Here is a 72,089-nt window from a genome sequence, read left to right on the forward strand (position 1 = left end):
CCGCTGCTAATACACGCGGATAGCCACCTCTCAGCATGTCACTCCGGCTTCTCGTCCTCTGGGAAAGCAACTGTCTGGTCTCTTTAGATAAAGATCACCAGAAATTAATGTAATTTGATCCTCGCCTCTGTTGTCATTTTTTTTCTTGATTTTCAATTTGATTTTCACGTGGAACATGATGTACTTGAGAATTAATGACAGCACCTTCTCCGGCTTTAGTCACCGCTCTCCTTTTCCATTTTCAGAAATGAATCATTTAGGCCTCTGAGTTCCTGAGGAGCAGACACAGCTCGGTGGGTGAACACGACAGAATGCAAAATTAAAGCGTTAGAATTTCTCCCTCTTCACACAAAATGGGAAATGGATTCCTTTCCAGTCTTTGACATGTGAAGAGAATGCATGCCTGCTGACTTGGTTGGCGTGTCACACTGTCCCGTGGCTGTCGGAATCTCCTGCCTCTTACAGCCTGTGGGACCTGTGTATGGAAGTCTGTCCACTATGTCTCCACTTGAAGGTTCACTCCTCATTAAAGGAGTCCAATGGTTTGAAGAGATTCTGGCAGAAAAAAAATGCACAGATGAAAGGTTCTAGTCCTAACACAAGCACAAACAATGTGTTAGCAATTATTAGAATTGTCACAGCCTGGTGTAGGAGGTTCTTCTGTTTGTGTGTTGCTTTCATTGGTTAATGAATAAAAATACTGCTTTGGGCCTGATAGGACAGAACTTAGGTAGGCAGAGAAGACAGAACTGAATTCTGGGAGGAAGAAAACAGAGTCAGGGGAGAAGCCATGGATCCCCCGCCTGCCATGGATGGTTAGAATCTCGCTGGTACGTCACAGCTACATGGCAATACACAGATTAATGGAGATGGGTTAAACTAATATGTAAGAATTAGCCAATAAGAAGCTAGAGCTAATAGCCAGGCAGTATTTTAATTAATATAGTTTCTGCATGGTTATTTCAGGTGTAAACTAGCCGGGCAGCTGGGACAAATAAGCAGCCCTCTCCTTATAACAACAGCCACTTTTCACATGAGTTCAACATCAACCAAAACACATGCACACGTGCCTGCGCACATACACGCACTCACATACACACAGCCCACATTCACAACACACACACACACAATTTTAAAACTGGCAAGCAATGAGCCTGTAAAATTGCTATCAGTAAACTGCTATTTCAAATACAGATGTTCATATATTATCATTAGAGGAAGTCATGACCCTAGAGACTCAGCCTTTTAAATGCTAATAAATGTTAAGTTACAAGCAGATAAATCAATCAATAAATTTTCCTGCGAGTCTTATCTAAATGTGTAGAACAATAGCTTGGATACTTTTTACCTAGTAAATTTTCTTTGAATAATTTTTCATAAAGTAAGGAAACATCAAGACTCCCCTATCTTATAGTTTTGAGAGTAAGGACAGGTTGGCATGGCTTTGGAAAAACATACATATTTCTCTAAAGGCATATGCCCCATACTGTAGTACACTTCCATGTACCCAGGGACTTATTACCAGGCTGGCATACTTTTTATTATCTGTGTATCAGAGAGCTCAAGCAGCCAGCATCATTTCAGGAAATTTTATCTCCCTTCTAATACAGTTTCAAATGGTCCACCTATAACACCTATAAAGTAATTTGTCTAGATGCCTCAAATACCGGATTTGGATTTTGACTTAGAACGTGATTTTTCTATCCAGAATACTCACTGGAAAGGGCTGTTCTTTTTGTTTGCTTGTTTGTTTGTTTTCGATGGGAACAGTGAACTTTATTTATGGTATTCAAGAGAGAAGGGCTCCCTAAGCCCCTCCTGTTATTCTGGGGGTCTGGGATGGAAACTGTGAGGGAGATGCTCAGTGTCAAGGGTTGAGTTAAAACAATGACTGCTCAGCAGCCAAGGGCCTCTCTCTTTCTGTGTCCTTGCTGGGATGGGTGGTCCAGGGTGGGCTTTTTACTCCTTGGAGGCCATGTAGGCCATGAGGTCCACCACTGTGTTGCTGTAGCCAAATTCATTGTCATGCCAGGAAATGAGCTTTACAAAGTTGTTATTGAGAGCAATGCCAGCCCCAGCATCGAAGGTGGAAGAGTGGGAGTCACTGTTAAAGTCACAGGAGACAACCTGGTCCTCAGTGTAGCCCAGGATGCCCTTTAGTGGGACCTCGGATGCTTGCTTCACCACCTTCTTGATGTCTTCATACTTTGCAGCTTTCTACAGGCGGCATGTCAGATCCATGGACACATTGGAGGTAGGAACACAGAAGGCCATGCCTGTGAGCTTCCCGTTCAGCTCTGGGATGACTTTGCCCGCAGCCTTGGCAGCGTCAGTGGATGCAGGGATGATGTTCTGGGCAGCGCCACGGCCATCTTGCTACAGCTTCCCAGAGGGGCCATCACAGTCTGGGTGGCCGTGATGGCATGGACTGTGGTCATGAGTCCTTCCACGATGCCAAAGTTGTCATGGATGACATTGGTCAAGGGGGCTAAGCAATTGGTGGTGCAGGAAGCATTGCTGACAATCTTGAGGGAATTGTCATACTTGTTATGATTTACACCTATCACAAACATGGGGGCATCTGCAGAAAATGCAGAAATGATGGCCCTTTTGGCCCCACCCTTCAAGTGGGCCCCAACCTTCTCCATGGTGTGAAGACATCAGTGGACTCTACAACATACTCAGCACCGGCATCACCCCATTTGATGTTAGAAGAATCTCACTCCTGGAAGACGGTGATAGTCTTCCTATTGATGACAAACTTCCTATTCTCAGCCTTAACTGTGCCTTTGAACTTGCCATGGGTGGAGTCGTACTGGAACATGTAGACCATGTAGTTGAGGTCGATGAAGGGGTCATTGATGGCAACAATCTCCACTTTGCCAGAAGTGAAGGCAGTCCTGGTGTTCAATGTGGTCAAATCAGTTCACTCCGACCTTCACCATCGTGTCTCTGGGACAAGGCTGGCATTGCACAAAAAGAAGCAACTGTCTCTAGAACAGGGAGGAGCAGAGAGCCAGGGATGTTCTTAATGGTCCTGCTGTGCCAGGAAGCACGCCCTCTTAATTTAGCCTTCAGAAAGAATACATCCTGCCTTGTGCCTTTTGACCAACAGCCACCTCACGTCTGGTCATACTATAAGAAACGTCCTCTTTAAAGATCACTCGTGTGGGGATGTGATTGCAGATACAAATCTAAGGGCTGGTTTTGATTTAAGAGGAGGGAGTGTGAATTCCACAGAATGTGTTTTCCTTCTCGCATATTAACAGATGTGTGCCAGTTCTTCTGTGTATAGATCGCAGCACTGTAGGACTACAGTGCAGCTGGTGTGCCTTTTATTAGTGTTTTGTTTGGAACCCAGAAGGCTAGCTCTTCACGTCATTAACTGGTCCTTACCTGCATGGTGATGGACGTTATAAAACTGGAAACTCTGAGATGTTACATTGAATTACAAGAATAATATTTAAATGGAAACTGTGTATGGAAATGACTGCTTAGATTTACATAGTACCTGCCTAAAAGTTTCCAAGTACTTTAGAGACTTATTAATTCTATCATTTTCCCTAGAGTAGATAACGAGCTGCCAGAGAAAACCGAAGTAATGGAGTCACATGATAGTCCCAGGCTCCATTAGTAAGCAATGAAGAAGCAAAGATAGGATCAAGAATCACCTTGCAACAAAGTTCCACTAGGCCAAGAAGCTATCTAGCAATAACCTTAGAGTGTTTAGCAATGATATTTTAATCCTGGTCCACCGAATAAAACTACGTCATAGAAGCGATATTCAGTCAAACTGCCAATTGCATAATTTTCAAAAAAATATATGAAGTCCTTATGTGATATTGTCTCTACAAAGAGGTTCTAAGACCATCTTCTTCAGATAACCCTGAGTTAAGTCGCTGAGACAAGTCCCTTCAGGCAAGCTTGATTTTTAAATTCCAAAGGTTTAGGAGAGGCAGAAAGCTCACAGAAATCTCTGCCTGCCCTGTAGCTTCAGGCTTTTTCTGTCTGAGCCTGAAAATGGACAGGAGACAAAGAGAACCATTTTCAAGCATTAAACTCTTTCGTGAATATATATGCCTGTCAGCTTTCTAAGGAATGGAGAAGAGACATGGAAAGTTGCTGCAGATCTCCTTAGGTACAGAAAGTAATTAATTAGGCTGAGAGAAGAGAGAGACCAAGAAGAAAGGAAAATCTTTTAACTGGGTGGTAAATCATGGTGATGCCACTCAACGTTCTGAAGTTAGTGGTTTGGCTGGGAAGCACCAACCGACTCTTGAAAACTGTCCGTGCTCAGCCTACAGCACTGGCTGATGGGAAATTAGCTCTCTCTACAAATGTTCTGAAGCAGTGGACAACGGAGTAAAATCAAAGCCACAGCCAAGGGCTGGGGTGTGGCTCCATGGCAGAGTGTTGTTCAGCATGTTTGAGGTCCTAAGTTTTATCCTCAGTGGCATACACACACACAAACAGCAAATAAATAAATAATTTAATGAAATAAAAACTGTAGTAAGCTTCAGACCCAGCTAACCCATAGAGCAGATCGACCATCCCACCTCTAGTACACGGATAGAAAGAGACATGCATCTGAGGATAAATATAATTACTTTAGATTATATTTTCTTTCAGATCAGGAGTACATTTATAGAGTATAAAGCATACAGCAAGGCCAGCAAGTGCTATCCATGGTCAAGAGATGAAACCATCGTATTGAAGCAGATACGCAGGTGGATCAATCATTGGAGTTGTTGTCTGCCTAACAGTACAAGAAAACAGTAACACGTATAGTTGAAACAGTGTACAACATCTTGAAGAAATTGGACTCCTCCAAAACCAAACTAAAGGGAAACATGAAAGATGAAGCAATTACATCAGATCTCAAGAGCTCATTGGTTAGAGTTAAGATCATATTGGCCGCAGCAGAGAAAGTTATTCAGAACATGAAATATTCAATAGAAAATACTGGATTAAAAAAATAATCATTTTTGGAGACAACAAAATTATATAAGAGCTGTGAAATAGTTCCAAATAGTCCCAAAAGGAGAATGTAAAGAAGGCAAGAGGAGTCATATTTAACAAGAGAGTGCCTACAGAGTTTTCAAAACTGTTGAAAATATAAAACCACTCAGCAAGTCTAATCAGGATAAGCACAAAGGAAAACCAGTTATTTCCAGAGGCTGCAAACCCAATACAAAAGTAGTGCTAGCCAAGGAAAATGACATATGCAAACAAGGGACCAACAGAAGTAAGTTCTCACCAAATAGTGCAAGCCGGAAGATAAAGGAAGACGCACTAAAAGTACCAGGAAAACCAAAATAAGCGTGTCAAACTTGAGTTCCGTATACTATAAAAATCCTGTAAGAGGGAATGCAAAATAGTAATTACAGGTAACAAAATGTCAAAATAAATTCTCGCCAGAAGACTTCATAGAGAGAAGGTCAAGAAGGAGATACTCACGCTGCAGAGATTGATGCTGACTAGAATCCAAGAGCTGTTCTTCTGCTCCTTTTGTGTTTGGGTTACAGGCTTTTATTATTGTAAAATTCTCTCTCTCTCTCTCTCTCATTTTGTTTTTTATTTTTTTGAGATAGGATTTCTCTGTGTAACAGACCTAACTATACTATCTCTTGTAGACCAGGCTGGCCTCGAACTCACAGAGATCCACCTGCCTCTGCTTCCTGAGTGTTGGCATTAAAGGCATGTGTCACTACTGCTTGGCTTAAAATACAATTTCTTAAATAAAAAAAGCAATAACAATATTTTATGATGTTTATAACACACATAACAGCACAAAGTCCCAAAGTGCACAAATTACATTTAGAATTTTTATACTGTTTATTATTAAATATCTATTATTCAAAAATAAAATAATTTCAAGTTGTATACTAAGAGTTACATTATTACTTTATTACTCTTAGTAAAACCACAAGTTAAAATTAGAAAATGAAATAAATTAAATTCTCAAAAATATTTAATCTCATCTTTAGAAAAAGGCAGAGATGCAGAGAATTTGAATAAACAAAACAAATACTAGCCAGGTGGTGGTGGCACACACCTTAGTCCCAGCACTCAGGAGGCAGAGGCGGGCAGATCTTTGTCAGTTTGAGGCCAGCCTGTTCTACAAGAGAGTTCCAGGGCAGCCAGGGCTGTTATACAGAGAAACACTGTCTTAAACAAACAAACAAAAAAACACTTGGCAAGTTTTAATAAAACAAGATTAATTATTATATTAATTATAAAATAATAGTATTCATTTATAAGACAGAGATTTCTAGATTAAATTTAAACACAAAACCAACTATTATATATTTATAGGAGGCACAAATAACTTGAAGGAAAAAAAGAGGTGTAAAAATACACACTGTGGGCAGGGCAGTGGTTGCACATGCCTTTAATCCCAGTACTAGGGTGGCAGAGTCAGATGAATCTCTGTGAGTTCGAGGTCATCCTGGTCTGCAAGAGCTAGTCCCAGGACAGGCTCCAAAGCTACACAGATACACAGAGAAATTCTGTCTCGAAAAATCAAAAAAAAAAAAAACAATCAATCAATCAATCAATTCTGTGTTACTGTCCAATCACTGTAAGTGATATTTGAGATAAATTAACTTCAGAACAGGAAATTTTTCTTTTGTCCGATGTTTTTGTCCTAGTTAGGGTTACTATATGATGATGAAACACCATGACCAAAGCAAGCTGGAGTGTAAAGGGTTTGTTTGGTGTGTATATCACAGTACATTGAAGGGTGCTGCTTACTGGCTTGCTCCCGAGGGCTTTCTCAGTCTGCTTTCTTATAGTCTCTAGGACCACTAGCTCTAGACAGGCAGAGACAGGTGAATCCTAAAGTCTTGCTGGCTAGACAGTCTAGGTGAAAAAAAAAAAACAGGTTAAGTGAAAGTTGACTGACTCCTCCAAACATATGATGCAGGGGCTGGAGAGAGGGTTCAGTGGCTAAGGCCACTTGTGTTTCAAGGATGAGTACCCAAGTTCAAATCCCTAGCACTCACAGTAAAAGCTGGGTGGATTCATGGGTGGGTGGTAGGGACAGAATGATGACAGGGGTTTGTTGGCTAAGCATTATTGAAAAAGAGCAAGTTCCAAATTTAGTACAAGACTGTGTATCAAGGTAATAAGACAGAGAGGGATTCAACAGGACATTCAATGTTCTCTACTGGCCTCCACATACATGTACACGGGTATGCACAAGTACACATGTGTCTTACAACACATATCACATACACATATAAAATTAAAACACAATAAAATGTGTGATAGTGATAACACCAACCATCAACTTCTTGTTTCCACATGTGTACACACACACACACACACACACACACACAGAGGCATACACCACACACACATACTAAAAAAAAAACAAAACAAAATTTAAAATGAAATGAAAAGGATGTATAATATGCCAAACAAAATCTAAAAGGTTTACCTGACATTGAGAGTTCACGAAGGCCAGTTGGACTGGGATTGAACGAGCATGTGATCCAACCAGATTTTCTGAATGTGGCCGGATCTCTGAGTGTGGCTGGTCCGGAGCCTTTCTGAAAAGTCACTGACAATGACACTGGGACTTGTTTCCTCTGCGTGTGCTGGATTTTTGGGATCCAGTCTGTTCAGATGCTCACCTTCAGGGACCTGGAAGGAGTGGGGAGGAACTTGAACTTCCCACAGGGCTGGAAGCCCTGATTGCTCTTAGGGATGAAGAGGGAGGAGGAGGGGGAGGGGGAGGGGGAGGGTTTTGGGAGGAGGGGCGGAAATGAAAACTTTCATAATTTAATAAACTTTAAAAAAAATACAAAAAAATAAAAAAAAATAAAAAATAAAAATGAAAAACAAAATAAATAAATAAAAACAAAAAATCTGAAAAAAAAGAACTCTTACAAAGCTATGACAATTCAGAAAGTGTGCTTTCACACTACATTAGATCAAGGAAAAGGACATAAAATTCTGAAAATATACCTCTACATGTATGTATTCACCCCAAACTGAGTTTTGATTAAGGTACAGGAAAATCCGTGATGGACAGTAATGACCTTTTCATGGGTGTTCCTGGCACATGGAGAGATGAATGACCATCTACTCTGTCCATTCACAGACGTTAATTTTGAGGTTGCCAGAGCTGCAAATGTGGAACTCAAAATTATGAAGTTCTTTGAAGGAAACTTTAGGAGACTATTCAGATGTCTTGTCCATTTGTGACAGCAAAATATCACAAAGTAGGTCATCCAGTGCTGTAGGACAATGGTCTTTTTTCCTGTCACTTGTATTATTATTAATAAAATGCTGTTTGACCAGTAGCCAGGCAGGAAGTAGAGGTGCGGCAACAAGAATTATGAGAAGAGGAAAGTTTCAGTCTTCTGTCGTCACCCAGACACAAAGGAAGCCAGACACAGAGCAAGGAAGATGTGACTGCATCAACAAAAAAGGTACCAAGCCACATGACTAACACAGACAAGAATTATGGGCTGATATAAGTTATAAGAATTAATTAATAAAAAGCCTGAGCTATTGGGCCAATCAGCTTGTAATTAATGTAGACCTCTGTGTGTTTATTTGGGACTAAATGGCTATGGAACCTGATGGGACAGAAACCTCTGTCAACAATTCAGAAAAAACAGAATCTTTTTGTCACAGGTCTAGGGGCTGGAAAGTCCAAAACCCAGCTGTTAGTGTTAGATCTCTGGTGAAGGACAGATAATCACTTCCGAGATGGTACCTCATGGCTGAATTCCACCAAGAGGAGGATGCTGTGTCCTGGCACAGCTGAGACTGAAACAACAGACTGGTTGACTGTTGACAGAGCTTTTTGTTTCTGTTTTTTGGGGCGTTTTTTGTTTGGTTGGTTGGTTGGTTTGAGTTGGGTTTTATGTTGGTGGTGGTATTTTTTAACAACCTTCTATTTGAGAGGGAAGAGTCCTTATGGCCAACTCACCTTCTAAAGGTCTTATCTTTTCATTTGTTATTAAATTTCAACACTTAAGTTTGTAGGGGGCACACTAAAATCATGACATCATAGAATAGATAAAGTTCTCTTAGAATACCCATAATATTCATGATAGTGATAAATTAATGAATTGCATACCACCCAAATTAAGAATTTCAACTCAAAAATTCCTTTTAAAGGGAATGCGTAAATCATAGACTAGGCAAAAAATAGCGCAATTATACACATATGAAAAGTATATGATATCTAACAAGCTTATATAAATCAATTAGAAACATTTCAACAGAAAGGAATACAAGAATGGCCAGAAAAATCAAGACAAATGATTCAGCATCCTTAGTAATTGAGGAAATGTATGTTTAAGACCCAGAAAGATCACTCACTGCCAAGGCAACAGTCAAAATGAAAACCAAAGATTGCTATCTCTAAACATTGGTCATTGTAGGAATCTCAATTTTTGCCCTGAATTTTGTGGTGGTTAGTTTTGGTCAATTTGACTTGAGTCATTTGGGAAGAAGAAACCTCAGTTGAAGAATTACTTCTACCAGATTAGACTGTGAGCTTGTATGTCTGTGGAGCATGCTTAATTGTTAATTAAGCAAAGAGGGCTCAGTCCACTGTAGATGGTGTCATACCTGGGCAGGTGAGCCTGGATTGCAGAAGGAAAGTAGCTGAGAAAGCAAGGGGTGAAGAGGGCAAGACAGTGGGCAGCATTACTCTATGGTCTCTGCTTAAGTTCCTGTCTCCAGATTCCTGCCTTGAGCTCCTGCATTGCTGTCCTTCAATAAGGGACAATGACTTGCTATATAGACTAAATCCTTTTCCCCAAAGTTTCTTTTGGCCATGCTGTTTGTCGTACTAACAGAAAGCAAACTAGGACAACATTCATTAAAAAATAAATTGGATGTAGAATTTTGACCTTTACTGTTTTCTACCAACCTTAATTATTTGTCACTAGACAACACACTAAAGTTGATAGAAAATACTAAGTTCACCATGAGTTTGAAATTGTTGACAACTTGCACACATGAAAGAAAATATCTTCATATTAAAGTCGTTATTTTCCTGAAATTCATATGCACACACACACGTGTGTGTGTGTGTGTGTGTGTGTGTGTGTATGTGTGTGTGTGTGTTAGATAAAGATTTAACTTTTAAAAGTCACAAACTAAGAAACTAAGGGATCTTTAGGTAGGTTTATCTTCACTATATGACTTGTTTACAGAAAAATGTCTATGAAATTTAACTGAAAGATCTACCTATGACAGATAAAGAAATGAGCAGAATAAACCAAGAAAGGACAGACAACAACATGCAAGCAAGAAAAACATAAAAATTATTAAGAACAATGTCCTTATGAAATTAGGTAAACAAAAAATGATAGAAGATAAGGAAGGTGTAGAATTTGATTTTCATTTATTCAAAATAATTTAATTTGCCTTTGTGAGTCACCTTCTTAGCCTCTGGGGAAGATTCCATAGTCTCTATCCACTGAGTCTTTTAGTGAATAAAATCAGGGGGCTGGGACTCTCCTCCCCTTCTGACAGGCTGTGATGAGAAATATGAGGCATTTATTAACACAGATGTATTCAGAGTTATTGATGAAAAGGAAAACACTATCATGTAATTCCCATGGAGCTAAAGGAGACTCTACTTTATTGATTCAACGGTTAATAGAATCAGTCATTTTTATGGCCTGTTCAAAATGGCTTGGATCTGAATGATAAGTTTTATTTGGTCACTTTAAGCTTTCTGGAACAGAGGAGGAAAACATTCTACTACCATAAATATTTCATACATTATTTTGAAAAACCTTGGAGAACAATTGACTTGGCATGGATGTGTGAGTAGAAATTAAAACCTAGTCACAGAAAAGAAAAAGGAAGGATTTCCCAAGCAATCCTCTCTCTTCCAAAGACAAGTGGGAAACCAACCATGGTGCTTTTGCTTGGTTACTCCTTTCACACAGTCAACACGAAATCTCAAGGGAGTCTCCAGTCTCTTGAGTCACAATGCTGCCTTACACAAGCGTTCTTCTTTAGTAGGTCTCATGTGCTTGAAAAACAAGTGTTAAGATAAATCCCTTACAATTGTCATATCTGTGAGAATCTAAATTTGAATATGGGCGATTTGGAATAAAAAGTGCTTGATAAATAGTTCACCTGAACTAGTTTCTGCCACTGAATGTAGAAGGGATGTGAAAATTTCCCTAATGTTATTTCATAGTTCATTTCCAAACATCTGAGCTCTTCAGTCTAACCAGTTGTTTGAAAATGTCAAGCTGTATTGTGACAGCTTAACCACTACTTTTCTAAACATCATTTAGGAAAAATATACCGCATGGTTTAGAAAGCATAATACATAACAAGTAATTAGGCAATAGCTATAATCTTGGCAGCAAAGTATGAGAGAAAATGAAAACTTAGTCATATCAGGAGATCTATAATAATTGAAATGCATGTGATTTTGTGGAATGAGTTCACAAAATAAATGTGGTTTCTGACCAAGAGCTTTATACTCTCACTTTCTATTCTTACTAAAATGTAGGTGGTTTTGGTAGTTGGTGTGCGTGTATGTGTGTGTGTTCATGCCCGTGTGTATGTGTGTGTGTTCCTCTGCTGTGTGTCAGTCCTGCAAATATTGTATGCCAACAGTAATCAGAGAATGCTATGATGACATTTGGATTCCAAAATGGTAAATGCTATGAGATTTTTGTGGTCAAGTTGATAAAATGAGAAATGCTTGACATAGTATTACATTCTTTTCCCTTAAAATCATATTTCAGGAAAGCCCTTGGCTGGCTACTGGAAATAGTTACAGTTACACCCCCCCCACACACACACTCACAGAGGACTGTGGATCACCACTAAATTCTGCCCAAGCCAGCAACCTCAGCAGGAGGAGGCCCAAGCAAGCAAACTCTGATCGCCGTGGGAGCAAGCCGGAGCCAGCAACCTCTGCCAGAGCAGGCCAGAGCAAGTGACCTCTGCATGAGCAGGTACCAGGGAGCAACTGCCAAGGGAGCAGGCCCAAGCCAGGGACCACTGCAAGACCCAGCCCAAGTTAAAGACCTCCTCAGGACATCTGCAGGACCAGGTCCAAACAAGACTCCTCTGCAGGACCAGGCCAGAGCAAGCCACCTCTATGGGAGCAGACCCAAACAATCTCTGGGATTTCAGAGCGACACCCAGGAGCTCTAAGCCACCTCTGAAAATGCCATGTGACCTCCAGGGTGACTGGAAAGGTGACCCTGACTACACCACAAGGAACAACCATCTGAGCCTTAGAGCCATTGGCACCTGGAAGATTGATCATCGGAGACACAGTCCCAACTACACCAATCAGAGGAAAAGATGGGTAGATAAGGTAAGAACATATTCAACACCACAAAGATCAACACAACTGATGGGGAACCTCAGCCAATCACATTCTGCTTAAGGTGTGTCCCCCTGGGGCCACACAAAACAAATAAAAGATTGAAGTGCCTTGCCACTTCCTCTCTTTGGTTCCCTACTCACCTTGTGTTCCTGGGATCTCTGGTCGTGTAACTTTTCCCCTTTTTCCCAATTATTAAAAGCTAAATCTTTTTTGTATTGAGTTGGCCTGGTTAATTATCGATTGACCACGCCCCTTCACACAACACCAAAAAAAATCTAATGACTCTACAACAATAAGTCATGAACACCCCACAATAGAAGAAGCAGAAGAAAATGACCTAAAAAGTAACTTCAGGGGAATGTTTGAGGCCCTTAAAGAGAAAATGAAAAATTCCCTCAAATTAATGGAAGAAAAGACAAACAAAATATTGGAAGAAATCAACAAATCCCTTAATGAAAACCAAGAAAAAGCAATAAAACAGATGAAAGAAATTGTTCAAAACTTTAAAACCGAAATAGAGATAATAAAGAAAGTGCAAACCAAGGGAATTCTTAAAGCAGAAAATACAAGAAAATGTTCAGGAACCACAAATGCAAGCATAAACAGCAGAATACAAGAGATGGAAGAGAGAATATTAAGTGCTGAAGATACAATAGAGGAAATAGACTCATCGGTCTAAGAAAACATTGAATCTAACAAAAGTTTAACAAAAAATATCCAGAAAATATGGGACAGCATAAAAAGACCAAACCTAAGAACAATAGGTATAGAAGAGGGAGAAGAAGTTTAACTCAAGAGCACAGAAAATATATTCAACAAAATCATAGACGAAAGCTTTCCCGATGTAAGGAAAGATATGCCTATGAAGGTACAAGATGCTTACAGAATACTAAATAGACTGGATCAAAAGTAAAAAAGTCTCCTTGCCACATAACAATCAAAACACTAAACATACAGAATAAAGAGAGACTATTAAGAGCTGCAAAGGGAAAAGGCCAAGTAACATATAAAGGCAGACCTATCAGAATTATATCTGACTTTTCAATGGAAACAACAAAAGCCAGAAGGTCCTGGTCAAGCATTATGCAGACATTAAGACACCACAGATGTCAGCCCAGAGTACTATACAGAGCAAAACTTTCAATCACCATAGGCGGACAAAACAAGATATTCCATGACAGAACCAGATTTAACCAATACCTAGCCCCACAAACAGCCCTACACAAAGTACTAGAAGAAAAATTCCAATCGAAGGAAGTTAGCTACATCCACAAAAACACAAACAATAGATTATCTCACAACAGCAGACCCTAAATAAGGGTAAAGCATATACAATAACATTACCAACAATGAAAACAAAAATAACAAGAACTAGTAATCACTGGTCATTAATATTCCTTAATATAAATGGACTGAACTTACCTATAGAAAGACACAGGCAAGCAGGTTGGTACAAAAAAAGAATCCATCCTTCTGCTGCATACAAGAAACACACCTCAATCTCAAAAACAGACCTCACCTCAGAGTAAAGAGTAGGGAAAAGATTTTCCAATCAAATGGTCCTAAGAAACAAGATATCCAAATACCTAACAAAATAGATTTAAAACTAAAATCAATCAAAAGAGACAAAGAAGGACATTTCATATTAGTTACAGGAAAAATTCATCAAGAGGAAATTTCAATACTGAATGTCTATGCCCCAAATACCAGGGTACCCTCATATGTAAAAGAAACACTACTGAAACTCAAATTATAATATTAATTCCCATACACTCTTAGTGGGAGAATTCAACACCCCACTCTCACCATTGCACAGGTCTGCCAGACAGAAACTTAACAGAAAAATAAGGGAACTAACAGATGTTATAACTCAAATGGACTTAACAGACATCTACAGAACATTCCATCCAAACATAAAAGAATATACCTTCTTCTCAGCACCTCATGGAACCTTCTTAAAGACTGATCACATACTAGGCAACAAAGCAAACCTCAACAGATACCAAAAAATTAGAATAACCCCATGTATCTTATTGGATCATCATGACATAAATTAGAATCCAACAGCAACACTAATTTCAGAAAATCCCACAAACACATGGAAATTAAACAATGCTCACCTGTATCACCAATGAAGAAATTAAAAACTTCCTAAAATTCAATTGACCACACAACATACTCAAACCTATGGGACACAATGAAAGCAGTGTTAAGAGGAAAGTTCATAGCACTAAATGCCTACATATAGATGCTGGAAAAAATCCCACACTAGTGAGTTAACAGAACACCTGAAAATTTTAGAACAAAAGGAAGCAAACTCACCCAGGAGGACTAGATTACAGGAAATAATCAAATTGAGAGCTGAAATCAACAAAATAGAAACAAAGAAATCAATAAAAATGATCAATGAGACAAAGAGTTGTCTATTTTGTTGGTATTTTGAGAAAAATCAACAAAATAGACAAAACTTTATCCAAACTTACCACAAGGCAGAGAGAGAATATCCAAATTAACAAAATCAAAAATGAAAAGAGGGACATAACAGACAAGAAAGAAATTCAGAGAATCATCAGGTCATACTTCAAAAACCTATACTCCACAAAATTAGAAAACTTATAAGAAATGGACAATTTTCTGGATAAATATCACTCACCAAAATTTAATAAAGATCAGATAAGCAGATTAAAAACTTATAACTGCTAAAGAAATAGAAACAGTTATCAAAAGTCTCCCCCCAACACCAAAAAAAAGCCCAGGACAAGACAGTTTCAGTGCAGAATTCTCCAAAATTTTCAAAGAAGAACTAATACCAACACTACTCAAATTGTTTCACACAATAGAAACAGAAGGAATATTGCTAAACTCTTTTTATGAAGCAACAATTACCCTGATACCCAAGCCACACAAAGACATTACTAAGAAAGAAAATTACAGACCAATCTCACTCATGAACATTGGTACAAAATTACTTAATAAAATACTGGCAAACAGAATCCAAGAACACATCAGAAAAATCATCCAACATGACCAAGTAGGCTTCATTCCAGAAAAGCAGGGATGGTTCAACATAAGGATATCTGTCAATGTTTTCCATAATACAAAGAAACTGGAAAAAAACCACATGATCATCTCATTAGGTGATGAAAACGACTTCGACAAAATAAAACATCTCTTCATGATAAAGGTTTTGGCGAGAGCAGGGATCCAAGAAACATATCTAAACATAATAAAGGCAGTATACAGCAAGCCAATAGCCACATCAAACTAAATGGAGAGAAACTCAAAGCTATCCCACTGAAATCAGGAACAAGACAAGGTTGTCCACTCTCTCCATATCTATTCAATATAGTACTTGGTGTTCTAGCTAGAGCAATAAGACACCAAAAGGAGATCAAGAGGATGCAAAAGGGAAAAAAAGTCAAGCTCTCATTATTTGCTAATGATATGATGATTTACATAAGTGACTCCAAAAATTCTATCAAGGGACTTCTACAACTCATAAACACCTTCAGTAATGTAGCAGGATACAAGATTAACTGAAAAAAAAACTCAATAGCTCTCCTTTACACAGATGATAAATGAGCTGAGAAAGAAATCAGAGAAACATCACCCTTCACAATAGGCACAAATAACAGAAAATATCTTGGAGTAACTCTAGCCAGACAAGTGGAAGACCTGTATGACAAAAACTTTAAATCTTTGAAGAAAGAAATTGAAGAAGACACCAGAAAATGGAAAGATCTCCCACGCTTGGGTAGGCAGAATTAACATAGTAAAAGTGGCAATCTTACCAAAAACAATCTACAGATTCAGTGCAAATTCCATCAAAATCCCATCAAAATTCTTCACAGACCTCGAAAGAACAATACTCAACTTCATATGTAAAAGCAAACAACAAAACAAAACAAAACAAAAGACAGTGTAGCGAAAACAATCCTTTACAATAAAGGAACTTTTGGAGGCATCACAATCCCTGATTTCAAACTCTACTACAGAACTACAGCACTGAAAACAACCTGGTATTGGCATAAAAAGAGACAGGGGGACCAATGGAACCAAATCAAGACTCAGATACTAATCCACACACCTATGAATACCTGATGTTTGACAAAGAAGCAAAAAATATAAAATGGGAAAAAGAAAGCATATTTAACAAATGGTGCTGGCATAACTGGATGTCAACATGTAGAAGAATGAAAATACATCCATATCTATCGCCATGCACAAAACTCAAGTCCAAATGAATCAAAGACCTCAGCATAAAGCCAACCATACTGAATCTCATAGAAGAGAAAGTTGGAAGTACACTTGAATGCATTGGCACAGGAGATCACTTCTTAAATATAACCCCAGTAGCACAGACACTGAGAGAAACAATTAATAAATAAGATTGCCTAAAACTGAGAAGCTTCTGTAAAGCAAAGGACACAGTCAACAAGACAAAACGACAGCCTACAGAATGGGAAAAGATCTTCACCAACCCCACATCCAAAATATACATAGAAGTCAAAAAATTGGTCATCAAAAGAACAAATAATCCAACAAAAAAAAATGGGGTATAGACTTAAACAGAGAACTCTCAACAGAGGAATCTAAAATGGATGAAAGACACTTAAGGAAATGTTCTACATCCTTAGTCATCAGAGAAAAGCAAATCAAAACAACTCTGAGAGTCCATCTTACACCTGTGAAAATGACCAAGCTCAAAAGCACTGATGACAACTTATGCTGGAGAGGCTGTGGGGTAAAGGAAACACTTCTGCATTGCTAGTGGGAGTTCAATCTGGTAGAGTCACTTTGAGTATCAGTATGATGATTTCTCATAATATTAGTAAACAACCTACATCAAGACCCAGAAATAGCACTTTTGGGTATATACCCAAAGGATATTCAATCATACCACAAGAACATGTGCTCAACTATATTCATAGCCAGAACCTGGAAACAACTCAAATGCTCCTTGCCTGAAGAGTGGATAAAGGAGATGTGGTACATTTACACAATGGAGTACTACACAGTGGAAAAACAGTGACAGCTTGAAATTTGCAGGCAAATTGACAAATCTAGAAAACATCATATTGAGTGAGGTATCTCAGACCCAGAAATACATATATAATATGTACTCACTCATAAGTGGCTTTTAGACATAAAGCAAAACAAACAAACAAAAATCCAGCCTACAATTCACAATCCCAGAGAATCGATACAACAAAGATGACTTTACAGAGACATAGATGGATCTAATCTACATGGGAAGTAGAAAAAGAGAAAATCTCCTGTAAAAATTAGGGGCATGGGGATCATGGAAGAGGGCAGAAGCGGGGAGGGAGGAAGGGGCGTGGAAAAATATATAGTTCAATAAAAACAAAAAAATTAAAGAATCCTATTTCAGGAGAAAATAATATATTTAATATTTTGTGGAAAATCCTCAGAGAATTTGGTTCATTAACCAGCAGCTCAATGTCCTTCAATATACAAAAGACCACTGTGGGACCCTATGGAGGTGACTGCCTTGTGTCATCAGCTTAAAATGTTGACCTAGATGGTCCAGCAAAGGGTAGCAGCCTAGATTTCCAGTACCAGGCAGAATTTCCCTCCTGTTGAATGGGCCTTAAGTCTACTTAGACAGCTGTTGGTTATCGCCAGATGGAGGGGCTTCTATTGCTTCTGTATGGCTGCATTGCCTTGCTGATGAGGGTGGCTTATAGCCATCACAGCCAGGAAGTGCTATTGATTGCTGTCATCCTTTAGAATCTTCTACAGACAGCACTTTCTGGTAAGATGAAAGGTAGCTCTCAGGGAGGAGGTTTTTGATCCAGTTCAAATTCTTCAAGTCCTGTCACCAAAGGGCATGGTGATTCCAGCAATAAGGACCTACCTTCCACTTCTAGAGTCAACCAAGGACAACAGCAAATAACACTGCCCCAGGACTCTCCTTGATTCCCCTGACTCATAACTCAAAAGAAGTTTTTATTCAGGATACTGGAATTTTTGTTAGATAGTCTGTGGTTCTTATGGAATGCATTAAGTGCCACAACTTTGCTTTAGTGTGTATTATACACAATTTTAAGCAAATATGAAATAATATGACTACCTACAACTATTTCCGACAACCTTCCAGCACTAAAGAAGAACCAGAACCCTCCACTCTATGCGCAATTATTTACTTTTATTTATTTTTGACTTCTGTGACGGTTTGAATGAGAAATGACCACCATGGGTGCTTGCATTTGAACATTTGGTCTTCATTTGGTTGCTTTGTTTGAAAGAGGTTGCAGAACGTTTAGTGAATACTGTATTGTCACTTGGTTAGTGCCTATAAAAAAGAGTCCATTTCTGTTTTAATTTCTTCCATTACTCATTGGTTATTTAAGAAAACGTGATTTCTATGAATTTCTATGCTTTCTATTCTCCATATTGTTTACTCTGTTGTGTTCCATGAAAATACATAATGCAATTTCAGCTCTTTAAAATGTTTTGAGATTTGGTATGTAGCCTAACATCTTCTCTGTCCTAGGCAATGTTCCATGGGTGTTGAGAAGAAAGCTGTTGCTGGATGAAATGGTTTGCAAATGTCTGTTAATCTAGTTTCTCTATGGTATAGCTTAACACAGATGTTTCTTTTTGAAATCTGTCTCAAAGGTCAGCTCATAGAAGAAAGTAGATGCTGAGGTATCTCGATTACCGTATGAAGAGTCATTTCTCTCTTTACATGTAATAAAATTTGTTTTTTGTATTTGAATGGTACCATGTTGGGTATAAATGCTTATCATTTTCCTATCTTCTTAATAGCTGATTCTTTCATGAACATATAATGGCCTCATCTCTTTCTACTTCCTCTTATTTAAAGTCTTTACTCTTCGTGGTGGTTTGAAAGAAAAATGGCCCCCAAAGGGAATGACACTCTAAGGAGGTGTGGCCTTGGTGGAGGTTTGTCACTGTGGAGGTGGGCTTTGAGGGCTCATATATGCCAAGCTACACTCAGTATGTCAGACCACTTCCTGTTGCCTCCAAGTCTGTATATAGGACATTTGGCTGCTTTTTAGCACCGTGTCTGTCTGCATGTCATCATGTTGCTCCATGATGATAATGAACTAAACTTCTGAAAAAGTAAATAATCCCAAATAAATTTTTTCCTTTCTAAGAGTTTCTGCGGTCATGGTGTCTCTCCACAGCAAGAGAAACCCTAAGACAGTCTTCATTGTTTTAGGTTTCTATTTGCAAAATAGTATTCTTCATTTCTTCTCTTTTTCAGTAGTTTCTTTCAGGCAGTAAAGAGTTGAGTCTTATTCTTTTATCCACTCAACTGGTTAATTAATTTGGTCCAATGACATGCAAAGTTATTATTCATAAGAACAAACTTCCTTCTTGCATTTTGTTAATTCAGTTTTACTTGATTTGTATGTTTTGGTTTTTTGCTTTTTTATTATGTATTTTTGTGGCTGTTGTTTTCTCTTGTGCTGAGGCTTAATTCTCTTCATTTTGTTTTTATATATCTGTTCTTCAAGCAAATTTTACATATTCCTATGACTTTAAGATGGTCTTTGTCATTCGTTCTTTTAAATTGTAGGACATCCGTAAGTTTCCTTACAGGACTTGACTGGTGGTGCTCAATTCCCTTCCTTTCTGCTTATCAGGGAAAAAAATTTTCCTTCCACTTTCAATGAAAAGTTCACTGACGATAGTATTATCAGTCAGCAATATCTTACTTTCAGCACTGAATGGGTTTTTTTTTTCATTTTGCCTTTAAGGTTTCTGCTTAGAAATTCTTTCCTAACGTGAGTTGCTACCCTTCTCTTGGTACTTTTAGGATTCTCTTTTTGTCTAACTTAATATGCCTTGGTCAAAGTCTGGTTTTGTTGGATTTAGTTAGGTTCCCTTGAACTTCTTGAAACGAGATGCCCACACATTCTTGAAGATTTAGTAAGTTTTATTACTTTATGAAATTAATTTGCAGGGTCTTTCCTCCTTTATTACACAGTAAAAAGTACTGTAATTTTAATATTGGTAACCAGACTTTGTCCTTAATTCTCATGGACTTTCTTCACCTAACAGTGTATTGTGGTTTCCTGAGTTCCAAGAACTGGATAACGTCCAAAGTCAGTTATTTCTTCAGAGCAGAGGAATCACTTTCAGATCAGTAAGAACCTTAGGCTGGATTTTAGACCCCAGCACACAATGGATGTATCCTGCAGAGTTCAGAACACTGTTCTGCTGCTGTGATGGGGCTTGTTGGGGGTTTTTGTTGTTGTTGTTGTTAGTTAGTTAGCCCATAACTGAGAGACCTGCATTGAAGATGTCAATTAAGTTTTCTTTATCCTTCATGTAGTATACTGTTTCCAGCACTTCTTGTCCTCCTTCTAGAGTTCTCTCTCTCTCTCTCTCTCTCTCTCTCTCTCTCTCTCTCTCTCTCTCTTTCCCCTCTCTTGCTCTCCCTTCCTTTCCTTTCCTTCTCTCCCTCCCTCCTTCCTTTCTTTCTTCTTTTGTTCTTTCCTCCCCTTCCTTCCTTCTTTCTTTGGTTTTTCTATCTTCAAAACATATTACTTCCTTTGCATCCTTGACTAGTTCTGCAGCCATCCCCCACACAGGACCTGCCTCCAGCCATCTGGGCACCCACCTCACAATTTCACTTCTGATTAACTTCCTTACACGGATATTATACTGTGCAGAAGAAGGAAAAATCTTGGCAAATGCATACATTTTTGCCTTGTGTTGACAAATTGCCTACTTTTGGTGACGTTCTTTGAAGCCGGAAAGTTTTGTCAGCCCAATAACTATCAAAAAGAATCAAGAAAGTCTTTAAAGGCATGGTGTTCTCTCTTGTTACAGTAAAGCTTTCCTGCCACAAATGTCTGTGCCTCACACATGACTGGCCTTTCCTTTCATGTTGCCATTTGTTGATGCTGCATCTAATGAAACCTTCTGGGCCTTTACTTTACTGAATGCCGGTGACAAAATTGATTGCTCTTAAAGGAGCCTCTAACATATTCTTCAGGAGAGGACAGACTAGTACATGAATCACAGACAGCCTAGGCCCTTGGGAAGAACATGTAACTAAGACATTTTCTTTGATTTATTCTTGACACTCATGAAACATCACATAGGGAGTCTGGAAAACTATTACTAGGAAGTCTCTGAAGTGATGAAAACAATCAACCCTTTTTGGTTTCTGTGTTCAATTTTCTCCTTCAGAATCCATATTTAAATATGTGAACACTATTTCTTTAAGAACGAAATTTTCCTTAGTTATTTAATATGCTGACCAGATGTATGACACTGGTACACTGTAGCCAATCCCTGATCAATACATAAAGGAACATCATGATATTAAAGAGAGTTTACCACAAGTTAAATGCTAAAACATGATTTCTAACAAAACAAACAAACAGACAGGCAGGCTATTTTTTAAGACTGTTGATTAATATTTTTAGATTGTGCTATCTTTAGTTTGGGAACAAATGATTAATTTTCATTTACCAAAGTTGCTGTTGTACTTTCTCAACAAGATGTTTTAATTTTCACATTGACAACCAATCAAAAAGAATCTATTACAAATAATCAAAGCACATACTTCATAGGCCAGTTTCCTAAAATGACAAGTAGGACAGCTTTGTGAGGAAGAAAGTTGATGTGTGCTTTAATCTCCATTTCTTGACGCTCAGCACACCATGCTACCTTAGCTGAAATGCATTTTGTCCTCCAAGTTTTTCCTAAGAGTTTTCTCTTTAAATACTTCAGACCAGGGAGTGGGCTCTGGGAAACGGAGAGGCTACCAATGGTGTGGTGGCTGCTTTACCAGATAACACACTTACAACTGACTGGTTTTCTAATGTCTGACCGTAAACTTAGGTCATAAAGTGAAAGACAAATGAAAATGAATAATGAAGAAAACTCAAGATTTCCCCACTGATAATTTTGGTATTCAAGGTTAGCCACTATAGGAAAGGTTACAGAGCATAAGGAAAACCAAGACATCAATGATATGTATTCTGAGTTGCCTAGGTATAAGTGTTGCCTACTAGACACCAGAGAACAAATCAGAAGATGGTTTTAGATGCTCAAACAAAGAATCTCCTAAAAATGAGAAATTTTCTTTTTAAGGTGTATGACATTTAAGGTGTATGACAGATAAGATGTTTCCATGTTTATAACACAAGTCATATGACAAGTCATATTAGAAAGCTGTACTTTCTAAGGTAAAACAAAGGGTTGGTGTTTATGGTTCCTCTGGCCTAGAACTTCAGGGCTTGTGTAAGTCAGATGGCGGAGAAATCCATTAGGGAAGCTCTCACTGACTGCTGCTAAGTTGGCCATTGTCTAAGTTGAAGTGATTTTCAGAAAGGCAATTAAGTGATTGCACAGCTGACATACTTAATTTTCACAAGACTGTCAAAAACAGCTTGTTCATTTAATAGTGCCAACAAAACTGGAAATTCACCTGCAGAATAATTAAATTTGATCCATAGCTCTTTGTTCATAACGGTCAGTTAAAAGTGAATCAAAGACCTCAGTTTAAAGCCTAGGTGTTGAGACTGCTGAAGGAAAACCCTCTAGGACACACAACTTTCGGAAGAGCATCCTCCTAGTGCAAGAAACAGCCCTAGAAATTGAAAAGTGGCATTTCAAGGAATCAAAAATTCCAAAAAGAAATAAAAACCTCTCAACAGAGTGAAAAAATGGGGGGGAAAAATCTTTGTACCTCAGACAAAGAGATACTATCTAGAAGGTACAAAACACTGTGGGGGTTAAACAGTAAACAACCCCCACTACCATCAGTGAATGTTCCAATGAGCTAAATGGAAAACTCTCAAAGAAAGACATGCAAATGGCTTGTGAATATTTAGAAAAGAGCTCAACATCTTTATTCATTAGGAAAATGAAATAAGCTTCTTTAAAATTCTAGGTTGGTACAGACAGAATGAATATCATCCAGAAAACAAATGATAACAAATGTTGGCAGTCTGTCAATCAATAAATCAATCAATAAATTGATCTATCTATCGATCTATTGATCTATCTATCTATCTATCTTATCTATCTGCCTGCTTGTCTTCTATCTACGTACACACAAACACACACACATACACAAACGACTTTGTGTTCTACCACCAAGATATGTGCACATTCAAGTTTATTTCTACTCTATTCATGACAGCAAGAAAGTAGAATCAGCCTCAATGTCCATCAACATATGAATAGATAATAAAAACATATTACAATCACACGGTGAAATTTCATTGTGGCAAAGAAAAATGAAATTCTGAAAGCTGCAAAAGAATGGATATAACTGGGAAATGTTGTATTACGAGCTAAGCAAATACTACAGGCTGTATCTCAAGCACATCCTACTTTCTAAATTTTATATATGTGCATTCACCAGGAGTGAGTACGGGCAAAGGCCAGGACGCTGAAAGTGGCCCATGAAAGAGGGGAAGACAAGGGTTTGAGAGGGTTTTATAGACTACACGTGACTTGAAAGGTAGAAATGAGAAAGAACAGACAAGTGGTCAGGAAGTGCAGAGAAATGGGGAGAGGAGGCAGGGGCTGGGAAAGAACAAAATGAAGTATGTGTGCAAGTGCCAAAAGAAAACCTGTCACGCTGTATGATGATTAGAAGTAAGACGCACACAAACGGACGCAATTGTCAAATTAGCTGAGAAACGCTTGCAACTGTGTTCAATCCCATAGAAATCCATGTTTGATAAAAGACGCAAATAGAGATTTAAAATCTTAGTACAGCGAAAAATGCACTGGAAGGGATTCACAACTGATTAGACACTGTAGAAGACAAGAATTTAAAATCAAATAATAAGTATTCGAAATAAACAGAGGTGAAAAAAAGCGAAAGACTAGAGAGAAATAAACACAGCCTCGGGATACATCACACAATAGCAATATGATGCTGTGTGTGTAAATATAGTCTTGGGAAGGGCGATGTGAAAATATTAAAATGTGTAATTATCTGAATCTGCAAACTACAAACTCCCAGATCTGAGAGATCAATTAGTACTGAGAAATATGAAGTCTAAAGAAAACCCCACGAAGACACATGAACATCTAATTGCTTAAAAATCAAGCCAGCCCTGGAAACCCACTGAGTAGCCAGAGACAAAGAGCGACAAAGAAATACAGCAAGACTGAGGGGCAGATCTCTTCTCTGTAACTATACAAGTTGGAAGAAAGTGGGGCACCACTTTCAGCATTGATGAGGAGAAAAAAAAAAAGACCAAATTTACCCTATCACTTTACACAATTAAAACAAAGCAAAATCAATGTGAAGAACAATATCTTACACAATCAGACAAAGGTAACACTGGACAGAGGAATACAGGTAAACCTGAACTGTGGTTCGGCTGGGGCTAGAAGGAATTTTCTAGATAGGGACTGTGGAGATAGCAGTGTCCATATTCTCAGGAGGATTCTAGCATCACACAAAGAGATAGGCTGTGCAACCATAACAATAAGAAACATCTCCATCCAGAGAAGGAAGTAATCTACATGATACGGCAACAGCGCTTGAGATACTTGGGTCTCGTCATGAGAATGAATGACAGCAGATACCTGCAGATAACACCGCTTGGAGAAGTGCGCGGGATAAAGTAAAGAGGAAGGCCTGACAGACGCTGGATACAAAGGAAGACTGCGGAACCTTGGTATGACAGTAACCCAAGCATCTAGGACTGCTCAGGAGAGGAACAACTAGAGAACTGCTATAAACAGCCTGTCCATGCATGCTCAAGCATTGCCGGGGCATAAAGAATGAATGAGTGAATGAATGAATGAATGAATGAATGAATGAGATAGTAGTGGGGAACATGCTTACTGTGTGAGCTGGAGGCCCTGAGTTCAAATCTTCATAATTCACATAAAGCCAGACCCAATAGGACACGCCTGAGACTCCAGTCCCAAATTAAAAGGAAAGCGGGAACAAGAGAATCCCCAAAAGTTCACAGGCCTGCCCCCCAATATAGGCAGTGGTGAATAAGAGATCCAGCCTGAAGCAAAGTGGGTGAAGACCTAAGGTTGGACTCTACCCACGTGTGTGCCATGGCATATGCTTGCTGCGCCTGTGTGTGCACATGTGCATGCACAGGCACACGCGCGCGCGCGATGACAGTAGCCAACTCTATTTTAACACTCTTCTGGGTCGTCTCACCGAAGCACAGCAGTTTATTGAGTGCGACTCTTTGATTTGAAGCCCAAGGCATTCTCCCTATTATTTCCCTGTAACAAAAAGGGCATCAAAGTTTCCCTGATCTTCAATACTCTTTCTGTTTAACATTTTCTTGACCTTGTTGGTACTTTTCTTGCCGCTCTGATGTCTGAACACTTTCCTTACTGTTCGGTGTCTAACTAATCTTTGCTTCCTGGCTGTAGCGAGGTGACTATCTGTTTGCCAGGGTGTTACAGTGTTCTGGCCAAAGACTTGGCTTTTATCATGCCTGACCATTAGATGCCTGAGACAGTTGTCTTTTGTTTGTTTGTTTGTTTTAGTTCTTACTTTCCCATGCATCCTTTGAATCTCATTTCGTTGGTAAACTGGTTTTAATTTATTGCCTAGGGCAGGAAGCTTCTGAAAGTGAAAGTGGATGGCTGGGTGAATCATTACTTTCAGATGGCAGGTGAATGGTTAGATTTCCAAGTGTGTGTGTGGGGAGGGACTAGAGGAGCTTTCTGATTAAGTCAAAGTTCTCATGTCTTAATATGTTTAGATAGTTAATTTTGAAAATATTTCTATTCCCGAATATAAAATATAATTTCAGATCTGGTTAACATTTCCTGCACATTTATAGAAAGTGTTGTATCATCTGGAGCACCAACATTTGTCCACACCCACACCGTTTTCACTGCTTACAAGCCAGTCAAGATTTTCTCTTTCTCACATTTTATGTTTAATGATAAGGAAAGCCACAGTCAATAATAAGATATTGACAAAAAAAAATTAAGCTCCGGGAATCATAGTAATAAGATGATAACATTTACTCTATTAGCAGATACATCCAAGAAATGCTATTGTATCAACCCACGTGTTTTCTGTCAGAAATACAAGAAAAGGTAACAATAATTCAATCTAAGAGTCCTTTTAATCACTTGGTCCTGGGACAGAATAATTTCACATGTACTCACAAACACACACGCGTGCACGCACACACACACGCACACACACACACACAAGTCTAAGATCTGTTGAGAGACTCAAGATATTTTAGAGGATTGAGGAGAAGCAACTATTATTTTTGGAACAGCTTTCTCCTCTACAAGGGTGATGCAAAAATAAATGATCTCAAAATTGTCTTCTAGGCTTAATTTTTTTCCAAATTGGTACTGTATATATTAGCATATAAAAACATACAATTATGATCAAGTATTATTTTATATTCTGTATTTCTGTAGATCAGAAATTGGTGGTTTGTTTCTATTTCCTGCCCCAGAAATGTACAGCAAATCCAATGTCAGCATGTAAATAAGGCTAGCGATTAGAGCTGTAATTATTTATCTTTTCTCCATTAAAACCTCAGTCTTCTCTTTTAGTCATTGGTGCAGAATTGATGTGGAAGAAGCTCCGCTGTTGATAGCTTGGATGGAACAGACACCACAGGCGAACGGTGTGCGCATGCGCAGCTGACTTGCCTCCCGCAAGCCCTGAGGATCTCTTTCCAGGAGGAGTTTCATTTTCTTGGCTTATTCAGGAGTCGGTCTCAGCTTATACGGATTCCTTGCTAAGGTGGAGCCATATCCCTGGGGGTTTAGTTTGTACAAGTTACTGTATTTCTGGCTTTGCTCTTCGCTGCCAACCGGGTTGCCGGGACAGTCTCTAAGGACTTTGGAGCCCTGAACGGATTTGATAAGGGTTTCTTCTTAAACTCAGACGTTAACACACAAATCAGAGGGCTTTGGTTCGGCGATGAATGTGTGGTTGGTACTTTACAGGAAGGATATTGTGCATATAAGCCATGAAAATGGCTGCAGGGCCAGAAGTCTACAGTCACATGGAAATCAACGCAGACTGCATAATGGCCGCTAGTATTTTCTAAGTCTCAATTACACAGATCCTTCGCCTGAAGTCAACCTTAGAATGACAACCTCTCATGATAACCCAGTCATGGACCAGTGATCCAACCCCAAGGAGACAATCATGTATTAAAAGAAAAGAAAAAAAAAATCTCCATCCCTACAACTATACGGTCTCTCATATCAGGAAGAAAAAATGTCAAGGTCGTCTCAGGAAATGTGTAACTCAAACTTCCTTTCATTTGGAAGTGAGAGTGTTCAGAAACCTGACTCGTAGTCTCAAAGAGTGGTTCTCAACCTTCTGAACACTGTGACCCTTTGATAAAGTTCCTCATGCTGTGGTGACCTACGGCCATAAAATTTTATTGCAACTTCATAACTTTAATTTTCTACCGTAATGAGTCATAATGTAAATAATATGTGACCTCCCTCCCCAGGGGTCAAGACCTACAGAGTGAGAACCACTGCTCTGAAAGAACAAAACTCAGATATGTCCAGCCTCTTTACTAGCCTGATAACCTCGTTTGAGATTAAAGTTTTAAAATGGAATCTTTCTTGCCTAGTAATTACTTTCTAAGCTGCTGTATCCTCTGTCTTGACCTGAACCCCCAGCAATTCTATTCCACGATTAATAGGAAATACAACAAAAATGCAACTAAAGTCATCAGCACTCTCTATGTGCGCTAGTTAGGCATGTACCATTGGCGATTTCATCCTTGGGATAAACATGGAAAACATTTTGTTTGCAGGGTGTTGGGCCTAGGAAAGGTCCTACATTAGTGAGGTGCAAACGCTTGCCGCTTGCCGCTGTGGGTGAGGAATGGGGACCTTGGCAAAGCATCCCAGGGCCAGGTGATTCGCCAGGTGATTCCCTGGTGAGTTAGGATGTCCTTTGCACCTTACTCTTTTTTTTTTAATTTTTTATTTTTAATTTTTTTAAGATTTATTTATTTATTATGTATGCAGTGTTCTTTCTGCATGTGTGTCTACAGACCAGAAGAGGGCACCAGATCTCATTACAGATGGTTGCGAGCCACCGTGTGGTTGCTGGGAATTGAACTCAGGACCTCTGGAAGAACAGTCAGTGCTCTTAACCTCTGAGCCATCTCTCCAGCCCTGCACCTTACTCTTGCATTCCGACACCCTTCCTACCACATTACCTTTCTCTGCATTAGCTAACTTCCTTGTTTCTACATCTGTACAGCTCACTCTGGAGGTGGGGATGGGGAGCAAGGTCCAGAAAAGAACGAGATAAACCATGGGGAAATACAGAAGTGGTTTATGTTTGGACATTAAATCTCAGTGCAATATGGTTTCTAACGCCGGCTTCCCTTGATGGAGAATTTACGGGACTTCTACTAGAGCAGCCCATTGAACTCACTTCTGCCTTTCCGACTTCTTTTAGTGTTCCAGAAACTGCTGCCAGCTTTAGCCGCCGACCCTGGCGCTCTCATCCTTGCATCACCAGTAGCCAGGTTTGCTTTTCTCTGGAAACCCCCTGGTGTCATAAAACAACCGGCAAAATATGATTTTCAGAAGGGCGCGTGCACCTAGGCCTTCCACGGAGCTCTCATGATTAGATCACTGCTGATTCTGCAGACACTATCTCCTTCAGTCCGCGGCTGTCATAGCGAGCCTCCGAACATCGGGTCTGTAGAGGAAGACACATGGCTTTTTTATTTGTTACAGTCTTGGTTTCTACCCTTATCTACACGAAAAGGAATCCTGGCCCCCATCTCACCCACAGGAGGTCTTCACGAACTCTATGACCAAATAATTACGTCATAACTACTTGCCTTGTCCGCTCATTTTTTTTTTAATTTTGTCTTCTCTGTACCAGCTGTAGGTGTTTGCTTTTGTTTTTGATTTTTCAATAGTTGAGTGGATCTCTTTAAAAGAAAAATTAACACCCACTTCCAATTCTTGGTTTAGTGCACTTTTCCTTCCTTCCTTTCTTTCTTCCTTCCTTCCTTCCTTCCTTCCTTCCTTCCTTCCTTCCTTCCTTTCTTTCTTTCTTTCTTTCTTTTTTTAATTTCACAACTTTGATTCTGAAAGGCCTCCTCAGGCCTTGTCTGACCCGGACGTTGAAAGCCCTGGCGCTTGTCTCGAGAATTCCCCTTCTCTCACCTGCCATTTTCACCAGGCTCTTATTATCTACCACGTGAAATGCTGTGCGCTGATAGATATTGGCAGAATCTGGTTAAAATTCACTTCACATAGCTTGCTCTTACTTCAAAAGAACAAAGGTTTTATTTCTTTTTTCTTCTTTTTTTCCTTTTGGGCTTTTTTTCTCCCTCCCCTAAGAACAGAAAAACCAAGTCATCTTTGTGGTGTTAAGCAAGAAACTGGGTCTTTGTTTGAAAAGCAACATCTGATGTTTTCCTCTTTTCAGCTGAAAACAACCGGGCACTTCTGCTAGATGCAGCAGGCAGCCCCACACCGAGCCTTGGGATTTTGTCGTGTCGAGCGCTGCTGACAGCTGACAAACTGCCGTGTGAGGGGGATTCTTGGCCTTGCAAAATTCCTGAGCCCACCAGGTTTTTGATTTGTTGTTGTTGTTGTTGTTGTTGTTGTTGTTGTTTGGCCTCTGTTCTTCTGTCAGGAATCCACCTCAGGGTAGCTCAGCTCGGCCCCGCCCCAGGCGAAGCCCTTAGTGCTGGCCCCACCCCCTTCTAGCCCTCCGTTGAGTGGCAGCCTCAGCAGCCTTGCGGGCTCACAGAATCCATTACTGCTCCCTCTGCCAGAGGCTCACTAAATTTCCAGCCAATTCCCTATCACAGGAGTTCAGCCCATAAATAATCATTGAACATTTGATCTGTGAGGAAAGCATAAAAACCCAACGAACACAATGGCCAAGTCATTGAAAGCAATCGGAGTATTTTGTCCTGATTGATTGACACGCACAGGACTTAAATTAAGCATCCAAAATGAAGACAATAAAATTAATTATTGCTTAGGGTAGGAGCCTGGGCCCTGAGCTCCGCCGCCTTCCTTTTCTCAGTGCTCTGCATTACCATGGGTCAGCAGTCAGAACACCTCTAACGTCTAGCACATAAACCATCGTCGAAGAAGCGCTTCACTTGCTTAGCGCCATCTGTCACTTAAAGAGAGCTTGTGTTTGAATTCCACTGCCGTCAAGATCATAAAAGGCTAAATTTTGACTTGGATTCTGGAGAGGTCATGTGGGAAATGCTCCTGCAGTACTTTTTGATATGGATACTCTTTCCTTTCCTTCCTACAGAGAAAAAGATGGCGTCCTGCTCAAGATTACTCACACCTTGAATATAATCTCTATGCCACCTTCCAAGGGAGCCAGGACTGGTCATTTGGGAAAATGGGCACCGTCCATGCTTCACCATTCTCTTTACAAGTGTTTCTGTGTCGCCTGTGAAATTGTTGAAGCCAAATAAACAAACAAAATAAATAACAGACTGCACTTAACGTGCTTACAGAATTATAGGGTTTTGAGAGACGGCATGGCATCTCGCTGGAAGCCATAAAAACACCCCAGCTGCATCATAGTGTGCAGGAAATATATTGGTTTTACATTTTATAATTTCAAACTCTGTTGTCAACAGGCAACTTATGTTACTTTATATTCCACTCGTCACAGCCCGCCGTAATTCCTCATGGCAGGGCAAAGTAAAATCCATTCCTCTGCACTGACACTACTTATTGTTTTTTGTCTCCTATAGATGATTTGTGGCCCTGCTTGGAATTTTGGTAAGAAAGTACGTTTCCAAGAGCTTTTCTAAGCAGCAGCACAGTCTGCAGCCTGGGAGACTCGGTCTCTTAGGAAACAGCAACAGGCCATTTGGCTCTTTCTCACAGCCATTCACATGTCCTCTGTTCCTTTCAGCCAGGGCCCTTCAAGCCGCTCTTTGCAGAGAAATTCATCAAGCAGCTATTGACTCTGTTAATCCTCTTCCTGTGTGCCCAACAGCCTGCATCTGCCTCTGGCAGTCATGCGCGCCCTCGCCAGCCTCTCCTGAGGGCCCAGGTCATACTCGGTCCCATTCCACTTTATTGTTGATTCAGAGACGAGCAGGTCATAATTGTCAAGAGCAGGGAAGAGCTGACACCATTGTCCAGGAACCTTAGAAAGATCAGGAGCTCTGCCCGAGGTTCTGTGCTTCAGTGGCCTTGAATAACTCACCCAAACATGGACTATCAAAGTCATAAGAAGGGTCAGATGCTATTTCTTAGATTTGTACATCTACACTGAGGTATGTCTTCATGAAGCTTTTCTTTGGAGTCTCAATACATTGCCCATTTGGACAGGGCTGATTCTGCAGGAACTGAGTTTAGAATAGAAGGGGAGAGAGTGGGGGAATGGAGCTGGAAACTGTGGCTTTCATGGTAGATATTCTGTTTGGGGGCTCGGAGAGGTTCCAAAGAGTACAGCATGGTGTCTCACTCAGAAGACAGACAAATGCATTCTCCATGTGGTTTAAGGTCAAGTCAGTCCAGTCTAAAGCTGCCTTATAGTTAGCTAGGGAGCTGCCCTGAAAACTATGGTTGGGATGGAACTCAGTCTGTGTTTGTCTTACAGGTATGAAGACAAGTATGAAGAATTAGAGCCCACTGAAGAAAGCCAGACCAAGTGGCACACACTGTGATCCTAGCAACTGATGGGTACAGAGAGTCAGACCCTGGTACATGATGGCAGCCAGCCTAACCAAGTTGGTGAACATCAGGCCAATGAGAGTTCCTGTCTCAAAAATCAATGTTGAAGCAATCTGGGTACAACATATAAGATTTTCTTCTGCCCTCCCCCTACATAAACACAAACACACATGCATGCATGCACACTTGTTTGAGCATACATGTCCCAGTCACAGCCTATCATAAAGGGAAGTCGGGGAAAGAACTCAAGGCAGAAATCTGGAGGCAGGAACCGAAAAGGAGGCCACAGAGGAAAGCCAAGGAATGCCGACTACTGGCTTGCTGTCGGTGGCTTGTTCAGCCTGATTTTTGTAAACCATCCAGGAACACCCACCCAGAGGTGGCACTGTCCTCTGTGGGATGGGTCCACACTGTCAATCATTAATCAAGAAAATACCTCACAAGCTTACCCACCGGCCAGTATGGTGGGGGACATTTTCTCAACTGGGTTTTTCCTCTTCCCCAGTGACTCCAGCCTGTGCCATGTAGACATAAGCCCTAGCCAGCACAAGAGGCAACAAAAATATTCCAAATCGCAGCAGAAATTGTCATCTGAAAATAGTGTTGTTTCCTAAGAATACTTCTGTATATCCCTTTGAGTGATGGAGAATTACCAGTAGCAGGAAGCCTTGTTCTAAGCAACTTGAAATGTCAGCCATGCTCACATTAACCCTGTGAAGTGGGAGCTACTGTTCACCCATTTTATAGAAAAGAATATAAAGTCCAGGGAAGCTGAAGAAGTTGCTGAAGGTTACCCAGCAGCTATTAATGCGACTGGACTTGAAGTCCTTGCACTGGGTCCGTTGACACTCCCACGACCACCCACCACCACCACTGCTGCCACCACCAACCACCGCAAGTAATGGAACCCAGAGCCCTGACCATGCTAGGCAAGGGTTTCACCAGTGAACTACATCCCCACTTCACAGACCATGCCTAACCACTGCCTCCCAAATTATGGAGGCCCAAAAATGTGAGCCTATTTCCACGCTGACCAAAGATCAGAGAGTTGGAACTTACCTCTATTCCTTCAAAGTTATTGTGTTTCTACCTCAAACAAAGGACTCACCTAGGTTTAGAACAGAGGGTTCTGGTCTCTCAAGGTTATTGTCAACAGGTATGGCTAATAGCCAGACCTCGTATTTCAGAAATAGAGAAGTAGATATTTTTCTACCTCAAACAAAAGTCTAAGGATCCAACTAAGGTTCCTGTTCCCTTAAGGAGAATGTTTAACTACGGATGTAGCCTGTGACCTTCAATTGGTCTGTTCATTTCCTTGTATCATGTTAATGCAGTATTTTATCTTACTCCTACCTGTTGGGGTCATGGGTATTTTAAGCAATTGGAAATTAAACATGGGAGATTTCAGTATTTACTGGAACTCCCTCCCAATATTATTTTATGTTTTTCTCTCCTATTATTTTCATGTCTTTGTATTCTTTACTAATATTTCTAAATTTTAATGACCCTACCCTGGTGGGTGGCATTTTTGTCAAGGCTGGTCCCCGACACCAAATAACTACTGTGATATCCCCTTGCATCTTGTAAATCGCTCGTATATTGCTTATTTCCTAATAAATATCTCCTTATTTGTTGAAGTATTCATTTCTGGCAATAACTAAAAACAGTAACCCTTTCTTTTGAAGGTTTATTTTACTTTTGTCGATGTTCATGTCTGTAGGTATGTGTGTTGGGGGCATGTTCCAGTTGAGGCCAGAGGAGGACAACGAATCCTCTGGAACTGGAACTACCAGTGATTGTGAGATGTCGGATATAGATGCTAAGAACCAAACTCAGGTCCTCCGTAAGCAAAGTGCTCTCGGCTGCTGAACCATCTCTGCGCATGTGCGCAGCAACACACACCAATCTTCCTTCTTGAAATTAAACAGCGTTTATACTTTGAAATACAAGCAAAATTTGCTGCTTCCTTTTGAAGAGTCCTCCACCACTATATGGAATAAAGAGAAGCCGGTGTTTCTGGCAAATCAACAAAAGGAATGGTAAGCTCCGACTGGCTCCAAGCTTATCAAATACTTCGTAAACGCCTACTTTTTTCAAATAGTCCTATATATGTTTGGGCCCCGCATCTTTTTTCATGCTAACAACAGGAAAATGGGGTTTACTATTCCATGGCATAAGTTAGAAAATCTGCTTTCAACCGGAGGGCTATGCTTGCGGAGCCTGCATATTCCCCCTATCTCCACCTCCAGTGCCTCAAATCAGTTTAAGTTAGAAAGAAATGCCTGATTCTCCCAACCGACACTCCCCAGCTCACCTTAATTCAATGAAGGAATGTCATGCTAGGGATGTTGGGTTTCAATCTCTGGGGTGGGGGATTATTTAGTCTGCTTCTCCGGGAAACATGTTCCATTTTATTTCACTAATCTGAAGTAAGCAACTCATCTTTCCACACCACCCCATTTCCACTCCCCCCTCTGCACTGAAGCGGGTTTGCTGTGGCTGGTTTCTTCATCCTCTTGAAGAGAGATTTCATCAACTAATTGAACGGAGCACAGCAGAGCTAAAGACATACAACAATTTCACCACCAATGCCAGGCACGTTATCAGTGTCCTGATCTTTGGCCTTTGCTACTTTCAAGAGGTGTCCCAGGGGAAATCTCTCCCTGGAATGCTAATCTGTTGCTTCTCTGACCTTCTACACATGTACCACATTATTATTACAACCCGAATGCTTCTCCTTTCACGCTGTCATTTTAACAATGGAACCATCCTGGCAATTCGTCTTTTGACTGGAAGGTGGGAACAAAGAGCATGGGCGCCGAGTGGCATCAGATTGGCTAATGGTATTGTTTAAAATGCAATAACATTGCTCTTCTGAAATCCACCCAGATTTCAAATGATATGTCGCGCCTGTGGGATGCGCCGCGACAATTAGCTACTGGTGATTCATCAAAGAGCCTCCGTGTGGGGATTTTCTGTTTAGCTTTTTGTTTCCACATGCTCTTGGAACATAAATTAGTCCTGGAACTGGATCGGTGTGGATTTATCACCCACGTTTCCTGTCTTTACCCCCTTTCTTCTTTCATCCGGCAGATGTTTGTTTCATGTACGGATTTATTGGAAGTGGTGTGAGGGTCTGAAAATGCTCAACAAGACTGAAAACCCAACTCTTTAAGACATCTCAGATATCAAATGCCACCTCCCCTTCATCTGGCCCTTCTTTGGACCACCCTATGGCATAGCCCCTTGCCTGCTCGTGTCCACTCCCTTCACGTTGATTTATTTTCCCTTACTCTATCATACAGTTGGTTGGAATATTTAATCCTGGAATAAATTGGAAGTAGCCTCCACGTTCCAGATGTGAAGTTCAGCAGTAGTCTGCTCACTGCTGTCCCTGGGGGGACAAGGACAGTACCTGGTTCAGAGTAGGTGACCCTTGTATTCCTTTGAGAGATGCTTAGACAAGAGAGATTATAAAGGGAGCCACAGGAGATACCAAAAAGAAAAGAAAAGAAAAGAAAAGAAAAGAAAAGAAAAGAAAAGAAAAGAAAAGAAAAGAAGAGGTGATGTCACACAGAACCATGTGACAACATGTGACAAGGATACTGTGATAGTCAGGGACAGAAGTCAGGCGGGAAGAGCACATTAGGTCATTGGAAAAAACAATACATGGCAAGAGAACCGTTAAGGATGTTAAGGAAGCTTGAGTCATTGTGAGGGGCTATGGACAAAAGGATGGGCCTTGGCTGGTGGGCTGAGACCCTGAGATGATTCAAACACAGAAACGGTGCCTTCTGGTGCCTAGGGATTATCTAGAGCAGTGTTTCTCAACCCTGCTAATACTGCGACCCTTTAATACATCTCCTCATGCTGCAGTGATTCCCGACCACAAAATTATTTTCATTGCAACCCCTAATGGGGTTGAGACCCACAGGTTGAGAATCACTGGTCCAGTAGCTATGGAAAGATTTGAAGCTAGTTAGCCTACCCACACACTGAAGGCGAGATCTAGTGGGTCCCCTGAGCAATCTATCCCATCCACAGCCAGAAATAGTTTTGTTGTTTGGTTTTTTAATAAAATTCATAATGTCAGGGTTAGGAGAGGTGCTCGGCAATTAAGAGCACTAGCTGCTCTTTCAGAGGACCTGGGTTCAGCTCCCAGCACCGACATGAAGACTATCAACCATCTATTACTCCAGTTACAGTAGATCTGATTCTGTCTTCTAACCTCTCTGGGTAGGGCATGCACATGCTGTACTTATATACATGCAAGCAAAACACTCATATAAATAGAATAATAATTAATTTAAGAAGTTGTAATATTACGGTACAGAAATATTGGCAGTAGTCTTGACTTGGTAGATTCTCAGAAAGATTAATATCTTTTGTGTGGTCGAGACTTTCCCATGGATACAGTCAGGTTCCTACTGAGACACATGACCTGCAAAGACCAGGAACAGGAGACAAGCCTTTGTCATACCCGCCCGGCGACCAAAGGGGAAAACTATTAAATACAATGTCCTGTTCCTCTATAGCTCAGATATACTATCTGCAGCATTTGAGAAATGTACCATTAGGAAGCCATGGTCCATTTTACATATTTCTTGCTATCTTTTATATCTTGTCTCCATATTCATGAGTGTAGGTAGGAAGTAACCGATGTTTATTTTGAACTAGTCCATGTCAGAGGCCAGGAAGAACTAAAGCGATCGCAGATCAAGCTAAACCAAAGACTCTCAATAACAAGTGTTTCCTTCAACCAGCTGACACTGCGTGTTCTTGGGTGTGCAGGCACACCTGTGTCGTCAAGCCCTGCTCAAATTACTCTGACAGAGCTAGCAAAAAAATAAATTTTTTAATTTTTATTTTATGCACATCTCCTTACCCCACTTGCGAAAGCCCCAAGCAGAGCCAGTATTGTGACCTACACTTCCCTATGCTCATGTAAGACAATGCAGTTTTGTAGCATCCTTTAGCACCTGAAAGGGTTTTCAAAATTGGCAGCCACAGTAAGTAACTCTTCCTGCAATTGGCAGGAAGAGCTTCAAGCTAGAGTGATGTAGGAAAGGCAGGTGAGACATCTCCCTTGGATGTCCCAGCAACTGCTCTTATTTTCCTGCTCTTCTGAGAAGATGACCGATCTTTATTGGCAAATTTGATAATGACTGTATTGATGTAACAGCACTCTCAGTTGCTATGGAGCTCAATAATGCAATCTTAACTGGTAGATGGCATGGATCAGGAATGAGATCATGAAAAGATAAAGTTTGTGATCCTCTGGTTATATTTAAAATCCACCTTTTAGTTATCTTAAAGTTTTGTGGATTTCTCTTTCTTTCTTTCTTTCTTTCTTTCTGATTATTTGGGGGTTTTTGTTTGTTTGTTTGTCTTTTTCAGACAGGGCTTCTCTGTGTGTAGTCCTGACTGTCCTCTAACTCATTCTGTAGACCAGGCTGACCTTGAACCCACAGAGATCTGCCTGTCTCTGCTGCCCAAGTGCTGGAGATTCATTTATTTTATTTTATCTGTATGAGAGTTTGCATATGTGTGAGTGAGTGAGTGTGTGTGTGTGTGTGTGTGTGTGTGTGTGTGTGTGTGTGCTGTGTTAGTGCCTGGTACCCACAAAGGCCAGAATTGAACCCCGAATGCCTTCAGACTGGAGTTATAGATGGTTGTAAGCTATCATGTGGATGCTGGGAACTGAACCTGGGTCTCCTGCAAAAACAGCAAGTGTGATCAACTGCTGAACCATCTCTCCAATTTCCTTATTTTATTTTATTTTTTTTGGAATGTTTGCTTTTCATCTCTTGTAATCTTCTGAAATATGAAGTAAAATGTTTGAGGAAAAGGTGATCTCCAAATACTTTTCCCTAAAAATAAGAAAAGTTTCAAACAGAATCCTTGGGTTAGTGAGCAAGTGACCTGGGAACTACTTGGGAAAGAAAGAAATCCTGTCATGAGTTCAAGTTAAGCATCTCAAAGAAAGAAATGCAGAAGCTAAAGGAAAATACCAATGCCAGTCCCTTCTTCCACTCCTGGGAGGAATTTCACACCCATTTGAATTTATCACAGTGGGTTGCATGGCTGACAGAGCCTTCTTTGAGTGTGGAATTAAAGGAGGTGGTTGCTATCCTCAAAGACTGTCAGGGGGAGCAAAGAGGAAATGCTGTCCCCAGCCTCAGGGACTTTTTTTCCTAAGCAGGAGCTTCTTCTTTCAGTTCTTCCCCCAATACTCACTTTGCTGAGTTATTGCTTTTAATCTCTATTGTTAGCTCTCTCTAAAGAAATCTGTTTTTTAAAAAATGTAACGGCACATCCCCAAGTGCCTTAAACTGGCATAGAAAGCTGCGAATTTCTGCCTCATCTCAATGCAAATGAAATTGTTCAGACCAACTCTTTATTCAAGGGAGACAGACATACGGAAAGAGTTGTTTCGACTGGCCCTTCTTCAGGAATGAACTAGAATTCCTCGATTTCAGCTTCCTGTTTCCCACTCAAAAAAATGTGTGAGGTTAAAAAAAAATCCAGGATGGGGGGATAGACTTTAAAATTTGGCTCTTGCATGAGCATTTGGAAAAACTGGAAAGACCAAAGTGATACCACTATACAATAAGACTTTGTTTTTAAAACCCTAAGTCTCTGAATTATTAATTCATTCAGTGCTATCGTTTAAGACTATGTGATCCTCCTCTATTATCCCCCTCACCCAAGGTGGGATCATGGAAAAAACAAACAAACAAACAAAAAAAACCATGGTGCTTCTGGGAGGTGCTTAGCTAGGGGGAAAGAGGTGGTTCACTATATTGAATAGGATTAAGTTTCACGTATGTAGCATCAGGTCTTTCTAACTCTTCTAGCCTGGTAGTACACACCAGAAGATACACAGTACCAGCCCTTACCTCATACTGTGTTTGCTTGTACCTTGTCTTAAATGCCTCAGCCTTCATAGTCACGAAAATACTATGCAACTTATACTAATCAACATTTTAAAATTACCAAGCCTATAGCATTTAATGCACCAAAAGTGAACCAAGACAGTCAGCATATGCTATTTGAACATCCCTTACGTATGGGCTATAGTTTTAAACTCTACCTAATCACCGCCATGTAGACTGGGCACTTGAAGATTCTCTGTGTATCTGTTTAGCCCCAGGAATACCTGAGTCACCCATACAAGTTAAGTGTTGTCCCTAACCCGGGCTGTGGATCTTACTTACCCTTTCATTTCAGTTCTGTGGGGTACAATATTTTATTTGTGTTTTGACAATAAAGCTTATCTGATGATCAGAGTGTGGAGCTAGCCACCAGTTAGCCATAGAGGCCATGCAGTGGTGGCCCACGCCTTTCATTCCAGCTCTCAAGATGAATGAGAGACGATCTCTGGGTTACACAAGATGGATACAGAGAACAATGTAAGGTGGGAGGAGACAGGAGCTCAAAGCATTCAGTCGTCTGAGGACTTGTAGAGACGGGCTACCCCATTCAGTCTGAGGTTTTCGTAGAGGTAAGACTAGTGGCTGGCTGCTCTGCTTCTCTGACCTTTCAACTTTCACACACTAATATCTGACTCTGGGTTTTTATTATTAAGATCAATTAGGAATTGAGCTACACAATTCTTAACTTGTTATATGACTACAGTAAAATAATTGAGTGGGAAAACTTTGTAAGGAAAAAAAAACATGTTTTAGTTTATATCTTTGAGGCCTAAAAATACAAACAGTATGACACAGGCTTTGCCAAGGTTCTCATGGACTATGGTGGTGAAAGAACAGGAAAAACATAGAAAGATCACCCCCAACGACAAATAGGAAGTCAGCCAGCCAGCTAGACAGACAACCTCAAGTCCCACAATCCCTTTCTGTCCCACACACTCTTAATTGTCTTCAGATGGATTTCCCACTGGGCCTCATCTTTGAGAGAAAGAGATAAACCTCTGGCTGTGTTTGTGAGAGAGTTTCTAGCTTGGGTTCACTGAGTTGGGAAGACTCATCATGCATTGTGGGCTAAACCATCCCATGGGCTGGGATGTTGGGCTGCATTCAAAGAAGGAGCAGACTGAGCGTGAGTACTCTTGTGCTTCCTAAATGTGATCACAACATGACTAGCCAGCTGCAGGAAGTTGGTACCAGGCTGTGATTCATAGGCCTTTGGTGTGTGTGCAAGGAGAACACGGGGGAGTTTGGAGCATCGTGCTGCTGAAGTCCTAGGATGCTGTAAGAGCAACTTAGACATTCTGACTGGAGTTTCAAAAAACAAAAGACAAAGAGAACTGTGGACAGCAAAGGCCAAGATCATGAGATTGTAAAGGGGGATAAGAGCTCTATACACAAACGGGCCAGAGGCTCTTCCCATTGTATTCTGGCAAAGATTCTGGTTGCATTCTGCTTATGTCCTAAGACTGGAGTGAAGCTGAATTCAAAGATAATAAGCTAATTTGTTTGAAAGAGGAAACCTTTATAAAGGAGAGCACTCAAGCCATGTTATGCTCGCTGCTCCTATCCAGGTATAGAATGAAAGGCAGCAACAGGTGAGGCAAAGAGGATGTGGAAAATGTACAGTCTGTTAGATAAGGAGAGAGTTCAAAGATCAGGACAAGGCAGGTACTGGAAATGCAGTTTTAATGCTTAAAATGATTATATTGAAGAGAAACTTACTGCACTACACTGGGACCATGGGAAAGGTGCCCTGAGGGCAAGACACCATCCATCAAAGGTCCCATCTTACGAAATTCATTGGAAAGTAGAGATCCTAAAAGGAACACCAGTGGAGAGGTTTCCTGTCTGATACCCACCACATCGAGAAATACTTCTCCAGAGCCAGCCTGCCTGGAAGGTACATGAAGGCTGATGCCTCTGTGGTACCAAAGAAGCAGGCAGCAGAACTCAGCAGAAGCAACCATGTTACGGCGCTTGTACAGAAATGATGGATGTGAGCGTAAGGGCATCATAGAGTCTTAGTCCAATGATCCAAAAGCCTTACTAATCCAATCAGTATGTCTCAGGGATGAGTTCCTTGAAAAGAGGACCTAAGAGGCCACGGCATGAGCTGTGAAGGGGAAGCATAAGCTACATTGGAGACTCCAAAATGTTGGTGAAGCCAGGGCCATGAGACACTCACCAAGCAGAGCTGTCTGAACTCAGGGGAGATGACCCAAGAGAGGTTGTATGTAGGGCAAGTGGCAGAGCTCAAGAGAAGGGTTGTATAAGCCCTCTGTGGGCAAGATGATTTCATCAAACACCCCAAGGACTGATATTTTTTTTTTCCTGCTGGATTTTAGTCTCGCCTTGGTTCAATTTTTCTTTGCCATGCTTCCTCTCTTCTCTTTTGGGATGAGAATGCTTATTCTGTGCTATCATATCATGGAGGTATACAAGTTGTTTTTTGACGTTTGTCATCTGAGACAGTTCGTTCATCTCCCAGCTGCCCAGACCCAAATAATCACCCAGAAACTATATTAATTACAACACTGGCTGATGGCTTAGGCATATTTCTAGCTAGTTCTTACATCTTAAATTAACCCATTCCATTAATCTGTGTATCACCACGAGGCTGTGGCCTACCAATAAGGTTCCAGCATCCTTCTCCTTTGGCAGTTACTTGGCATATCCTTGACACTGCCTACTCTCTCTCTCTCTCTGTTCAGATTTCCTGCCTGGCTTTACTCCACTAAGCATTAGCTGAAAAACTTTTTTCATCAACCAATAAAGCAACACATACACAGAAGGACATGCCACATCAACCTGAACTTTGCAGTTATAATTTTGAAGACTGCTGGAATAGTTAAAGACTATGGGGACTTTTGAAGTTGAACTGGCTGTATTTTACATTATAGGAATGTCATAAGCCTGTAGGGGGAAGTGGGGATAGGCATGTCACACCTTAGAAGTGTTAACTTTGGTTATCAGTTTGACAAGAAGTGGACTTGTAGTGGTTAATATTGTCAACTTGTCATGATCTAGAATCACCTGAGAGTTAAAAAAAATTAGCCTCTGAGATAGTTTCTAGACTGGGGTAATTGAAAGAGGAAGTATTCCTTAACTGTGGGTGACACCGTTGCATGGACTGAGCCCCAGAATTCACCTCTTTGTTTCCTGCAGATGCGATGTGACCAGCTGCTGCCTCAAGCCCCTGACGCCATGACTTCCCTGCCATAGCGAACTGAACTCTCAACCTCTCCAGAAAAATAAAGCCTTCCTTACATGCTTTGTCAGGTCTTTGCTCCAGAAGTGACAAAAGTAACCAATGCAAGTGATAAGGAAACATCTACCACACTGCAGAGACCGTATTTATCCCTTACTCCTCCTGTAGGAAAGCACTCTGAACATAGAGGTTGAAAACAACCCAATTTTTCTTACAGTTCTGGAGATCAGAAACAGGATCTTATGCTTTTGGAAGCATAAGATCCAAAACAGGATCTTATGCAGTCAGAACTGAGTCTTCACACAGTCACCTCCCTCATACAAGACGTACGGTAGAGTTCACTCTTCGACGTTTTCCTGTATCTATAGGCTGCTTATGTTCCTTTCCTCACTCACGTTTTCACGCCCACTCCCAGTTTGACCCTTTCATTCTTGCTCTCCCCTAATCCATCCTTAGGTATCCATTCTACTTTTCCTTCCCTGGGATCCAGTTCCCCTTAGTGGGATTTGGGGAATCTCTAATGTACCAGAAATGTGTCCCCTAATACAATTCCATTGAAAATGTTGTGGGCTGCCTGTAGGTTGTTTTGGACCTCATACTCCACTAAAAGAAACCCACAACTATAAATACATGAGAAAGTCCTTCAGTACTCTTCCGTTTCTATCAAAACACCTAAAAAGCAAGACTCTTACCGTGCTGCAGCCTATGTCACTTGCGTGAGAAGGCAAGAACCGTGAAATACAACCTTAATCTCATTAGGTTGCTGAATATTAACCTGGATGATCTTGCTGAGGTCTTAAGAAATTGTAATTAGGCACTCAGTGCTTTTTTGTAAGCCAAGTTTTATCTTTGTATCATGTTTGACTGACAGTGCTCATTTCTCTCGATTAGTCTGCTATTTGGGGTAGTCAATAATTTTCAAAAACCATTTAGTTACAGATGCCAGACAGCACCTAAAGCACCAGGTGTTGACAGAGTTTTTCTGTCCTGCCAGCAGCTCCCCAAAAAAGCACACCGAGGCTAATATTAATTACAATTGCTCGGCTGATAACGCAGGCTAGTAACTAGCTAACCCTTACCTTTAAATTAACTCGTATTTCTTATCTACACCTTGCTATGTGGCTTGTTACCTCTTCTCAGTATGGCATGTCCATTTTGCTTCTCTCTGCATCTGCTTGTGATTCCCCTGACTCCACCCTTTTTCCTCCCATCATGCTCTCTGTGTCAATCCATCTTTCCCAGTCTCTTCCTGCCCAGCTATTGACCAATCAGTTTTTCATTAACAATGAAAGCAATACATATTTACACTGTACAAAGTGTTGTTCCACAGCAACCAGGTGTGGTTTTTATTTTTATTTTTAGCAAGCTTATTAAGCTCATTAAATAAATATTCTCCTTTACACATCCATGTATAGTGGCATTAAATTTCTATTTTATTCCATAACAAGACTCTCCCTCCATCTAGGGTCTAAGGACATGTCCTCCTTCTGTTGACCTGACCCTTGTACAAATACTCATGCGCACACATGCAAAAGCCAGAGCAGGATTTTGAGTGTCTTTTTTTTTTTCACTATCTGACCTTGAGACATGACCTGTCACAGAATTATCCAACTAGTCAGGTTGGCTAACAAGCCTTGTATCCACTTGCCTCTGTCTCATCCCAATTCTGGGATTAAGGTGTTCCCAGCTTTTTATGTGCTGGGGATTTGAACTTAGGTCTTTAGGTTCTTGTATTTATGGAGACAGTGTAGAACAAAATGAAATATAAATTGGTAGCATATAAGCAATTCTAGCTTATAGTAAACACCCTGAAGAGTGATGCATACAGCTAATTCTCATATGTGAGAAACACTGACCGCTGGAATATGGAAGTACTGTAGTCACTGGTAATTTCGAGAGGGTAAGCATGAATTTGAACTAGCTCTGCCACTCACAGGTTATGAAACCAGGCAGAAATAGATACTTAGCATCTCTGAAGTCCACCTGGAAGGAGAAGTGTCTAGTGCAGACATGCTGTGGAGTACTTGTTCAGTAAATGACTTATGAATGATAATGAAGACTTTGGAGCCTGTGTTGGTGTCTCTGTAATAAAATTCTACTTTCATTGTTTACTGTCTGTGAAACTGTAGGCAGACAAGAAATGTGCTTTAGATTCAACTTTTTGAATCTAAAAATTTTGAATTTTGTGTTTTGAATTGACTTAGTCACATATGTCATAGGGTTATTAGCAGGATCAAATACACACTATGTATAAATACGAGCAGCCATGAGGGCCAGGGCCCGAGGCATAGACTATGATCAAAAATTGTTCAGTCTTCATTGAAGATGGAGTGAAACCAGTTTGATTAGATGTAGAATTCCCCAGATTTCCTTGATGAATTATAAATGGCATGGGAATAATTTATAAGTGACAATTAATTGGCCAAGAAATAAAAACATTGCCAGAGTATAACTGAAGAAGTTGATGATGGTCATTGGGAGCTACTGGTTTCAAGCTTGGCTCCTGTTAGGTGTGATGGTGCACATTCATAATCATAGCCCTTGAGAGGCTGAGGCGGCGGGGGGGTGGTCACAAGTTCATGGCTGTATAATAAGACCCTGTCTCAATAAAACAAAAAGTGTGATTTTCTGACATTAAAAGAGACAATTATTTCATCAGAACACACCTAATAAATGAGTCTTTGAAGGTCAACATTGTGTCTAAATACTTTCTATTTTCTGGTTGCCCCCCATAACAACATGGCAAAGAGCTGAAGATTGTACACCATCATTCATGGTCGACTTGACACGTGGTTACTCTACAAAATTTAATGATGTGACACCTTATACCATATTTTCTTTAAGTATTTTCTGTTCTTCTTTATCGAAGCTAAAAGACAGATCCAATAGCTTCATTCACAAGAAACTGAGTGTAAGAAGTCACATATTCATTCTCTATAAAAGGATAGACTAACGAATAACTAAGTTATCTTCCGTTTTTTCCTTTTCTATTTTCTTTTTTTTTTTTCATTTCAAGTTTGCTCTCTCAATTTCCTTTTGCAATTTTCTAGATGAGAGAGTATCTTGGAAAGCAAATTAGGGCCTTAAAATTTAGGTGATTAAATGAAGTCACTCATTCTTGGTAAGCAAAACAACATGCATTATTGATTTGGGGACTGAGCTGGCAGCAAGCTGATGTGTGATTCACCAAAGTGCTCCACATGGACAGGTTGACACGGCGAGGAGGGAAACCAATTTGCATCTTGCCAATTTATTCCAGTGATGTTTCAGTTCTCCGCTTGGAACTGCAGCCTACGTGGGTACCCAGCTTGCCTTCTCATTAATTTGGCTCTGAATTCTACTCCAAAATCTGTAGGCCATTGAAACACATGAGGAAAAAAAATCTGCAAATGTGAGTCTTCTAGGGAAAGCAATTCTAAAGGAAACACTCCTCAGGAAATGCCTGCCGTTGGGTTATTAAAAAGTGCTTCAGGTTAACCAGCAGGAAGGCATTAGAGAGGCAGTGGCTTTTATGATAAGCACAGTAATTAGGCTGGGTCAGCTGGCCCTCCATTGAGTGCTGAGATTGAATCCACTAATTTTGTGGTGTTCTTTTTCCCAAAGCATTCCCCTAGCTAGGGAGGACAATCTTGTCTGATAGAGAATAAAATCTTCCTCAGACCACGGGGGACTTAAGTTGGCAATGCTTCTTCCGATCACCAGGCATTACTGGGGTGGCTGGGGGCAAGAATGAAGAATTTGATATGAATTTCTAGGATAAAAGATTATCAGGAATGAATGTGCTAGGCTCAGAAGAAAAATAGCTCAATAGATTGAATTTTCTCTATTGCTTTTCCAAATAGTTAATAAAAAAATTAAACTCCCCCCACCCACCCCAGGGCTTAAGTCTGCAGACTGCAGCCCTCTGAATTAATGCATCCTCCGGTGTCAACTGCAAGTTTGTGTGTAAGGACAAGTCAGGCTCAAGAGATGTCACACTGTTTCACTACCAAGAGCAGAAAAATCTAGAAACTAGAAAGGAAGGAGAAAGGAAATGCCAACAAACTAAAACATGTCTCTAATTTCCTCTTTTCTGAAGTCAGGTCTGTGTGGTATAGGCCTGCTTCAGGTGAATGAAGGAAATTCATCCTTACTGGATGAAGGAAATCATGACCACATGTGATGAACTAAAACACAGTATGGGGACACTACCATAAACGTGCTGCTACTGACACTGAGCGAGATGGGCTGTCTCCAAGCATAGATGTCTTCTCTTAGGGCGCCGGTTTTCTCAAGCAATGGCTTTATCAAGAGATCAGCCGTCAAGGAAAGTCAGTAGCAAAGAGTCAGCTCAAAGATGGCGCCTGCATCAGCGGGTAGCCGGGAAAGCTGCCGGAAGTCAAAGAAGTGTCTATTGACTGGGTATCAAGAGGGGGGACGTTTTAGGGTTCTTCGTGCATGCAAAGGTCACCATTATACCTCTTTAGGCACATTCCTAGGGAGTCGGTTATGTTGTCTTCATGGGGTTTGATGTTCCTTAAGTCAAAAGTTCATTGATTAGATTTGCCATTTCCTGAAGGAAATGGTGTTCGTCCATTCTTGAAAAGCTGTTGCAAACCTTCCTTCCTTCCTTCCTTTCTTCCTTCCTTCCTTTCTTCCTTCCTTCCTTCTTTCCTTCTTTTTTCTTTCTTTTTTTTTTTTTTGTCGAGACAAGGTTTATCTGAAACTTTGGAGCCTGTCCTGAATCTAGCGCATGTAGATCAGGCTGGCCTCAAATTCACAGAGACCGGCCTGCCTCTGCCTCCTGAGTGCTGAGATTGAAGACGTGCACCACCACTACCTGGCCTAGAAAGGCACCGATACAAAAATGGTTAATGAAATACTGGCAAACTGAATCCAAGAACCCATCAGAAAAATCATCCACCATGGCCAAGTCGGCTTCACCCAGAGATGCAGGGATGGTTCAACGTGCAAAAATCTGTCAATGTAATCTACTATATAAACAAACTAAAAATAAAAAACATGATCATCTCATTAGATGCTGAAAAAGTCTTCAACAAAATATAACATCTTCAAGATAAAAATCTTGGAGACAGCAGGGGTACAAGGAACATAATAAAGACAATATACAGCAAGCCAACAGCCAATATCAAACTAAATGGAGAGAATTTCAAAGCGATCCCACTGAAAACAGGTTGTCCAGTCTCTCCATATCTATTCAATATAGTACTTGAGGTTCTAGCTAAAGCAATAAGACAACGAAAGGCTTTTCTTAAAGACAACCTAAGAACATTTTTGTTTAAGGAATTTGTTCCTAGGTGTGTCCAGGCTGTACGGGATTTGGGTGTTAGGAGCTGAGTTCTCTGGAATGTGACTCTCCTGAACGATAAGATGGGATTGCCCTCTTTCAGAAGAGGCGCCTACAGTTGCCTTTCCATTTGCCCCATGAGATCTCACTGTGAGAAGGCTGCATTCTGTGAACCTGCAGGTGATCCCCACCAAACTCAATCTTCTAGCACCCCATTCTTGTGCTTGTGAGCTCCAGAACTGAAAATAAATGCTCTTGCTAGTAGCAACCCAGTTAGCCAATAGCAGCTTAGCTAGACCAAGGCAACAGTGAGGGCATGAATGAGCTAAGAGACTAGAAAAACCACCTAACTCACCTTATTTTGCTCTGCTAGCTCCACAATTGTATTAGATTTGCTTTCAAGGATATTCATCTCTTAAAGCAACCCTCTGCCATAAAAAGATATACAAATCAATCTCATCTTGATTAATCTTGACTTCTTACCTAGCTCTATCACTGCACTCTGAACAACCTGTGCTCCAAAAGTATTGGCACCAACAACTGCAATAGTTTTGGTGTTTTGTTTTTTGTTTTTTCCGTTGACAATGTCTCTTGATCATAGTTACTCTGTCCTTCAACTCCTCTCAGATCTTCCTCCACCTTCCTAAAAACAATCCAGAGTCCAATTTCTGTTACTGAGCTACTCTTGAGTGTGGGATCTTCCCTGAGATGTGGTCAACCTATCAAGAGTGACTTCATTCAACAACCCTCCCTCCACACCGCCGCAGCAACTATGAAAAGCCAAGAGTTCTTTCATGCCCTCCTTTCCCGCTCCACGCGTGGATTTTGTTGGGTTTACACAAGTCTATTGCATGCTGTCACAACTGCTGAGTTCATATTTATAACTGCCCTACCGTGTCTAGAAAATGCTGTTCCTTTGCTGCTATCCACCATCTCTGGTTCTTGCATTCTTTCTGCCCCATCTTCCACAAAGATGCCTGGCACTTGGGAAGATGGGTGTGACAGGGCTCCTAATCTTGATTAGCTTTCTTGACAATATCCTCAGTACTTGTTGAGGTTAATCTTTTTTTTATTCTTTTCACATTTTGACATTATCAAGGATAAAGACAGAGCATTGCGAATGCAAAAGACACCAAATTTATTTTCACCTCTTCTGAGGGTAAAAGGTGACATTGTTTTTAAAAACTGTCCATCTTTGGAGACTTTTTCCTACCCAAAAGTTGAAACAAATAAAATGTAGCCTTTGGATCATCATGAGTGGTTTGTGAAATTTCTCCTCTAATGTGGACACCTCAGATTCTTTTCTCTAAGGAAAATACTGTCCTTATGCCTTCGTTCTGTGTCACTGCAGGAAAATTTGGTCCTTCAATATTTTTGAAGGTGCTTTCACCCAGACATTCTCGAACACAGGGCACCACTCCCACGTCTGTGGAGTTCCTGCCACCCACTACCTTTTTATATACCATCATTCTCTCTTACCCCCAAATTTCTTATTTGCCCTACACCCATACCCCAGTCGTTTCTACTCTGCTCTGGAAGAGACTCTGAGGTTGATCTAAGACACTCATGGCTTCACCAGGGGTCAGATCTCCTCTATACAACCATTCTGCTCATGGCTCTTTGTTTCTCCAATGTTATGACAAGATGGAAGATCACATCACCTGGGCATCTAACCCCCATGCTCTCTTAGAAGGTCTTAAGAAAGTTGAGGTCTTAAGTTTGGACACAGTCCCTACCATTCAAGGTGCCCTAAAGTGGAGTGCTATCTAGCTCAGCTCACCTTAGAACACTCATTATGATTTATCTCTTCGAGACGCATTCCATATTTCAACCCCTCCTGTGAGAAGGGTTTCTATTTTAGCTTCACCAAATTGCTGTGAGAAAATCGTGGGTTTTGCAATCAAATACATATCTGTGGCAGATGTATTTCCAAAGATGCTGATGAAAGAGCTTCCATACTACATGTCTTCTAAATTCTTACCACTTCCTTATGAAAAGGCAGAATCTAGTTATTTTCCATTCAAGGTCATCAAGCTACAACTCGCTCATAACTAACAGGGTGCAAGAGACACTGAATGCCTTCCGAGTCTGATTCACAAAAGTACTGAGGCTTCTCTTTCTTTGTCACTGCTCGCATTCCGAGCGTCCTCATTCACCACGCGAGAAGATGAATAGCCCTGAGTCTGTCATGCTGCTAGACAGCCCACAGGCTTACACAGGAAGACCTCATCCAGCATTGAGCTTTGTGAAAAAAGTGGGATGCCCAGCTGGGCTCCAGCTGTTCATTTCCAGTCAAATTAGGCTGCAACCCCAAGAACAGAAACATCAGAGCGGTCTCTTGAGCCTTCCCAGAGTTCTTAATCAACAAAACAGATTCAAAAAAAAAAAAAAAGTCCTACAGGGTCTGGGGAGATGGCTCAGCAGCTGAGAGCATTTGCGATTCTTCCAGCGGTTCAGTTCCCAGAACCCGTATCAGGTTTAATTCCCAGAACCCGTATCACAACAATCTGCCATGCCAGTTCCAGGAGTTCAGATCTCCTCTTCTGGCTTCTGCAGGCAGCAGGCATGCACGTGATGCATAGATATACATGCAGCCAAAGCACACATACATATAAAGTAAAAATTAAAGGAGAAAATACGGCATTGTTTCATACACAGAGGTAACCATGGTCCAAATTTCGTGTCAACTACAAATTTACATGGTGAAAGCAAATCCCCAACATGATGGAGTAACAAGATTAATAGGTGAGACCTTTGGGTGATTATTGAGTCATAAAGGGAGAATACTCATAGATGGGATTAGGGCCCTTATCAAAGAGCTAGTTACCCCCTTGCATGAAATAAGGAAATAAAAATTAACCTATAAGAAGATGCAAACCCTCACCAGGGACTCAGCTGTTGGCCCCTTGATCCTAGACTTACCAGCCTTTAGAAACATGAGAAATACTTGTTATTTGTAAATAATATTATTTCTAATATTTTTGACAATCTAAATGAACTAAACAATGACTGGATTAGTCTGCTCAGGCTGTGTGTATTAGTCGGGGTTTTCTGGTGAAACAGAACTTACAGAATGAATATATTTATATAAATATATTATATATAATTATATATTAAAAACTTACAGAATGGGGAGATTTATTAGATTAGTTTGCAGGCTGTGGTCCATCTAGTCCAACAACAGCTGTCTCAATCAATGGAAGGTACAAGAATCCAGTAGCTGTTTAGTCTATGAGGCTGGTTGTCTCAGTTGGTCTTCAGAATATGCCAGAATCCTGAAGAAGTAGGCAATCATGTCAACGAGGAATAGACTCACCAGGAAAAGTGAGAGCAAGTAGGCAAAGAGCTCGCTTCCTTCTTTCAGATTTTTTCTATAGGCTTTGAACAAGAGGTGTGCCCAGATTAGAGGAGCGTCTTCCACCTCAAAACATTTGGATTAAAAATTTATCTTCTCCCCTCAAAAGATACAGGTTAAAAGTGGGTCTTCCCATATCAAATGATTTAGTTAAGAAAACCATTCCTCACTGTTGTAGCCAGCCATTTGGGTTTTAGCCAATTCCAGATGTAGCCAAGTAGACAACCAAGACTAGCCATCCCAGGCTGCATCACTGAGCAGTGGTGACTCCAACAGTGGAAACTAGTTTCCTTAGAATTCAGGAAGCACCACAACGGGCATGATCGAAATTGCAGCACATTCGTCACTGATGAGAATTATTTTCCTGACTTACTGATGGTCAGCTTCCACATTCCCAGGTGTCCTTCTTCAGCGCATGTACACGCGCATGCAGCATGTCTAGTGAGGACACCATCTGATTGGATAATGAGATGAGACCATCACTCATGTGATCATTTAAATTTATTTTCTTAGAAGCCTTGTCTTCAAATATAGTTATACTCATGGAGAAGGCTCCATATGACGGGAGAAATGAATTTTGGAAAGCATGTCAGCACTCAGTCCGTAAGAACACTTTAGGTTTTTTTTATTATTTCCTTATTAGTTTATTTGTTTAGAATGGTGGGGGTTTGGAAAACCTTCTGCTGATAACAGTGTCATCTGTGCCTAAAACATATCCGTCTGTTTCTTGTCTGCCTACAGATGAGAAAAAAACATACATGAAATGTTGACTGCAAATAAAATTGTATTAAAAGCTAAAAAATAAATGAAAACAAAGAAGAATGGATAAAGAAAGTGTGGCACATCTACACATTAGAGTACTACTCAGCAGTAAAAAAGCAATGACATCTTGAATTTTGCATGCAAATGGATGGAAATAGAAAACACTACCCTGAGTGAGATAACCCAGACCCAAAAATATAAATATGGTATGTATTCACTCATTAGTGGATGTTAGCCATAAACAAAGGACATTGAGCCTATAGTTTGTGATCCTAGAGAAGGTAAGGAATAACGTGAACCCAAAGAAAAACATATATAGATCCTCCTGGAAATTGGCAAAAGTTGGGAGCATGGGAGTGGGAGTGGGGTAGGGCCGTGGGAAGGGGAGAGGGGCAGAGAGAAGGGAGAAGGGGAGGGTTGGGGAGAGCTTAGGGGAGGGAGATGGTTGAGATGGAGGAAGGATGGGTGTGGGAGCAGGGAAGAAAATATCTTAATTAAGGGAGACATTGTGGGGTTGGCAAGAGGCTTGACCCTAGAGGGGTTCCCAGGTCTCCACAGGGCTGTCCCCAGCTAGGACTCTGGGCAGTGGAGGAGGAGAAGGTGCTGAACTGGCCTAGTCCCGTAGTCAGACTGATGACTATCTTAAGCATCACCATAGAACCTTCGTCCGGCGACAGATGGAGATAGAGACAGAGAACCACAAGGGAGCACTGGACTGAGCTCCCAAGGTCCAGTTAAAGAGCAGAAGGAGGGAGAATATGAACAAGGAAGTCAAGATAGCAAGGGGTTGGTCCACCCACTGAGACAGTGTGCCTGATCTAATGGGAGCTCACCAAATCCAGCTGGACTGGGACTGAACAAGCATGGGATCAAACTGGACCCTTTGAATGTGGCTCACAATTGAGGCGGACTGAGAAGCCAATGATAAAGTCACTGGGATTTGTCTCTACTGCATGAACGGCTTTTTGGGATCCTATTCTATTTGGATGCACACCTTCCTAAGCCTGGATGGAGCGGGGAGGGCCTTGGACTTCCCACAGGGCAGGGTACCCTGCCCTTTTTTAGGACTGAAGGGGAAGGGAGAAGGGGGAATGTGGGGGAGCAGGAGGGAAGTGGGAGGAGGGGAGGAAGTGGAAGTTTTAAATGGTATTATTTATAAAGTAATAAAAAATTATTATAAGACTTTAGTTTAAATGGAAGTTTTGCCACTGTAAAACGTATTTACCCAAAGTGTGATGGCTATGCTTGGTTGTCAGCTTGACTACATCTGGAATTAACTAAAATCCAAACATGGAGGTCACACCAATGAGGGATTTTTATTTATTTATTTATTTGCTTAATTTGAAGAAGAAAGATATACGTCTAAACTGGATTTTGAGGTGAGAAAACACACTTTTAATCCCAGCCGCACCTTCTACTGGAAGCCTATGTGAAGGCATAGAAGAAGGAAGCTTTTGTTCTTCTTGCTTTCTCTTTGCTAATAAGTTCATTCTTTTACTGGCATTGGAGCCTACTTCTTCTGATTCCAGTGTGTGTGTGTGTGTGTGTGTGTGTGTGTGTATTCACATACATAACTCCATACACACACACACACACACATATACACCCATATATAGTCAGAGAGAGACAGAGAGAGAGAGAGAGAGAGAGAGAGAAATATTTGTCTATTAATTCTGTTACTCTGGAGAACCATGATTTACACTGAGTAATTTACTTAATGTTTTTGATCTTCAAATTTATTTTTGATCTTCACATTTATTTTGGGTAAACATAGACACAGTAATCTAACATGAGAGTTGTTGTGGGAGTTACAAAACTGTTTTTATTATAGCAGTACAAAGAAAATGGAACTCGAAAGAAACACACAGACTTCCTTAACACCAGACAGGGTGGGGCCTCAGTGCCCCACTGCTCTGCTCCGGGAAGACTCAAACCAGCTTGCATGTGCTCTGACTTCCCAAGACAGTGAGGGTACTTCTCTCTGCTTCTCAGGCCTATCAGTGCACACATAGCACCTCAGACCATGTCCAAAGCTATTGACTAAATGAACTCCCACAACAATAATCCTAGCTCGCCAGACGGAGAACTAAAGAAGAATGTGTCTGAATATTTTATTCAGGTCTAGGAGGAGACAATGGCAAATTCAGACAAGTTTGGTAGCACCGTCAAATGCTGCACACCTATAAAAACCCTCATGCTGCAGCAGGTTGACTTTCCCTTTGCTTTCCTCCGCCACTGAAAGCAGGCAATGCTTCAGAAATCTTCTCCTCATTTCATGCATGGGGTACATCTCTCCGCTGGGATGATTTCCTTCTTCTCATTTTTCCCTTGATTCCCTGATGTGAGAGCCATTAAACAGAGACTCGCACGGCCACCTAATGATGTATAAAACTACGCTACACTCTGAAATGGCGGTAATTTATACACACCAGGAAACTGTAGGCTGGAACAGCGTAGTGAAGGGAGGCAGCTAGAGCCCCGACTCTTCGCTTACTCCAGTATAGATCAAGAGACGAAAAACAACTTCAAAACACATCTCGGTAGCTGAAGTGAGCAAAACATCTGAGGAGTGTTCAGCAACCAAAGCATGGAGGATCCGGACCTTCATGAGTGTTCAGGTGAAATCATACAGGTGAGCCCCAGTGATGGGCTTTCTTTTAGGATACATGGGCAATGAGGAAGAATTATTGTTGTTGTTTTTTTCATTCATTCATTCGTTCGTTCGTTTTCTTTCTTTCTTTCTTTCTTTTTTGAGACAGGGTTTCTCTGTGTAACTCTGAAACCTGTCCTGGCACTAGCCCAGGCTGGCCTCAAACTCAAAGAGATCGGTCTGCATCTGCCTCTTGAGTGCTGGGATTAAAGGCGTGCACCACCACCTCACAGCTCGTTTTGGTTTTTAAGGATAATTGAAGGGCTGGGAATATTGTTCAGTTGGTGGGTGCCCAGCTATCAGGTATAACACCCTGGGTTGGAGCCACATAACACCTGATGGAGAACTCAGGAGGGAGAAGCGTGGGAATTTAAAGTTTGAGGTCATTCACAAGCTGTAGCATGGATCTCGAGTCAGCCTTGGCTATAAGTGACTGTCAAAAAAACAAAAAACAAAACAAAACAAAAAAATAGAAAGGAGAGGCATACAAATGGCAAATACACACATGAAAAGATGACCAACATCTGATAATTAGGGGATTATAAATTAAAAACATGCTAAGATTCCTCAATATATCTGTGTTAAACTTCAGACTTCTGGCCAAAGCACTGGAGAAGATGGAGTATCCGGGACACTTTCACAAGTGTTAAGGTATTGGAAGACATGGCTGCCTGGTCGAGGGTGCAGTCTACCATAGTCTGGCAATTTCTCTAAGCTCAGCAGTATGGGAACTCCCTCCCTCCCTAGCAAACCTTCCTGCTCTGTAGTCCTACCTGGAGGATGACTCTAGGCCCAGGACACCTAACTTACTTCAAGGATGACTCTTGACCCAATTCCCTGCAAACACCCTTCCCTCGATGACCCACATGGTAATTAGGTAAACGCTCTAGCCATTTTGATAGAATCCTATTGTCATATACAAAGCCTTGTGATAAAAGTGTGCCAGTTAATGCAAATTTTGTTTTGTCCCCAGGCTTCCCAGTCCTATATATTCCTTATCCTCTGGAATAAAGTTGAGCTGATTCACCAAAGTCTGTCTTCCGGAGAAATGTCTCTGTCCATGCTCACGGACCATATACAAAGCTTTCCGTTGCCACGACTCCCCCTTGCCGTCTTGACGTGGTTGGTGGTCAACAGGCCAAGAGGAAAAGAGGACCCGGCACATTAGGCATGCAAAATGAGACTGTCCCTCAGGAAGACAGTGACTTCTTAAACTTAGCTTAGCTTAAACTTCTCTTCCCATGTGACCTAACAGTAGCCCTTCTTAGGATTTATTAAAACAATTGAAAATCTATATGCATCAATGCAAAATTCTGTACTCAAATATTTATGAGGTATTCATAATTGCTAAAATACAAGCATAACCAAGGTGCCATTCAATAGGTACATAAACTGTGGTCCATCTATACAATGAAATATTAACTAGTCTTTGAAATGAGATAGGCTATCATTTCAAGAAAATATGTGGAGAAAACTTAAATTCATATTGTTTTGTGAAAGAAACCAATCTGGTTACAGGTGTATAATACATAGTCCCAACTATATAATATCCTGAAAAAGAGTAAATCACATTGACCGTGTAAAGAGGTTTGGGGCAAACAGGCAGGGAGATGAATAAAGGCAGCAGAGGATTTTTAGGCCAGTGAGACTACTCTGTGTGTTACAATAGCAGGAGAGATACATGGCTTTATATTGGTGCAGAGCCATAGAATGAACAGAACAAGAGTGAACCCTCATGTAGACAGCGGCCTCTGAACAACAACAACGTGTGAGCTTTGGTTCTAAGATTACAACACATGCCTTATTCTCATGGGAGTCGTTGATATAGGTGAGGCTATGCATCTTTGAAGGGGAATAAACCCATGGAATTCCTTGAAATTTTCATTCAGTGTTGCTTGTGCTTCTAACAAAATTGTTAAGAGTAGTTTATCTTAAAAGGAACAATTAAAAAGAAAAAGCTAGTTTGACGTCACTCCTCATTGTTTGGTTCACTGCCGTGGTTTATCTCTCGAGCAGGACAGATGATCATTGCTGATAGAGAAGCAACGTCTCACACCGAAATGAGGGGGGAAAGCATCCTTCCATGGAGACCCGATGTTTGCTCCATTTCTCTCCCTCCCAAAGAGTTTTATAAGCTGAAACGTTCTCGGCTATTTCAGGAAGTTAGCATAAACATCTCTCTAAGTGACATGGTCGAAGTGCTGCCGTTTGGTCTGGAAGTGCGGAACCCTGTGTTGTCATTGCTCTGTGAGATGAAGAAGATGGTAGTGAGGGAAGGAGAAGATGAAAGGGGGCTTCATAGGGGAACCAGCAGCCTGCCCATCAGCCAAGGCACCCTCTTCAGAATCAGCTGACCACCGCAAGGTCTTCCATCACGGTTGCGCCGTTTACCTCAGCACTGAATCTGAACCTGTTGTATGACGGAGGATGCCATTTAGCACTCCCTGTCTTCAAACACATCTGTTTCCTTCTGGTGGGAGTGAGAAAGAGGGCCAAAAGAAAGGAGCTTTTAGATATGAAAGATCATACGGGTGAGCACATCACAAAAACAGACTTGTATGTGTGCTTAGCATGCAATTAGAAATTTTGCATGGTCAGGTGATTTCTTTAAGGTATCACTGTCTCATTACCATTTATTTTTACTTATAAAGCACTGAAGAAAATTATACAAAAAAGGGAAAGGCCTACTTTCTACAGAGGAAGTTTTTGTGATTAATTCTGTATTCTGTACACTTAATGAGAGTGCGGGCACCCAGAATTGTGTCCCTTCCTAGGATATAATCACGAGTTCTTAGTGTGCTCTCTCATCTGAGCAGAAACATGTTGGGGAACAGACCTAAGGCAGAATGAATGACCTTTAGTCCCAGTTTATCTGATTTCTGATCCCCGTATGCCCTCATCTAGCTCAGGGTATGTGATATCAGCACTAGACTTGGCTGCGGTCAGCAAGGCATCCGTGTGCGCTCTCTAGGTGGATGTGGAAATTCTTGGACATTCCAAAAGAAGTGGTTCCCTAGGCTACTCTCTCCATCCGAGAGAGTACAAAGTAGGTTATCCCCACATCTAAACTCCCATCTCCCATGGCTTGCTAACCGTATGGAACGTGGGTGAAATAGCAAATCATGTGATAGGTACATTATTGAACACAAACTGCGTTTCACGAGCCTGTGTCTTTGTTCTCTGCTTCCTGGAGGTAGAAACCTCAGGTCTGCCCAGAAGGCCTGCCTAGCAGAGATGCTAATCAGTGGAACCGTGCTATGGATAGACTGGCTCTCCCATCCTTGCTGCCTTCTTTCTCACTGTATGCTGAGAGCGACTCGCCATCACTGTTCAGGATTTAGGAAAACCCCAGGAGCCTTTGAACTTCTCACTCACTAACAGGTGACTGACATCCCACAAAGCCATGGTGAATCAATAGTCTCTCTCCAAAGTAGATACGCTCAGCTTTACCAAGTAGCTGCTGTGAGCATTTAAATTCTGAAGTCCCATTGCAGGTTTTCCACAGGCATGAATGGGAAAATAATGAGGAAGAAATGCAGTCTAATGTGGGGTGGTTTGTATCAGAATGAGGGTAGCAAGCATAAGAGAGGGCCGACACTAGCCTCAGAGGGCTTGTCTGTAGGGGGCAGCCAGCACGGTCCCTTTCAAGGGTAAAGATAAGGGGGTGAGCTGTTGAGCAGAGAAGAGCCATAAGAAGATAAAAGTTGTACATTTTAAAAGGCTGATTCAAACCAGGCCTGATAGGCAACTGGAGAAACGCGTGATCCAGGGAGCGGAGGAGAAAGGACCTCAGCCCCCTTGCTCCCTTGCCAGCGCACTTTTATCCACAAGAGACCATTGCTTCTCTCCAAACACTTGGGCACGAAAATCACGTGAGTTTTCATTCTCATTGGCCGTGGGGACGGCAACACCTTTGATCTTCAACTTACAGAAGCAGCTGCCTAGTGTTTTACTTCAAAGTGTGCTTTTCTGACTTAAGGGCATTTTAATAAAGAGGTCTCCAAGACCCCAGTGCCTATCGTCGGGAATTGTAAGGAGCAATGTGACTCATCGGGGCACACAATGCTAGAATCACAAGGAAAATTTTACAAGGTGAAAAAAAAAGCCCACCACGAGAGGCAGAGAGTTGCTTTTCCAGCATTTTACTAGGCTTTGTAGGGTCTGCCCCGCTAAACTTTGTCCCTCGGCTTATGCCCGGGGTATGGTTCAGAGCTCAGTTATACCATCAGAGTTGGGTAAAGAGAAGCCTCAATTCTTTTTAGTTTGTTTGTTTTTTGTTGTTGTTGTTTGTTTTGGTTTGGTTTTGCTTTTCGAGACAAGGTTTCACTGTAGTTTTAGAGCCTGTCCTGGAACTATCTCTTATAGACCAGGCTGGCCTCGAACTCACAGAGATCCGCCTGCCTCTGCTTCCGCGTTGGGAGTAAAGGCGTGCGCCACCACCGCCTGCGATTCTTAAGCCTTCCATTCTTAAGGACACACTGATAGTATTGTGTGGCAAAACTTCCATTCCTCTTTTATATCATATGAGAAAGGGCCACACGCAGCTATTAGGGAAGATGGTTTCCCAGCCAGTCTCCAGATCCATGCCTTGGGACCTATGGGAGAAATGACAGAAGTTTTCTTTTCCTAAAGTTCCGTTAGGTATGGAAGAGAGAGGATAAATTAAACTTAACAACCTTAACAACCTGCTTGGAGGAGGAGAGCAAGGCTTCAGAGGACCCTAAAAGAAGAAGATAAAGTCTGACTTCACTAGAGATATTCACGGTCGCCAACAGCCAAATCTAAGTTGTGAAGCATTTAAGCCAACTTTCAGATATCGCCAATAAATCAACATTTAAAACACACAAGAAAGGTTTTAGGTGTTCATATTAGTGGTTCACTATTTAGCCAGAAGTTTGTTTAGGTTGCTGATTGGATATTTTTTGAGACAGGGTCTCACTGTAGCTGTGGGTGGCCTGGAACTCACTGGGTAGATCAGGCTGGCCTCAAGCGCAGAGAGAGAGCTTGCTAAGATTAAAGGGGCCACTACATACTTTTGACCTAAGGTTGAAATGCAAACGTTCACAGCAATTGACTGATAGCCGGTTTCTGTAGCAAAAGCAATGATCCAGACAGCACAGACAGAAACTTCAAGCGAAAGTCTCCTGGCACTTCGCTTCACCACGCCTTAGTCACGTGTCCTTTTTCTCGCTCTTTCTCTACAAGTTTTCCAGCAGGCGGCTCGCCCACCACCCTCCTTCTGCACGTTCTGACAATAAGTTTAAGACACTGTGAGTTCTCAGCTTAAGAACTGTTCCTCCATAAAAGAGCTTCCTTTCCCAAAGCACCATCTAAGAATCGCACGGATTAAGCTGTATACTACACAACCTATACTTAATAGTCTACAGTTCGAAAAATATCATTTTGCTGAGTCTCCCCTTAACTCTGGATCTAATCAAGAGTAACTCATTTTGTTTGACTGCCCTGTTCTTTGGTCTCTTTCATTTGCAATCCTGCACTTGATGCTATTTTCTTCCACTCATGTCACTGAGTTTTTTTAATTTTTAAAAATTTTATCTATTTTATGTGTATAGATATTTTTCATGCAAATTTATCTATAGGCCTGATGCCCTCAGATGTCAGAAAAGGGCATTAGACCCCCTAGAACTTAAGTTACAGATGGTATGACCTGCCTTGTGGGTGCTGAGAATCAAACCCGAGTCCTCTGGAAAAGTAGCCAGTGCTCTTAACTTCTGAGTCATCTCTCCAGTGCCTGTTGAAATTTTTGAAAAATCTAGAACAATTGTTTGAAGAATAGCTTACAACCTGGAGTCATTAATTTAGTTCCTTTGGTTTACATGGGCATTAGTTTGTAAAGAATGGCTCTATGTTGGCAAGTTAATGTTCTTGCTATTGCTTTGCTTTGTCAATGCAAGAACCACAGTTCCTGCCCTCATATTATTCACGGGAAGAAGGCCTAGTTTATTCTGGAGCCATTTTGAGTAATCATGGCCCTAGATCTAGGTAACTCCAAATTCCATGCTCTAACGTGGAGAAGTTTCATAACATTTTATCGTTTCTCAGAACAAAGAAATTCATAAATCAAGGCAAGTTGAAAATACATGGGTGGGCATAGCAGAGAGGCGGCTCCAGTGAGATGGGGGAAGTTCCTCTGCAGGTCTCAGATGCTATCTGGTGACAGTCTACAGTGTTTAGCTTGGTGGAAACTAATGATCTGCTAGGCAAATAGACGTCAAAAGGTTTTTTATCTCTTAGGCACAGGATATTAGTTCTGGCACAGAGATGGGCAGGACACGGTTGTTCCAGGGGCTAAAGCTGGCCAAGATAAGGTAATGAGCCTTGGATCTGCAGCATCCCAACCTTCCCACGGCACTGCTATTGTAATCTCTACAGACACAGCTTCTTTACAGGGGCTCCTGTTCACAGCATCCGTAGGCCCATAATGTCCACTTAAGTCATTATCATTACGGGGGCTACATCTGTACTCGTAGTTAAGCCTGGGTCTGAGATGCTTCCCTTGTAAAGGGACCTTTGTTCCCTTTGTAGTCATCAGTATTCTGAGGTATAAACCACCGAGAGCAGGGAGGTTCCTTGCCTTCTTGCTGTAGATAGTATAATGCATTCCTAACATATCAATGTCCAAGTTTCTAGAACTTGTTAATATGCTAGATTATGGGACCGTTTAGTTTAGATTCCCTAGGTGACTAAGGAAGAATATCAAGATTCAGCCTTGCTTGCTCTGAAGATAAAGGAAAGGAGCCAAAAGCCATGGAACATTGTGGATCTTTAGAACTAAAGACACAAGGAAGCATTTATCCCAGTGGCTATAAAAAGGAAGGTCACCCTGGTGAGGCATCACTTTCGTCTCAGAGAGCCACGTGACACCTTTAACCCGCACAGCTATGACATGTTTCCGTGTTTCAAAGCACTGCATTCTTGTTAATGTTACAATAGTAAGAAGAAACCAATACACGCTCTAAAACTGCACCTGGTGACGTAGCACACACAGGAGATCCCTGCCTCACTGATTCTTACGATGGAAATTGTGAGACGGTATTTGGTCACTCGGTAAATGTTTTCACTGGCGTTCTTCTGAGAGAAAATCGGCCTTCTTTCTGCCTCTGTCTCTCATGAATACCATAATGAATTCTTAGACCCTTTTCTCTTTGACTCAGGACTCGCCTGCACAATGCTCTTCACGATAAGTCTGATCGCGCGGTGAACTTCAAGCAGTTCCTGGGCCCGCCTGAAATTGTCCTGTCAATCTCAGAGCTCTTTCTCGATTTGGGGACCATGAGTTAACACCTCGTCAGCCCCAAACCTAGAATTAACCATTGACTACTAAGTCTTCTTGATTTAGTGGAGAACAACCTTAAAGCATCTGGTCTGAGAACTCAGTGCAATTCCTATCTGGGTAGGCATGGCTCTTCATGGGCAATGAGAAACTTCATTTCATGAATAGATTTAAACACACAGGGTTTCAACTTTTTCTGTGAGTAGTTCGCTTTTTATCAAATAGATTATTTTTCTCATTTCATCTCATCATTAAATAACAAAATTAGCTTTTTATCTTAATATGAGTCACAAGTTTCTCACATTTTATTCTTATACTTTGAGGTTGTTGTAAAGCAAGAAGGCTTATCTCACATAGCAGAATTTATTCATCTCTTTTTCACAATTGGATTTTTTTTCAAGACAATGTTTCTCTGTAGCTTTGGAGCCTATCCTGTAATTAGCTCTTGTAGACCAGACTAGCCTCGAACTCATAGAGATCCACCTGCCTCTGCCTCCCAAGTGCTGGGATTAAAGGCATGTGCCACCACCACTCAGCTCACAACTGGATTTTAAGTTAGAATTAGCGACACTTTCTCTACATTCATATTGTAAACAAAGTCACCTGTATGTAATGCTAGAGTTTCTACATTCCTCTTTACATTGAGAGCTTGTCGACTCGTGTAGATGTTATGGTTTGAATTTGAAGTGGTCTGTACTGGCTGGTGTGTATAAACCACACTAAGGTTGGTGGTGCTGTTGTGGGAGGCACTGGAACCCCAGGGCAGGAAGCATAGCTGGCAGAAGTGGGTGTAGGGACAAGGAATGGTATAATCCTGCCTACTTCCGGTTAAGTGATCTGCTCCTGTGGGCATGCCAGGCCTTCCCCACCATGTCTGCACGGTAAGCAGGATAAATCCTCCCTCTCTTATGCCATCTGGGTCAGCTGTTTATTCACAGAGATGAGACAAGAAGCTAATGTGTGAACTAAGCATCCAAAGTTACTCTTGACCCTGGTCCAAGAACACGCATTGAGAAGTTTATCTTTCTTCTCATGACCGATGTGTTTTTTACACTGGCTACATCTCTACTCTGGCCTCTTTCTTGAGCTCAGTCTTCCTGACTGTTCATTTACCAACATCAGCACATTCTTCTAATCACAGTTCTGGTCTTGTGTTTTAACATATTAGGTCCTTAGCTCTCTAATTTTTTTAGGCATTTCCTAATTAATCGCTTTTTTTTTTTTTTACTTTGCAAATGTTAGAGTGAGCTTATATCACTCTGGGCAAGCGGCTGCTGTGTCTACAACATGGCACTCAGCAGACTGTGGCCTTAAGGATAACTGGAATACACATGAGCCACACTGAGGAGATGCCACTGTGAATGTTCAACATTTGTATATGTTGCTTGAGCATTTCTTCTGTTTTATCGAGTGGCTTGCTATTATGAACATTATCTTCCCTTTCAAAGAGAAAGGGAATATGAGCTGTGGATGGTCAGTCATTCTTGTCTACGATCCTAGCACTGGGGATGCTGAGGCAGGAGCATCACCATGAGAACCATGCCAGCTGGACAACGTAGGGACTCTAAGTTAGTCTAAGCTACAAAATGAGACCATGTCTCAAAAGAAAAGGAAAATCTAAACTCTTTTCCTTTTTACTTTTACGCCTCACCTAAGCGGGCTTCAACCTTCTTCGTACATTAGAAGCACCTGGAAAACAATTGTTGCAACTCCCAGGGGTTGGAGAAATGACTCAGCTGGTAAGGGTTTGTCATGAAAGTATGACAATTTCAGTTTGAATCTGCAGAACCCACTTTAAAAGCCTGAAGTGGCTATAATCCTGGCACTGGGGAGACAAGAGGCAGGGGACAGATGCCTAGAATTCACTGTCCAGCCAGTGTAGCTAAGCCACTGAGCATCAAGTTCAGTGAAGGACTCGGCCTCAAACAAACTAAGATGGAGAGTGGCTAAGAGGTGGATAGCAACCTCTGGCCTCCACATGCATACATGTGTATGTGTTCCCTCTCACAAACATATATACACATATGAATATGCACAACACACACACCGCACGCACACACACACGCACATGCACTGATTAAATCAGAAGCCCTGGAGCAGAGGCCTTGGCAGCGGTTTTGCTAAGTTCCGCAAGTGAACTCAATGTTCACCAGATGTCTCAGAAGCACTAGTTGACTTGAAAGGCGGAAGCTACATCTGAAGGGGCACAGGAAGCAGGAAATGTTTCAAGCTCCTGTCACCGGGGAGAGCTTTCATTTACAGTCATACCCACTTACTGCCAGCCCAGGGGCTTAGCTGTGCCATGGTCACTGTCACATTCACCACCCTTCAGTCTGAACCCCACCGTGTTTGCTATCAGGTGTTCATTCCATGGAATGCATGGCCCAGGCTTTGCTTTCACGCCTCTGACTCACTCACTTTTGGATATGCCTCTGAAACAAACACACACTAGGACACTTCCTTGTGAACCAGTCAGAAGGCTTTTGGGTAGGTGAAGTAAGATAATCTTGCATGACTTACACGGCAGATGTGTTAGGTCTCATTTTGTGTTCTTGTTTTGGTATTATTATTCTCTCTTTCCTTTGCCCTTTCTCTGCGGTGTCTTGTGTATTACGAGGGTTGATAGGAAATCATGTCAGCAATTTTTACAGCTTTGTAGCCTCACTACAGCCACTGTGATAATTCTACTGTGCCAGAATATGTAAAGTTTTCATGGGGCTCTGCTTCTGCTCTCCTCTAAATTTTCTTTCATTGTAGCTTCTCCAGGTAACTTGTTCAAGGCCGCCTGCCCTACTTTCTCCGGGTGAGATAAAGCATGCTCTCCTAACCTGATTCCTTGGCTGTCTCCGGAGTTGTTTGACTTCTTAGACTTTGTAGGGATGGGTCATCAGGACGGAGCCTGCGTGTGTGTCCATGCCCAGCTTGTTATCCGGCCTTGCTGTCTGAGCAACAGTTGAACTGAAGGTAAGATTCTCAGCTCCCATACATTTCCTCGTCCAAGCATCATTAAACTGTTACTTTCTATTTACATGACTTCCTATGTTACTGTTAAAAATGTTTTATGCCAACCTGATGAAGTTGAAGAACTTACTCTAACACAAAAGGAACTCTTTGGAGAATGTTTTGTTTCATAGTGTTTAATTTGACATTTTTTTTTTACCCTTCTCCCATCTTTTGCTTGTGTATGATGGTTTTCGATTTTGCATTTTTATGTAGAAAAAAACTTATTTTATCTAGAAATCCAAAATGGATTTTTCTTTCTCTTGTATCTAGTTGTTTTACTAGACCCTAACTTTGAACTGCCGACCCTGCTTAATCATCCGTCATCTGAGGCACTTGGCAGGTTGTTTCCTTGACTACGATCATTTTTAACTCTCAGAAAGATTAAATTATTACTTTAAATTAAAATGTTATTTATATTCCATTATTTTGCATTTCTTCTTTAAACTTCCCATGGTTGCCTCGAAGTGGTCTTTCACACCAGTTATGATCTTCTATTCTTTTTAACCTATTTTTATTTCATTTTCTGTGTCTTGGCTATTCCTGCTTTCCTTCATTTCCTCATGTTAAATTTCCAGCCTCTTTATTAATGATTAATATGGGAGGTCCCAGCTCACTGTGGGCAGTGCCACCCCTGGGCTGGTGGTCCTGAATGGTATCTGAAAGCAGGCTGAGAAAACCATGAGGAGCAAGTCAGTAAACAGCATGGCTTCTTATCAGTTCCTGCCTTTGGGTTCTTGCTCTGAGTCTCTGCACTGACTTCCACCCATAAAGGACTATGACGTGGACACATAAGCCAAATGAACCCTATCATTTCTAGTTGCTTTTGGACAGAACAACTGCTCTAGCAATGGAAAACAGACTAGCACACCAGGTTGGCAAATAACTCCATTCAGTTGAGTAAATAACAATTTCCTTGGACCTCGGGAAACCTAACATTTTGTAACTTTAACACATAGTTGGATTAGAGCCCATACAAATGTACAGCTTTTTAAATAAATACCCACAGAATAACTCTTCAATTCATATCAGCTTTCTGAGACTACCCAAGCACTGACTCCATGGAGGTTTCTAACTAACTCTCATACTTACATTTGCAATTACTGATGAAAGAATATGACTAAAAATTAGAGAGCAAATATCAGATTTATAGGTAACTCCAAGTTGGTAGAAGTTACTCTTTCCTTGGAGGAGCAAATTAGAGACCAGAACATTTATAAAATGTACACTTTGGTTCAAAGAAACTCGGGTGTGCGGTTATACGAAGAAACATTTCTGGCATTAGTTGCCCCTAAGAAGTGCCTCAAAGACTCTATTCATGTTGAAGAACAAGTTGTCTTTGTAGTGTGTAAGTCTGAAGACTAACCTGAGGAGAAGAGGTCTAGGGCATGTTTGTGTCTGGAGAAGGCTAGAATCTGCGGATCATGCCAGTTAGGAACTAATGGAGGATCTAGATCCACTTGGTAACTAGAAAACATGAAACACAGTACAAATGCTTCCAATGTTAAAAGTTAAAACTCTAGAAACTGGCTTAAACCAGGCTCTGCTATTCCAGAAAAAATTGGGGTCAGAAAAGTGAGGTTTATGATGATAGCTCCATTTAATGAAATTCCAAGGAATGACAACTCTTTCCAAATGAAATACAGTCACATGACACTCACGGGCAAGATATATTAGAAATATATTATGGGACCTCATCACTGGGTGAACATCACAGACTACGTACACGAAGTCATACAGTGACAACATCACTAGGTGGTATGGGCTAACAGGACTACTGTTGCATGTGTTCTGTTGTTGACCGAAACTTTAGTATGCATTGTGAGACTGTACATTACTTGTGAACGGTAACTCCCTACTTCCCACCATTTCCATCTCTACCCCAATCGCATCTACACTACAAATGCCTATGTCCCTACCTCACGCACATCCACACTAAAATCACCCAGAGTTCAAAAATCCCTTACTCGCCCATCCATAGATCCCATATCTGTAAATCAGAAGCAAAGTTTGCAAATGTAAATTTAAAAATTGCTAACCAATCCTTCAGCCAGCAAACAGTTAGGGCCAACTATGCTATCACATACTAGGACAGAGCCATAGCTTCCCAGGTCTAGTCATTAGAGAGTCTATATCTCATAGGAAGCATGAAGGTTAATAAATCAATTATTAATGAATCAAACAACAACTGCATACCAGGCAAGCAATCAGATGAAGGAATACAGGACGAGCAGAAGTGCAAATGACTTAGCCAGGGAGTTCCCTGGATAAAGGGCACTGAGATATGGATGACTGTTGGAAGAGTGAAGAGCTAAGAATGACCAGAAGGATAAATCTATTAGTTAATCAGAAAGGTTTGGGGTGAGGGGATCCTGGGCAGAACTACAACATGTACACAGTCCTATAGCAGGAACGAGTCTGGAATGGTAGAGGAACTGAAAGAAAGAAGCATGCCTGAGTTAGGAAAGGGAGGTAAGAGGCTGAGGAATGGCTGAGGATGGAGACGCAGGCAGGGTTGACTGCTGTAGGGTCATGAGTCACATGTTGAGGGTTTTGACACTGAGCACAAGAAGAAGGGAAAACCAGGACTGGATTAATATTGTGGATATACATGAATGGAATGTGGGTCCTAAGAGCTGTAGTTTTTAAATGATAACTCTAACACCCTGATTTAAAAAAAATAGCCTGTTGGTTGAGCAGAACAAGCATTTGCTATGATAGCATCAGAGATGAACATGCTAGGGAACCAAGGAGAAAACAATGGACTAAGGGGCATTTGAAAGATACAGCACAAAGGACTTAGAGATCCATTCAACAGGGAGTATTCCCAGGCACGATATTTGGGGTTAGGGCCTGTGTGACTGAATGATTAGCAGCATGATTCATCGGGACAAGGCTACTGACGCGGGGCATGATGGCTCATTCCAGAAAAATTTGAGGTCTGATCTGGTCTTATGATACCGAGATGGACTTATTGCCATTACATGCAGTCCAGAAGTCCAAAGAGGGGCTAGCGATGAGTTTCTCCTACTACAAAGGATTTTATTAAGTTAAAATGACCATAGAAATAGTTCTTAGGCAGTCTCCAGAGGAGGGGCAGCAACTTCAGAGTGTGTATACTATTCAATATCAGAGCTATGGACATTGGGCTTGCCGGCATCGTCTGTTAATTAAATTAGTCACAATTTTAAACAGCAAAGGTAAAGCCGAAGGAGCTACAGCTGACATTCTTGGCTCTGTCTGAACGGTTCAACTCTGATTCTTTGGATAATGAGATAGTATGTACACTCTCACGGGAGCTGAAATGGCTTCAAAGACATTCTCACTCATCTCCCTTCGTTTCCGCAAGAAGAAAAGGCAGGACACGCCGAACAAGTGAACAGTGTGCATAAGGTGAGAAAGTGGTCCAATTAAATTGCAGGGGGATGGTAGAAGGGAGCAGAGAAGAAACTCTACACAGTCTTTGATAAGCAAGTAAGTCTGAAGAGAGTTTAAAAGAAAAATAAAACCACAAGAAGAATAAAGGCAGGTACCAAACATACTGCGTTTCCTTTCGGACCATTTCCTGTATGTTATTTAGCATTCAATCAAACATGTGGCATGATGAAATGTGTTTCTACCCACATCATTTCCTAATCAAAGTTTCACTGGGAAATACACAGACATCGCTAAATTAGGAGATACATCTCTTGAAAGCCAGAGCATTTCTGAAGAAATTCATTCCAGGCGTTTTCCCGAGCTATTGACAACAGGGAAGGAGCAGGAGGCTATCTTCTGGTGGCTCATTAATGGCTTGCAGGCTGTGGACAGATGCTAGCTGGCCTCGGATGGTGTCAGCAGGAAGAGAAAAGCTGCCCGGCGGGACACTGCAGGAAATTCGAAAACTGCTCCGAACAGTTCTTCCGAAGCCCGCAAGGTCCTGCATTTGCTTTCTTTTCCTTTTCACAGTTTCGAGTGCCTATTTGCATTCATTTTACTCAGCACATGCTCTTTGTAGATAAGTATGTCAAATTAGGTATAGAAAGGGGCACACGCCAAGAATGAGATGCATGCACGTATGGTGGGACTGGGCGGGTTCGAACCTTCTACACACGCAGGCCAAAGCTGGTGCCATTTCAGGTACTGCCCTGAGCCTTGCTTTGACTCACACCTGCGCATGTGCACGCGCTCCAACCTCCTCTCTGTGGAAAGAATGCTGAGTGGTACATCTGAGAGCAGCGAGCAGGCAGAGCCACCAGGAGGCATGAACGCACATCCCTCTTCTACCCCAGGTAGTCCAAAGCAGGGCAGTTAACCCCCTCAGTGCGCCATGACACGTGGCGACTTCTCTATCTAGACTGGTGTCTCGGCTCTCACACCCTGGGTTTCCTTCACGAGCCAGTTCTGCCCTGCCCTGAGGCAGTCGAGGGGACTCTTACGGAGCTCTCACTAATTACCTCTGATGTGCGGTCGGCCACCTTATTTGCTGCGCTCCGTCTGTATTCTGTACTGGGTTGGCCTCGCCCCTTGGGAGATAAGAAAATGTGTGTCTTTGAATCAAAAGATCTGAAAATACAGTCAAGATGTACTCCTGTGATCCCTTAATGTAGTTTAAGCCAGGGCCCCTTTATTGTCTCTCAAACACCATTTCCCAAATGCACTGCGGTGTCAGCCGGCTCTTCAAAGCTACCTGTACAGAGCACGGATATCTCCAGCTGGAAGCAGACATGAAGGACAGAGTCGAGCCTGCTGCTCATCACTCGGCAGAGGAGGCTCTGCTTTTCCATGGACACCAGGGATGAGAACAGAACGTCTCTGAATTTCAAAGTCTTCTGATGCTTACTTCTTGAAGACGACAGGGTGTGAGTTTGCTTCTGGCCCACCACGGTTTGCACCAATGGCATCTCTTCTATGCAATATGAAGCAAAATTAAACTCACGAGGTGAGCGCTCTGGCTTGAGGGAGGTTTGTGTATTTGAACATTTATTTCTATCCTCCTTCTTGTCTTCGGTATCCTCCTTATTCTAACCCTTTCAAAATGTGAAAACGGTCCTTAAATCAACTGCAGAGGGTGTAGTTTAAAATATCTGTTTCTTATGTAATCCTAAATGATAGCTATAATTTTCTCTTGGCTTTTAATTTAGTATAGTGGAACGAGGAAGCTGCTTTGTGGTACTGTGTTCATTACTTTTCTATTGCTTGGGTGAAACCTCAGGTCCAAGGCAACTTATTTATTCTGGCATATGGCTGTGGAGGCGTAAGGACTCATCGTGGCAGAGTGGAAGCAGGAATGGAAAGCTAAGAGATCATATCTCAGACCCACGCATGAAAACAGGAAGCACGAACTGGAAGCTGGGTCAGACTGTACACTCTCAAAGCCTGTCCCCTGAGTCATACTTCCTCCAGCAGCAGTGCCACCAACTAGTGACCAAATATTCAGATGCCTTAGACTACGGGCACTTCTCTTATTCAAATGACAGCAAGTACCTTACCACCCCTTCTGATCTTCTTCTGTATGCTAGAAGATCTTTGATTAATAACCTGGATTTCACCCTGCTCCTTTCTTCTCTGTGCTTTAGGGGAAGGTGGTGCCCAATCTAATGGTTAATTTTGGAAGCATAATTGTGTCTGGCTCAGTTTAGCCTTCTTTCCTTCAAGAAAGAGCTGAACATTTAACAGCAGTCATGCAATGCTTATATGTATCCAACACTGATCTAGGCCTGTGTGTATCCAACACTGATCTAGGCCTGTGTGTATCCAACACCGATCTAGGCCTGTGTGTATCCAACACCGATCTAGGCTTGTGTGTATCCAACACCGATCTAGACCTGTGTGTATCCAACACTGATCTAGGCCTTTGTGTATCCAACACTGATCTAGGTTCTATAATTATACTGAGGGTCCAGGGGATCCAACACCTTCTTCTGTCCCCTTCAATGCCCCCCTTGTTTTCTAAAATTGCTCAAGGGCTATGCTACATACCAGTGCTGTCTTGGGTCTTTCTAAGAGAAAAGGGAAACTCACCGAGTACACTTGGTTTAGAGAATTAAAAACTTCCTGTGATTTTTCTTAAAATAAGCAATAAAAAGCATTTAATTCTAGAAAGCGTCAACTATATACAAAACTAGAAGGGTCTGATGCGCCTCTGTGTCCTTGCTGTCTGTCTCCCAGCATTTCCAGCATTCTTCCATTTGTGTTCCTTTGCTCCCCACTCTTTCATAAATTTGCCTGCCCTTGCTTTTCTTTAAATAACACTCTGAAACAATTTTCAAACACCATAATTTTACCTGTAAATACATACATATAGGGAGATTTATAGATTTTTGTTGTTAAAACTGGAACCAATTAACTAACAAATGTTGGTAATAGACGTCGGAATATTCACAATATTGCTCTATAGAATTATTCTTTTTAATTAATTAAAATAATTAAAATTGTACCATTTCCTGCCGCCTTCTCCATCCTTTCTTCCTCCCAAGCACCACCTTCCCAAATTCATGGCCTCCCCTTCTTTAACCATTGTTGATACATATATAGAGAAATTAGTAAATATATCAACATAACCTGATAAGTCTGCTCAGTGTTGCCTTTATCTGTATGCTTCTAGGACTGACCCCTCGGTACCGACTGACCAACCAGGTATTCCTCCCTGGGGAAGGCAATTCTCCCTCTCTCAGCAGTTGCTGATTGCTTGGAGCTCTTCATCGAGGTGTGGAACCCCCTGAGTTCTCCCCCAACTATGCTGGGGTGTCTACTGTTGTTGAGATCTTTCTGGTCTTGTGTAGGCAGCCAGGTGTTGAGATTTCATCAGTATAGTTTCCCTGTCCTAACTAGAGGGCATGATGACACAGCCATCTCCCTCATCCTCTGGCTGTCGGACTCTTCCCGCACCTGCTTCCGCTGAGTTCTCTGGGCCTCAGGTGCAGGAGTTGGTTGGGAGATGTGTCACCTGGGGCTGGATACTCCACAGTCATTTCTTTCACTTGCCTTGCTGTGGCTTCCTGGAATGGTCTCCCTGTGCTGCAAAAGAAGCTTCTTTATGAGACGTGAGAGCTGTTCTTTATCTGTCACACTATTAGGAAAAAAAAAAATCCGCCAAACGGGTGGCATGAACAACTAATGCCGACTCACCCAGAGAGCTGTCACTCCTCATGAGCTGGTGAATGACCACTCTGTGACTGAGCAAACTGAAAAGTGACCTCCCACTGGGGCAGAACATCACCACGCGTAGAGTGCTGGAGGCTTCCTTCAGAAGGAATAGTCAAGAAACAAAGATACATATTTCATAGCCAGGAAGAATGAAGATGGAGTCCCTCCTAAAGTAACAAACACAGAAACACGGAAGCAGGGAGAACCTCTTGTCCTCTTAAAACCCAGGAGGGTTCTGCCTTTTGATTCATTTTCTAAAAGTAAAACAAGGAGAAGTCATCTGTGGTGAGGAAAGATTGCAAAGACATAAAAATTATATAAACATTATTATAGAAGTAATTTCTATAATGAATTGGAGTAAAAAAAAAAATGGGGGAATGTCCTGTGCAGCAAAGACAGAAAGGAAAATCTGATATGAATGCTCAGAAAGGGGGAAAAAGAGCAATGACATCACTAAAGAAAACTTGAAAGACGTTAAAGAGAGACCTAAGGTACTGTGTG

General features: G+C 41.3%; 1 pseudogene; it reads right to left on the reverse strand.

The window, feature by feature from the left end:
• Positions 1–1,959: 1,959 nt before the first annotated feature.
• Positions 1,960–30,407, reverse strand: LOC125390496 (glyceraldehyde-3-phosphate dehydrogenase pseudogene; annotated as a pseudogene).
• Between the last annotated feature and the right edge of the window lie 41,682 nt (positions 30,408–72,089).

Source organism: Myodes glareolus, chromosome 13 (genome assembly GCF_982192425.1).
Source record: "Myodes glareolus chromosome 13, mMyoGla1.1, whole genome shotgun sequence".
Lineage (NCBI taxonomy): Eukaryota > Metazoa > Chordata > Mammalia > Rodentia > Cricetidae > Myodes > Myodes glareolus.